We start from the raw sequence: 71,137 nt of genomic DNA, 5'->3' as shown, positions 1-71,137 counted from the left end.
GTCGAAGGCTTTTGCAAAGTCTGTATATATTACATCTGCATTCTTTTTGTCTTCTAGTGCATTTAGGACCTTGTCGTAGTAATCCAATAGTTGAGACAGACAGTAGCGACCTGTTCTAAACCCATGTTGCCCCGGGTTGTGTAACTGATGGGTTTCTAGATGGGTGGTGATCTTGCTTCTTAGGACCCTTTCAAAGATTTTCATGATATGGGATGTTAGTGCTATCGGTCTGTAGTTCTTTGCTGTTGCTTTACTGCCCCCTTTGTGGAGTGGGGCTATGTCTGTTGTTTTTAGTAACTGTGGGACGACCCCCGTGTCCATGCTCCCTCTCCATAGGATGGAAAAGGCTCGTGATAGGGGCTTCTTGCAGTTCTTGATGAACAGGGAGTTCCATGAGTCTGGCCCTGGGACAGAGTGCATGGGCATGTCATTTATCGCCTGTTCGAAGTCATTTGGCGTCAGGATAACATCGGATAGGCTTGTGTTAACCAAATTTTGTGGCTCTCTCATAAAAAATTCATTTTGATCTTCGACTCTCAGTCTGGTTAGCGGCTTGCTAAAAACTGAGTCATACTGGGACTTGAGTAGCTCACTCATTTCCTTGCTGTCATCTGTGTAGGACCCATCTTGTTTAAGTAGGGGCCCAATACTGGACGTTGTTCTCGACTTTGATTTGGCATAGGAGAAGAAATACTTTGGGTTTCTTTCGATTTCATTTACGGCTTTTAGTTCTTCCCGCGATTCCTGACTCCTATAAGATTCCTTTAGCTTAAGTTCGATGCTTGCTATTTCTCTGACCAGTGTCTCCCTACGCATTTCAGATATATTGACCTCTTTTAGCCGCTCTGTTATTCTTTTCCGTCGCCTGTAAAGGGAGCGCCTGTCTCTTTCTATTTTACATCTACTCCTCCTTTTTCTTAGAGGAATAAGCCTTGTGCATACATCGAGTGCCACCAAGTTAATCTGTTCTAGGCATAAGTTGGGGTCTGTGTTGCTTAGTATATCTTCCCAGCTTATATCGGTTAGGACTTGGTTTACTTGGTCCCACTTTATGTTTTTGTTATTGAAGTTGAATTTGGTGAATGCTCCCTCGTGACTAATCTCATTATGTCGGTCTGGGGCTCCGCGCATACATGACTGAACCTCAATTATGTTGTGATCTGAGTATATTGTTTTTGATATGGTGACATTTCTTATCAGATCATCATTGTTAGTGAAGATGAGGTCTAGTGTATTCTCCAGTCTAGTAGGCTCTATTATTTGCTGGTTTAAATTGAATTTTGTGCAGAGATTTAAAAGCTCGTGTGAGTGTGAGTTTTCATCAGAGCTGCCTCCTGGTGTTATTACTGCAACAATATTACTGGTCACAGAGGTGCCTGTGCTAACTTTCCTATGGTGTAGAAATATACCTAGTTGGATGAATCTTATTGTGGCTAGCTGGTCTAGTGGCTAACGCGACGGGCTGGAGTTTTGAGACTCTATGACCGCGGGTTCAATCCCGGCCGGGGGTATGGTTTTTTTTTTCTGCAACAATATTATTTGCTATATTCCTCCATTTTATGTGCCTTAAGTTGAAATCCCCCAGGAGCAAGATGTTGGATGCAGGAGCTGGAAGATTTTCCAGACAGTGGTCAATTTTTAACAGCTGTTCCTGGAATTGCTGGGATGTTGCACAGAAGTAAGACAAGAGAGAGAGGGCATTTTTTTGGACTGCAAGAAGGCCTTCGACACAGTTCCTCACAAGAGGTTACTGCAAAAGCTAGAGGATCAGGCACACATAACAGGAAAGGCACTGCAATGGATCAGAGAATACCTGACAGGGAGGCAACAACGAGCCATGGTACGTGACGAGGTGTCAGAGTGGGCGCCTGTGACAAGCGGGGTTCCACAGGGGTCAGTCCTAGGACCTGTGCTCTTCTTGGTATATGTGAATGACATAACGGAAGGGATAGACTCAGAAGTGTCCTTGTTTGCGGATGATGTGAAGTTAATGAGAAGAATCAAATCGGATGAGGATCAGGCAGGACTACAAAGAGACCTGGACAGGCTACAAGCCTGGTCCAGCAACTGGCTCCTTGAGTTTAACTCAAATGCAAAGTCATGAAGATTGGGGAAGGGCAAAGAAGACCGCAGACACAATATAGTTTAGATGGCCAAAGTCTGCAAACCTCACTCAAGGAAAAAGATCTGGGGGTGAGTATAACACCGAGCATATCTCCTGAGGCGCACATCAATCAGATAACTGCTGCAGCATACGGGCGCCTGGCAAACCTACGGATAGGGTTCCAATACCTCAGTAAGGATTCGTTCAAGACTCTGTATACCATTTACGTCAGGCCCATACTGGAGTATGCAGCACCAGTTTGGAATCCACACCTAGTCAAGCACGTCAAGAAATTAGAGAAAGTGCAAAGGTTTGCAACAAGACTAGTCCCAGAGCTACGGGGATTGTCCTACGAAGAAAGGTTGAGGGAAATCGGCCTGACGACACTGGAGGCCAGGAGGGCCAGAGGACACATGATAACGACATATAAAATACTGCACGGAATAGATGAGATGGACAAAGATGGGATGTTCCAGAGATGGGACACAGACACAAGAGGTCACAATTGGAAGTTGAAGACTCAGATGAATCAAAGGGATGTTATGAAGTATTTCTTCAGTCATAGAGTAGTCAAGCCGTGGAATAGCCTAGAAAGTGAAGTAGTGGAGGCAGGAACCATACATAGTTTTAAGGCGAGGTATGATAAAGCTCATGGAGCAGGGAGAGAGAGGACCTAGTAGCAATCAGTGAAGAGGCGGGGCCAGGAGCTATGACTCGACCCCTGCAACCACAAACAAATAGGTGAGTACACACACACACACACAAACACACACACACACACAAACACACACACACACACACACACACACATACACACACACATACACACACACACACACACACACACACACACACACACACACACACACACACACACACACATACACACACACACACACACACACACACAGGAGCTGGGTCTCGACCCCTGAAACCACAACTAGGTGAGTACACACAGCTGATCCTTGGAATTTGACCGCCTCCCCCACAGACCTCTTGCCTTTTCCCTCCCTCGCGTTTCTCTCTCTCATAGCCTTCTTCCCTCCTTTCTCCCTCTCTCTCTCTTTCTCTCCCTCTCCCTCTCCCTCTCTTTCTCCCTCTCTCTACCCTTTCTCTCCCCCCTCACATTTCTCTCCCTCCCCCTTGGTCTTATCCCTCACCCCCATACTCTCTCCTTTCTCTCCCTCTTTCTACCCTTTCTCTCTCCTCTCTCTCCCTCTTTCTACTCTCTCTCTCTCTCTCCCCCACACCCTCTCCCTCCTCTAGCCTTCTGTCTGTGGTAATAAAAAGTAAAAAAAAAAAAAAAATGGGTGGCCTTAGAGGACGGAAACCCAGAGATCTGGTGGACGAACCAGGGAGGAAAGACTGGGAGCTAGAGCTCCAAAAAAGGGAGGAAGAGTGGGGAAGGAAGATAGTAGAGCTTGGTAAGAAAATGGAGGAGCGGATAGCTGAAGAGTGCAGGAAGTGGGAAGTACAGGTCTTAGCAGCAGAAGCTAGGATACAGTGCTTAGAAGAGAAACTGCAAAGCCTGAAACAGATTAGAGAGACAAATGACAATTCAGGTGTGACATCAGGAAATTCAAAGTCAGGCGCAGACAAGGGGATGGTAAGCAACAACGGAGACATGCCGTACACGAAGGCCCTATCAGACCCACGTGGGGCCAGGGAAAAGACGATGAGCACACTAAGATCAAGCGACAGGTCCGAAGACAATGAAGGTTTGTTATATGCAGAGATTCTAACAGCCAACTGCAGTAGCAAGGGACAGCTGGCCAGGAAAGACAGTTCACTGAGAATAGAAGTTTCAGATATGACAGGGACTGAAGGCAAGAACATGTCAATGGAAGGAAATAAAATGCCTCAGAGGAAGCAGATGGAGACTCAGTGGGAGGAGGAAAGGGCGAGGTCAGTTTTTGTGTACGGGCTCCAAGAAGCCAAGGGGGCCAACTTTGAAGAAATAAAACAGGAGGAGAAAAAAATGATTGAAGGCATCATGAAAACAATAGGGGAGGGCAATATGACCCAGGTGACAAATTTTCAGAGAATTGGGTGGTTTGCGAGTGGAAGGATACGGCCTGTCAGAGTAACTTTCAAGGAAGAATCAGTTCGAACCAGGATTCTGCAAGAGAAAGCAAGACTGAGGGACAAAGAGGGGTACCAGAGAGTATACCTCGACCGCGACAGAACACAAGAAGAAAGGACTACACTGAAAGAGAGGGTACAGAGACGCAAGGAGGAACGAGAAGCAATGAAAATGAGCAGGACCCAGACACAGGAGGAAGGGCAAACACACCCCACAGAATCTCCCGCCAAAAGACCCCACCCGCGACATTCCCAACGCAACTGAGCAACCTATACTACAACCCACTCACTGTTCCCTCTGCCACCAACCCCCATATCACAAACCTCACCCCAACAGCTGTCCCTTATGGGCATTCTGACCCCACCCCCATCAACACAAACCCCACCTACACCACAGCCCCATATAGGCCCCCACCAAGGCTCTCGCTCCCCCAACCCCAATATACTTGCATGACCACCTGCAGTACCTGGAGAGAGTTTCGGGGGTCAACGCCCCCGCGGCCCGGTCTGTGACCAGGCCTCCACAATGATAGAAAAGAAACTAAAGGTTTGGTACACAAACGCGGATGGAATAACGAATAAACATGAGGAGTGGAATGAAAGAATCAGTGAAAAATCCCCAGATATCATAGCAGTCACAGAAACAAAACTCGCTGAGACAATAACAGACACAATCTTCCCAACAGGATATCAGATCCTGAGGAAAGATAGAAGGAGTAGAGGGGGAGGAGGGGTTGCACTGCTCATAAAACACCAATGGGGATTTGAGGAAATGGAAGGCATGGACATGATTGGAGAAAGAGACTACATTGTAGGTACAATTCAGTCCAGAGAACATAAAGTAGTCATTGGAGTGATGTATAACCCACCACAGAACTGCAGGAGGCCAAGAGAGGAGTACGAAGAAAACAACAGGGTGATGGTGGACACACTGGCTGAGGTGGCAAGAAGAGCTCACTCGAGCAGAGCAAAGTTACTGGTAATGGGCGATTTCAACCACAGGGAGATCGACTGGGAAAACCTGGAGCCACATGGGGGTCCCGAAACATGGAGAGCCAAGATGATGGATGTGGTACTTGAAAACCTCATGCATCAACATGTCAGGGACACAACCAGAGAGAGAGGGGAGGATGAGCCAGCAAGACTGGATCTTGTGTTCACCCTGAGCAGTTCAGACATCGAGGACATCACTTACGAGAGGCCCCTTGGAGCTAGCGATCATGTGGTTCTGAGTTTTGACTATATAGTAGAGTTACAAGTGGAGAAGGTAACAGGAACTGAAGGGGACAGGCCAAACTATAAAAGGGGGGACTACACAGGTATGAGAAACTTCCTGCAGGAGGTTCAGTGGGACAGAGAAATGGTAGGAAAATCAGTAAACGAGATGATGGAATATGTGACAACAAAGTGCAAGGAGGCAGAGGAAAGTTTTGTTCCCAAGGGAAACAGAAATAATAGGAAGACCAAAACGAGTCCTTGGTTTACCCGAAGGTGTAGGGAGGCAAAAACTAAGTGCAACAGGGAATGGAAAAGGTACAGGAGGCATAGGACCCAGGAAAACAAGGAGATTAGTAGAAGAGCCAGAAACGAGTATGCACAGATAAGGAGGGAGGCCCAGCGACAGTATGAAAACGACATAGCATCGAAAGTCAAATCTGACCCGAAACTGCTGTATAGCCACATTAGGAGGAAGACAACAGTCAAGGACCAGGTGATAAGGCTGAGGAAAGAAGGTGGAGAACTCACAAGAAACGATCAAGAGGTATGTGAGGAGCTCAACACGAGATTTAAGGAAGTATTTACAGTAGAGACAGGAAGGACTCTGGGGGGACAGACCAGATGGGGACACCAACAAGGAATACACCAACAAGTGTTGGACGACATACATACAGATGAGGAGGAGGTGAAGAAACTGCTAAGGGACATCGATACCTCAAAGGCAATGGGACCGGACAACATCTCTCCATGGGTCCTTAGAGAGGGAGCAGATATGTTGTGCGTACCACTTACCACAATCTTCAACACATCCCTGGAAACTGGGCAACTACCTGAGGTATGGAAGACGGCAAATGTAGTTCCCATTTTCAAAAAAGGAGACAGAAAAAAGGCACTAAACTATAGACCTGTGTCATTGACGTGTATAGTATGCAAAATTATGGAGAAGATTATCAGGAGGAGAGTGGTGGAGCACCTGGAACGGAACAGGAGTATAAATGCCAACCAGCACGGATTCACGGAAGGCAAATCCTGTGTCACAAACCTTCTGGAGTTTTATGATAAAATAACAGAAGTAAGACAAGAGAGAGAGGGGTGGGTTGATTGCATCTTCTTGGACTGCAAGAAGGCCTTTGACACAGTTCCTCACAAGAGATTAGTGCAGAAGCTAGAGCATCAGGCGCATATAACAGGAAGGGCACTGCAATGGATCAGAGAATACCTGACAGGGAGGCAACAACGAGTCATGGTACGTAATGATGTATCACAGTGGGCACCTGTGACGAGCGGGGTCCCACAGGGGTCGGTCCTAGGACCAGTGCTATTTTTGGTATATGTGAACGACATGACGGAAGGGTTAGACTCAGAAGTGTCCCTGTTTGCAGATGATGTGAAGTTAATGAGGAGAATTAAATCTGATGAGGACCAGGCAGGACTTCAAAGACACCTGGACAGACTGGACACCTGGTCCAGCAAATGGCTTCTCGAATTTAATCCTGCCAAATGCAAAGTCATGAAGATAGGGGAAGGGCACAGAAGACCACAGACAGAGTATAGGCTAGGGGGCCAAAGACTGCAAACCTCACTCAAGGAGAAAGATCTTGGGGTTAGTATAACACCGAGGCATGTCTCCGGAAGCACACATCAATCAGATAACTGCTGCAGCATATGGGCGCCTGGCAAACCTGAGAACAGCATTCCGACACCTTAGTAAGGAATCATTCAAGACACTGTACACCGTGTATGTCAGGCCCATACTGGAGTATGCAGCACCTGTTTGGAACCCGCACTTGATAAAGCACGTCAAGAAACTAGAGAAAGTACAAAGGTTTGCAACAAGGTTAGTTCCAGAGCTAAGGGGAATGTCCTATGAAGAAAGATTAAGGGAAATCGGCCTGACGACACTGGAGGACAGGAGGGTCAGGGGAGACATGATAACGACATATAAAATACTGCGTGGAATAGACAAGGTGGACAAGGACAGGATGTTCCAGGGAGGGGACACAGAAACAAGAGGCCACAATTGGAAGTTGAAGACACAAATGAGTCAGAGAGATAGTAGGAAGTATTTCTTCAGTCATAGAGTTGTAAGGCAGTGGAATAGCCTAGAAAATGACGTAGTGGAGGCAGGAACCATACACAGTTTTAAGACGAGGTTTGATAAAGCTCATGGAGCGTTGAGAGAGAGGGTCTAGTAGCAACCGGTGAAGAGGCGGGGCCAGGAGCTAGGACTCGACCCCTGCAACCACAAATAGGTGAGTACAAATAGGTGAGTACACACACACTTAAGAAATTAGAGAAAGTGCAAAGGTTTGCAACAACGCTGGTTCCAGGGCTAAGGGAAATGTCCTGCGAAGAAAGGTTAAGGGAAATCTGTCTGACGACACTGGAGGACAGGAGAGTTAGGGGTGACATGATAAAGACATACAAAATACTGCGTTGAATAGATAAGGTGGGCAGAGAGAGGATGTTCCAGAGATGGGACACAGAAACAAGGGGTCAAAATTGGAAGTTGAAGACTCAGATGAGTCAAAGGGATGTTAGGAAGTATTTTTTCAGTCACATAGTTGTTAGGAAGTGGAATAGTCTGGCAAGTGATGTAGTGGAGGCAGGACCCGTACATAGTTTTAAGACGAGGTATGATAAAGCTCATGGAGCAGGGAGAGGGAGGACTCAGTAGCGGTCAGTGAAGAGGCTGGGCCAGGAGTTGAATCTCGACCCCTGCAACCACAATTAGGTGAGTACAGTTAGGTGAGTACACGCACACAGGACAGAGTCAGCAGAGGACAACCAGAGCAGGGCAGAGCAACAAGCACAAGCACACACAGAACCACTCCCAGAACCCCACTACCAAACACGTTGTCCCAACACAATCCACAATCCACACCTACATCTCCCACCCCACACTACGCTGTAGAATCCCACAGCACACTGCCAGGTCCCCCAACCCCACAGACCCCCCAGAACTCAATGATGGAGAGAAAACTGAAGGTATGGTACACCAACGTTGATGGAATAACGAGTAAGTGGAAGGAGTGGCACGAAAGAGTCAAAGAGGCATCACTAGACATCACAGAAACCAAGCTCACAGGAATGATAACAGATAATAAGTAAGTAAGTTTATTCAGGTATACACAAATACAGTTACATAGAATTATCATACATAGCAGCATATGTGTAGAGAACCTAGGATAACCCAATAAAATCAGAGTGACTTATTTCCATTGGGGTCCTTTCCAACCGTATATCAGATCCCGAGGAAAGACAGAGGGAACAGAGGGGGTGGAGGAGTGGCACTGCTCATCAAAAACCAATGGGATTTGATGAGCTGGACAGAGGAGACAGAGGAGATGCAAGAGACTATATAATAGGAACACTTCAGTCTGGAGGTCCCAAGGTGGTAATTGCAGTGATGTATAACCCACCATAGACCAGCAGGAGGCCAAAGCAAGAGTATGATGAGAGTAACAGAGCAATTGGCTGAAGTGGCCAGAAGGGCTCATGTGAGCAGGGCAAAGCTGCTGGTTGTGGGTGACTTCAGTCACAAGGAAATCGACTGGGAGAACCTGGAGCCACATGGGGGCCCAGAAAAGTGGAGGGCTAAGATGATGGAGGTGGTACTGGAAAATATCATGTACCAACACGTAAGGGACACTACCAGAGAGAGAGGAGAGGATGAACCAGCAAGACTGGACCTAGTATTCATCTTGAGTAGTGCAGATATTCAGGACATCACATATGAAAGACCCCTCGGGGCCAGTGATCATGTGGTCCCGAGCTTCGAACATATAGTAGTGGTGAGGTGAGGTGGTCAGTCAGCTTCTTTAGTTGGGTACAGAAAAGTTGGCAGAAGCAGTAGAGAAGTGAAGACGATGTTATCAGTCCACCACCCTTGAAGATGTAGTTTTGAGGTGGTCAGTCCCTCAGCCAGAAACAATGTTAATGAGAGTGTTAGTGATATTGTTTCAGACTATAGAACAATACTCTTCTCCAGACTGAGGGACTGACCACCTCAAAACTACGTCTTCAAGGTGATGGACTGATAACATCGTCCTCACTTCTCTACTGCTTCTGCCAACTTTTCTGTACTCGATTGAAGAAGCCTACTGTGTAGGCGAAACGTTTCGGAATAAAGATACCTGACTGTTGCATATGTGTCTTACCAAATTCGGGTGTCATCTGCCAAGGAAGACACAGTGCTGTGGCTTACATCTCTGTCTGTGTCAGATATGAGGATGAGGAACAAAATTGGAGCGAGTACTGTGCCTTGTGGGACAGAGCTTTTCACTGTAGCTGCCTCAGACTTTACTCTGTTTACTATTACTCTTTGTGCTCAATTAGGAAGTTATAGATACATCTATCAACTTTTTCTGTTATTCCTTTATCACTAATTTTGTGCACTATTACACCATGGTCGCACTTATCAAAGGCTTTAGCTAACTCTGTGCATACTACAACCTCATTTTGTTTATCCTCTAGCTCATCCAGGACCTTGTCATAGTGGTCCAGTAGTTGGAACAGGAAGGAACGACCTTCTCTAAACCCATGTTGCCCTGGGTTGTGTAACTGGAGTTTACCTGGAGAGAGTTCCGGGGGTCAACGCCCCCGCGGCCCGGTCTGTGACCAGGCCTCCTGGTGGATCAGAGCCTGATCAACCAGGCTGTTGCTGCTGGCTGCACGCAAACCAACGTACGAGCCACAGCCCGGCTGGTCAGGAACCGACTTTAGGTGCTTGTCCAGTGCCAGCTTGAAGACTGCCAGGGGTCTGTTGGTAATCCCCCTTATGTATGCTGGGAGGCAGTTAAACAGTCTCGGGCCCCTGACACTTATTGTATGGTCTCTTAACGTGCTAGTGACACCCCTGCTTTTCATTGGGGGATGTTGCATCCTCTGCCAAGTCTTTTGCTTTCATTGTGAATGATTTTCGTGTGCAAGTTCGGTACTAGTCCCTCTAGGATTTTCCAGATGTATATAATCATGTATCTCTCCCGCCTGCATTCCAGGGAATACAGGTTCAGGAACCTCAAGTGCTCCCAGTAATTGAGGTGTTTTATCTCCGTTATGCGTGCCGTGAAGGTTCTCTGTACATTTTCTAGGTCAGCAATTTCACCTGCCTTGAAAGGTGCTGTTAGTGTGCAGCAATATTCCAGCCTAGATAGAACAAGTGACCTGAAGAGTGTCATCATGGGCTTGGCATCCCTAGTTTTGAAGGTTCTCATTATCCATCCTGTCATTTTTCTAGCAGATGCGATTGATACAATGTTATGGTCCTTGAAGGTGAGATCCTCCGACATGATCACTCCCAGGTCTTTGATGTTGGTGTTTCGCTCTATTTTGTGGCCAGAATTTGTTTTGTACTCTGATGAAGATTTAATTTTCTCGTGTTTACCATATCTGAGTAATTGAAATTTCTCATCGTTGAACTTCATATTGTTTTCTGCAGCCCACTGAAAGATTTGGTTGATGTCCGCCTGGAGCCTTGCAGTGTCTGCAATGGAAGACACTGTCATGCAGATTCGGGTGTCATCTGCAAAGGAAGACACGGTGCTGTGGCTGACATCCTTGTCTATGTCGGATATGAGGATGAGGAACAAGATGGGAGCGAGTACTGTGCCTTGCGGAACAGAGCTTTTCACCGTAGCTGCCTCGGACTTTACTCTGTTGACGACTACTCTCTGTGTTCTGTTAGTGAGGAAATTATAGACCCTTTCAAAGATGTTTATGATGGGTAGTCATATCTCATATTAAATCAATTATTTGTCATATCATTCGAATTGGACTAGCCTCGCATTGGCCAGTAGGCCTGCTGCAGTGTTCCTCTTTCTTATGTTCTTATTGCTGTGTATTTTTCAAATAAACATTAAATTTCCAAATAAATATCTTAATTCATCACTTTCCCAATAAATATGAATAGTACTTTTAGATGAGCATTATGATAGACTTATTGTCAGGCCTACCAAGGTGGAACAGCCTAGCACGACCTCAGAAATTATACGACTCACTCGCCATGGGTTCGTACCTCACCCGTTCCGGGGTTTGTATTATTTATTGCGTTGGAAAGCAGCCAAAAAAAAAAAGAATGAGACATGAGGGACACCCAAGTATTGCATGTGTATCTTATTCTTCTTCCTGACCTGAGAAATAAGTAAAGAATCACAATGGAAATAAGCAAATGACTCCGGTGGAAATAAGTCACTCTGACTTTTTAAGGTTATTTACACATATGTTACTTATGTAAGATAACTTGTGTAACTGTATTTATGTGTACCTGTACCTAAATAACTTACTTACAAGTCATCCCTGCTGGTTCCTGTATTCCAAGTACAGTAACAGTGCGAGGCCCCTCAAGGAAGGTTCCTTGATGTTGGTGAGGGGCTCTTGATTTAGGGAATTGGATCTGTGCTCCAGTTCCCCGAATTAAGCCTGAATGCCTTCCACATCCCCCAGGCGCTGTATAATCCTCCGGGTTTAGCGCTTCCCCCTTGATTATAATAATAATAATAATAACAGTGCGAGGGCGCTAGCGATTCCGGAACTCAGATCTAGAACTCTGACGGTAGGGTTCACACGGCTCCTAAATGATAAAAGAGACACAAGTGCAGTACAGCACGGTCCTTTATTGATAACGTATCTTAAACAAAGTGGGCTTTATCAGGTTTCCAGTCAATAAAGTCAATAAAGTAGGTAAAGGATTGTATTATATTGTGTTTGTGTCTTCAAGTGGAAATTTGTAACTTTTAATTTTTGAGCTATTCTATGCAGTTTACCCATATGTTACTATATAAAACTATTGTAATCATCCAATCGTTGTGTAGCAGCACCCAAAATAGGCCTACTTACTTACTTATTTGCCTAATTTTTCAATGTCTTTATATTTCCTGCCATTCCTCTCCACGGCTCCTCAAGTTGTGGCTGCCCTTAAATCCAACAACAACAACAACAACATCGGGGCGGCATGGTTTATAGTCATGGTTTGACTGGCTTGACTTGTTCTCTCGCTGGTTTAATTCTGTTTTCGGGAGGATAAAAACCACAGTCAGTAAAGCAGAGGAGGAGGAGGAGGAGAGTGAGACATTGTGTCAGTATGAAGGCTGACGATGCTGACGCTGACCCTCTGGTTGCTGAGGTGAGACGCCTTGTTCTGACAACATCCCCTCTCCCCTGAGGGTTTAGCGCTCCCTCACTTGTGTAAAAAAGATAATAGATCCCTTGGCCTTTTTGATCCGAGGTATTGGAGCTACCCTTTACTTCCGTGGATCGGGTCTACCGCCTATTTACTAGGCGATGTGTTATCCCTACGGGTTTACCGCTCCCCACGAATGTATTAATAATATAAATAATAATGTACTTTAGTTCCTGTGATCCGAGGACTTGGAGCTACCCTTCACTTTCCTGGATCAAATATCATTGTTACCTATCTACCAAGCGCTAAACCCATACGGGTTTACCACTTCCCTGTGAATATAATGTTCCTTCTTGTGTACCTTGAGGTTGGTGAAGGACTCTTGATCCAAGAAATTGGGGCTACCCTCTCTCCCCTGGATTGCATCTGGTCAGCCTCTCCTTACCCTTGGTGATGTATAACCCCTACAGGTTTAGTGTTCCCTCCCATGAAATAATAAACATGCAGTGATATTGTCACGCTGAAGTTAATCAACCTTCAACTTAACGGACTGACTGATTGATTAATAGGCACTTTCTCTTAAGTCAGTGTTATACCTGGGTGTTAGTCAACTGGTGTGGGTGGCATCCTGGGAGACAAGGTTGAAGGACCGTAATAGAAATAAGACACAGTCCTCGATGACGCACTGACTTTCTTGGGTTATCCTGGGTAGCTAACCCTCCAAACCCAGGGTTAAAAATCCAAACAAATCTTATTTTGTCTTAGATGAAAGTAAGTCGCACTGAAGAGAAATAGTATACTGTATTTGTAGTTATAACCATGGATTATTATTTATCCTGGATATAAGGGGGTTAGTAACCCTGGATAACCCAAGAAAGCCACAAAGTGTTACATATTTCCACTTGGTTATTTTTTTTTCAGTTCTTCCCCATTATGCAACCTGCAAGTCAGCTAACTCCTAGATACCTGTTCATATCTAGTAACAACAGTATTCATTATGAGACCTGCTCATGTCTCGTTTCACCCAGGGTTTGACCCGGAAACTTTCGGTTGTGAGCCTAACACACTACCACTTTTATGTTTTCCTTTGTTAAAGCTACACAGTCACCATTGTATGTTCATTAAATTAAGTACCTACTAGTACCACAGTACATATTAAAAATACTCGACCATCAATAAAATAATTGTTGATTTCCCAGGTAAATCTTATGTTATTGTAGCTTACTCTCTACAAAGTGTTTTTGTCAACACCAAATGATTAAAATTAAAATTTTATATATTGCATGTTTATGAAGTAAAATACTATAATCTAGGTGTGTGCCAAAATTTAGGTATTAGTATCGGTAAATATTGGCCAGTTTTGGTGGTATCAGTAATGGCACCAGTATTGGTTGTATCAGTATTGGCACCAGTATTGGTGGGTATTGGCCAGTTTTGGTAGTATCATTATTGGACCAGTATTGGTATGCATTAGCTAATTTTGATGGTATCAGTATCAACCTAAAATTTAGTATCAGTATCAGCAAAAAAATTTGGCACCATTCCATTTCTACCATAATCATAATACATATTGCGTAAATGCAAGCCTTGTGACCCATAATGGTTTAAACTTGCTTTATAATAATAATAATAATAATAATAATAATAATAATAATAATAATAATAATAATAGTTATAATTAGACAAAGAACATTTTGGTCAGGTATAAAGTCAATACAATATTTCTAAAAAGAATTACAATTGTGTATGAGACTCTAGTGGTTATTTTTTGGACTGTCTGTGTGGTAGTGTGTCTTCCGCCGTATTTCCTATTGAAATACTATGGATAAGGTATTTATTTTGCATTTATTTAGTAAATATCAGAAGTAACATGGGCTTCCTCTTAACAGATTCCTGTATACCTGGCAAAGACCCTGGCTGATCAACTGTATGTCTTGCAGTATCCAGTGAGACCACATTCTCACAACTACGATGAATCTACTATTCTCAAGGTCAGCGATGTTTGATTGTTCATGATTATAAATTCACATGTGAGTGAGCAGTGTATGGGACTTTTCTGCTTATACAGTAAATCAGGTATGAAATAGATGTAGGGAATGTCCAAGGAATGGTTGAGGAAGGGTGTGAAGGAGGCTTTAACTGACAGGAGCTTGATCATCCAGCAGGCATTTGTGAGCATGTTAGATTGGAGTGAGTGGAAACAAGCAATTCATGACAGTTAATTAAGAATAATTTAGAGTAAAAACTCAACAGATTCTGCTAATACATCACATAGAATATATAGAAACCATACATCAGTATCATCGTTGCTAGCAGGGCTGTACCCATATCCAACACTGAGCTAGGCCTCAAGCCTAGAGCTTGAGCTTGCTATGGGCATTCATGACCTGAATACATACAGTTACTAGCACAAAGACTAAAATTTCCAGAAAGAGATTGTAAGAGGTATCTTTGCATACCTGCAGCTCTCCTGAAACCTGTGCTTATACTACTTAAACCTAGAGAGTTATACTGTACCTCTAGAAATAGTATTATTTTCTTATGCCTGGGTAGGCTGTATTGAGTGAGAACAATTATTAAAATATAATTGTTGTGCTTGGAATTTTTGTTGATTTTTGAGGAATATGTAAGGTAACATTCATTGAAGTGAATGCATGGATTATCATAATTTTATTTCACTACTCACCCTGGTGAATACCTCACTAGGGTTAAGTATCAAACCACGAGCACACACCATATTAAAGACACATTCTTGGCAGTAAAGCTGAATGAGAATGGAACAAGCATGTCCACAACAAACCAGACATTTCAACTTAATTGTTCATTGTACTTCCTGTAATACTCCCCCTTCCCTCCCTACACACTCACTTACACAAGATTGCATATTCTTGGACTGCAAGAAGGCGTTTGACACAGTTCCACACAAGAGATTAGCGCAAAAACTGGAGGACCAAGCAGAGATAACAGGGAAGGCACTACAATGGATCAGAGAATACTTGTCAGGAAGATAGCAGCGAGTCATGGTACGTGGCGAGGTGTAAGAGTGGGCACTTGTGACCAGCGGGGTCCCACAGGGGTCAGTCCTAGGACCAGTGCTGTTTCTGGTATTTGTGAACGACACGACGGAAGGAATAGACTCTGAGGTGTCCCTGTTTGCAGATGACGTGAAGTTGATGAGAAGAATTCACTCAATTGAAGACCAGGCAGAGCTACAAAGGGATCTGGACAGGCTGCAGACCTGGTCCAGCAATTGGCTCCTGGAGTTCCATCCCACCAAGTGCAAAGTCATGAAGATTGGTGAAGGGCAAAGAAGACCGCAGACGGAGTACAATCTAGGGGGCCAGAGACTACAAACCTCACCCAAGGAAAAAGATCTTGGGGTGAGTATAACACCAGGCACATTTCCTGAAGTGCACATCAACCAAATAACGGCTGCAGCATAGGGGCGCCTAGCAAACCTCAGAACAGCAGTCCGACACCTTAATAAGGAATCGTTCAGGACCCTGTACACCGTGTACGTTAGGCCCATATTGGAGTATGCAGCACCAGTTTGGAACCCACAGCTAGCCAAGCACGTAAAGAAACTAGAGAAAGTGCAAAGGTTTGCAACAAGACTAGTCCCAGAGCTAAGAGGTATGTCCTACGAGGAGAGGTTAAGGGAAATCAACCTGACGACACTGGAGGACAGGAGAGATAGGGGGGACATGATAATGACATACAAAATACTGAGAGGAATTGACAAGGTGGACAAAGACAGAATGTTCCAGAGATTGGACACAGCAACAAGGAGACACAGTTGGAAGTTGAGGACACAGATGAATCACAGGGATGTTAGGAAGTATTTCTTCAGCCACAGAGTAGTCAGTAAGTGGAATGGTTTGGGAAGCGATGTAGTGGAGGCAGGATCCATACATAGCTTTAAGCAGAGGTATGATAAAGCTCACGGTTCAGGGAGAGTGACCTAGTAGTGATCAGCGAAGAGGCAGGGCCAGGAGCTCAGAATTGACCCCTGCAACCTCAACTAGGTGAGTACACACACACACACACACACACACACACACACACACACACACACACACACACACACATACACACATACACACATAATTCCTTAGACTGAAACAGTTTCTCTCACCTCATCTCTTCCTCTCCTCCATAGATTATATGTATAGACATATAAGTATGTACAGATTGGAGAGAGAGAGTATGGAGGAGGTGAATGTATTCAGATATTGAGGAGTGGATGTGTCAGCAGATGGGTCTATGAAAGATGAGGTGAATCATAGAATTGATAAGGGGAAAAGGTGAATGGTGCACTTACAAGTCTGTGGAGACAAAGAACTTTGTCCATGGAAGCAAAGATGGGAATGTATGAGAGTATAGTTGTACCAACACTCTTAAATGGATGTGAAGCATGGGTGGTGAATGTTGCAACAAGGAGAAGGCAGGAGGTAGTGGAGTGCAGGATTGAGGAGTGCAGGGTTGAGGAGGGGTTGTTGAGGTGGTTCGGACATGTAGAGAAGCTGGAACAAAATAGAACGACTTCAAGAGTGTATAAATCTGTAGTGGAGGGAAAGCACGATAGAGGTTTGCCTTCGAAAGGTTGGAGGGAATGGGTAAAGGAGGTTTTGTGTGAGAGGGGCTTGGACTTCCAGCAAACATGCGTGAGCATGTTAGATAGAAGCGAATGGAGCCAAATGGTTTTTAGGACTTGACGTGCTGTTGGAGTGTGAGCAAGGTAACATTTATGAAGGGATTCAGTGAAACCGGCAGGCCGGACTTGAGTCCTGGAGATGGGAAGTACTGTGCCTGCACTCTGAAGGAGGGGTTTTAACCCTTAAACGGTTCAAACGTATAATATATGCGTTCTCTCGCGTAGCGCCCCAAATAATATATATATGTTTCCTTTGTCATTCATTCAACATTGGCACGATATGCCTGAGTTGCCTAGACATGAGAGAATGGGTGTATGCACTCAGTGTGCGCCATATGAAAAAATTGGGGACGCCTGGGTACCACATGCTTTTTTTCCTATAAAAAAAAAGAAAAACTTTTTTTTTTTTCTCAAAAAATTAGGAGCGCTACGCGAGTGAACGTATATATACGTTTGGACCGTTTAACGGTTAATGTTGCAGTTTTATAACTGTAGTGTAAGCACACCTCTGGAAAGACAGTGATGGAGTGATTGATGGTGAAATTTTGTTTTTTTCGGGCTACCCTGCCTTGGTGGGAGACGGCCGATGTGTTTATAAAAAAAAGTAAAATAAAATGCACACTTTGTTTCCCCTGTATGACTTGATAAAGATCTTAACAGATCAAAAGATTGTCCCATTTGCTCTGCAAACATATCTTTTCTTCATAATCACCGGCAGTATGCCATTAAGATACATTGTTAATTAATTTAGGTTTTCTTTGTTGAGTAATTATGGAAAACATTGCTAAATTAAAAAAAGAAAAGGATGAATTCCATTTATTTTTTTTACTTTAATAGACAACCATTAGGCCTCAGAGTGGCCAGATTGAAATGGAGTTGGGATTACGTACCAGAGGACCCACTTACGACAAAAGTAAAGGAGAGCAGATTGCCCTCAATGTTGATGGTGCATTCCGAGACAAACGGGACTCAGAGGATAATTTCTACAAGAGGTAAGAGTGGAAAGTAGAGTTGTATACATAAATAACCTGCACATAGGAGATAGAAACTTAAGATGATGGATCACTCCAACTTGGACCATTAACCATTTACGAAAAAACAGCATTCACTATAGTAAATCTCTGCTGTCAGTCACATTTTTGTTATCTATATATCATGAATTAGGCAATATTTGTATTGGGTAGATTTTTTTTTTTTTTTACCTAAATAGCCATCTTCTGGCAAGGCAGGATAACTGAAAGAAGGAAATGCTTTCACCATCATTCATTCAGTCTCTGCCTTGCCAGAAATGTGCTGACATCACAATTCAGATTACTCTCTGAACTGCAACATCTCCAATCCTCCTTCAGAGTGCAGGCACTGTTCCTCCCACCTTTAGGACTCAAGCCTGGCTGTAAGGGTTACACTCTTATACAGTACTTCACAGCTTTCTTTATCTGTTATACATGCTCTTGAAGATTCAGTCATACCTTGCTCTCAGTGCCATCCCTCAGATAACACTTACCCTAAATTTGTTACTTTGTGCAAAATAAAAAATTGAGATTCTGTTCACATATTCCAGGTTGTTTCAATATTCACGATGTCTGATGGATTAGTTAGATTCTCTTCCATTACTGATAGAAACAAACTCATATTATATTACTACTACTCATTTTTAATCATTACTATTTGGCTTATGTATACAGAAATGCATATACAGACTTGTCATGTAAAATTACTATTCCTTTTAATAGCTTTTATCTGCATACCTGTACTAGTGCAGTATTGAATAGTTTTATGTCCTAGTTCTAACCTGCTCAAAAAGCTTTGTTTAACTAGTGGTTTTTCCAAAAAGATGTTTGTTTAAACATAATACCTTAATTTTAATAACACCTTGGATTTTTGGGAAATAAAATTGATTGATAGGTTTATATGTACAGCATAAATACATTTGCAACAACCTCATTCTGTATACTGTACTGTACTAATATATCTTTTGATGTTGTATATCACTAATTATCTTTTTATTTACAATCATCTCTCTCTTGAAGCTACTTTATGTATTGCAAATCTTCTTATTTACAGTCCTCTCTTTCAAAGCTACTCTCTATACAGCAATTTTTTGGAAATGTGGTTGAAAAAGTGCATCAATCACTGAATTGTACATTCTGTGAAGGCCTTTTTATGTGCTGTTCAGTTATTTATGCACATTCTTTGTTAACTACATTTGAAAAAAAATTCCACTGAAGAAGAGCTTTTTAATGGAGATGACTGCTGTATTATCTTGCCCATATTTTTAGTTAACGTACTGGTTACCAAATGTGGTGTTAGTGTATTATTAAGACAATCCACTAATATTGTAATGTGTTTTCAGTCTTGCTCCTTTATATAACACCTGATCCATCAAGTACTTCAGCAACACACACTGGATGGAGTCCACAAATTTTACTCATCTCTTTCTTTTAGTTGTTTAGTGTATTATGAAATTTCTTTTCACAGCAGTGTTATGGACAAATTGGTTTTAACATCTACCAAAGCTCTAAGTGATGTTAGTCGCTATGCAGTGGGTGTTGTCCGTGATTCAAGCCTTCACTTAACACCTATAGCAGCTGTCCTAGCTCTTCGACCGTCTTTCTCGTACCTTGATCTAGCTGATAAACGGGGACGGCAAGAGCGCAAGGACACATCGGGCGAGGCTGATGGTAAGCTCCTCAAACTGGCATGTTTTCTCAAAAGTACATTAATCCTCGATATAATGGACCTTGATATAATGAGGTTTTGAAATAATGGGTAAAATTGAAGTCCCATTAGTGTTGCAATTCAAAAAAATTACGTTCTGAAATGGAAGCGAATAATGACACCAAAAAATATAAAATTTGATGTAGTTGAGGAGCACTTTACATAACTGATTTTGCCCTCTTTGAGACCTGTATAAGGCCAATTGTTTTGCTCAAACCGATCCAATTTCAGGTTATTTCATTAGTATACCTTCTGTTCTATTGATTGAGAAAAAGAAACTGTCCATGCAACCATTAGATCTACCTTGATAATTTGGCTAATTTTACACAAAATTCAACTAATTCTTAATTTAAAAAGTCCAAAATAAACACTGTAGGTATTTTAGCCACTAAAGTCACCTTTCCTCTGTTCATTCATCACATCGCCATGCCTTTTCTATATAACACATGCCCTCTATACTTTCTCAGGAAAATTACCAAAAATTTAATATTTTCAGTCTGGGTCTGAAACTGACCAAAATTATCTGCTTCACTAGTATTTCTTACCAGTTACCAGTTGATATCACAAAACAGCCAATAAAACCATGAAAAACCAACCAAGAAAATACCTCAAAATCTCTAACCCAAACACAGTCAAATATCACTCATTTCTGTGTAAATTTTGTATCATGTGGATATAAACTTTGATCATGAACTGTCTTGGGCAGGATTATTTTTCTATATTGTGCACACCCACCACATTGACTAATTCTTTCATGGCTAGGCCAAATTTTACAACTCACAGTATATTTAAGGGCCTTATGGTTTAGATGTATATATATACATAAGCGCCACTGGCCTCAAAAACTTTTATAAGTGTGGGATAGAACGAAAGGTAAACAAGCACTCAGACAGTTTCCCCTGTTGGTCCACTGTATCAGGGGTTTACTAAAGGTTTCCCCCTCTCTTTATGAGGGTTTCCTTTTTATAAGTTCACTTTTATGTGACATCCAGTCACTTTCAGTAACTATGTATGTGTGATGTGCATCTGCTGTATATGATCATTCTCCTTGATGAGTCTATAGACACATGCACAACAATTGGGTATTTTTAATATACCTTGCTGTTGCACATGTGTCTTACATACCAAGTTGCTGCTATTCACACTATTTTCAACATATTCTTCTCATTCTTTAGCTAAATTTTCATGTGATGATTTGCATGATCACTCCCTTCTCCTAAATGGAGTGCTCCTATTCTAAACTTCAGTTTTTCATTGTCATGTATTGTCATACAGTTAGTTAATGCTGTCTATAGTATATGTAAGCTATTCAAAATTTCCTTTACAGATTCTGATGACGATGAAAAAATCAAGAAAGTGACTGTACGGTTTGAGAAACCAGAAACAGTGAAGAGTCGCAAAGCAAAAGAGAAGAGCTACGGTTTTCTCCTGCGGCAGATCCGGGAAGAGCCATGGATTGAAGTGGCTTACCACAAGTTAGCACAGTGTTTGTTTAGTGGAGAAAAAGGACAGTTCCATGGAGGAACTTTATTGAGTCATTTAGTCTGTGGACAGGCTTCTCCAGCCTGAGGAAACCTGTCCATGGACAAAACTTCTCAATAAAGTTACTCTTTGCAATTAAGTCTATTTTCACAACTCATTGGCTTTAATAAATTTGTTTATATTTGCATGCTGATGAAAAACAATGGAAATATTCACACTGATTTAAATTCAAAGAATGCACCCTAGAGAGAAGATACATATATATTAATGCAGTATAAATTTCTCTTGTTGTAAATTAAAAAAAAAAGCTTTCAACAAATTTTTGTTAGCATTTTTATTTTTGATGCCATGGAATTAATGCTGGTGAATGTGTTTCTTCTTTCTTGGGTTGACCTGCTTCAGTGGGAGATGGCTAGTTTGTTAAAAAAAAAGAATATTAAATATAATAGAGTAAGAAAAGTGTACTGTATATATGTAGTATGGTATTTTCATTGAATATTGATACTGTCTGTCTCACTGGCAGTGATATTTTCACAGCTATGAATAGTCCCATAGGTTGAAAGTGCCAGTATATGTTTGTAATTAATTGTTTTTTAAAGTGGCAATATTATCAGGGACCCCAATGGAAATAAGTCACTGACTTTTTTGGGTTATCCTAGGTTCTCTATACATATGCTGCTATGTATGATAATCTATGTAACTGTATTTGTGTATACCTGAATAAACTTACTTGCTTATCATGGAATCATCACAGGTTGGGAAACTTCTGTAATGTACTTGACTACCACTGCATGTTCCAATCTTAGCATAAAGTACATTGTGATAAGATTTTTTTTCAGCATTTTTTTGCATCCTTATATTTGAAAGCCGTTTTGAAATTTTATCAGTGTAACATATGGGTTTGTCATTATTTCATTTATGTTATTGTCCAATGACAATCTTTAGTGTATAAATAATCCTTGAATCTCTTTTTTCCATAACATGGCTTTTTGGGGGGATTAAGTAAAGTTTTGTGGGCTCATATCTTTGTTATTATCACCTTTTGCTAGTGTATATAACAGTTTCAATAAAATTTGTAGACCTTGGTCTAAGGGCTACAAATTTTGCATTACAGTGGACCCCCGCATAACGATCACCTCCCAGTGCGACCAATTATGTAAGTGCGTTTGTACGTGTATGTTTGGGGGTCTGAAATGGACTAATCTACTTCACAATATTCCTTATGGGAACAAATTCGGTCAGTACTGGCACCTGAACATACTTCTAGAATGAAAAAATATCGTTAACCGGGGGTCCACTGTATTTATGCTGTGAAAGCGAGTAGTTATAAAAGAACAGATTTAGGTAAAGTTTGTTTTTAATCTAAGTGTAAAATACATGTATTACTTGTTGCTATTTTTGCATTACAGATATGGCAGCGAGCGCAGCGATTTTGAAATGCGGAAACTCTATTGTATGTACGAACACGAGCATGTAGATCAGTTCAGCCTGGGCTCTCAGGAATACTTAAGCCAGTTAGTGCCGCCTACGAGGGAAGTTCAGGCGACAGCGTCAGGACTCCCAGCAAATCTTATATCGCGCTCGGCTCTGCTCTCTCTTCCCCTGCACGATCGTGTCAAGACTGTCATGACTAATGGTATGCTAATATTCATTTTGGATTTAATGAATCTGTCTTTTAAATAAAAACTTGCCATTTGTATGGATAATTCCAAATTTAACACTTCTGTTAAATCTTAAAATTATTCGTTAATGTTACGATCATGGAAAAATATTTTTCATTATTCAGATTTAATGGACAATTAGTCGCTTAAATCTAGTGTTTACTGTAATTTTGGAATGTGTGCTAAGTCACTTAGCTTACCCTCATGCTTTTTATCACATCTACCATTTCCTATGAAAGTACGTTAACTGAAAGAAGGAAAAACACTCATTATTACCTTGTTCAATGGCTGTTTTGCCAGAATTGAGCAGAAATCACAATTCAAATGGCCTTCAAAGCCATAAGATCTCCCATTCCATCCGAAAAGATAGCCAAAGAAAAAATTGAATAGTAAGTATGTAATTGTGAATTGTGAATACAATTATAACTGATCAATCAGTTATAATATAAAAATCCACATTTATTGACTAAATTTTACCAAACAAATTGAGATCCACCACAGTGACACCAAACGAGTTTATACCACTGAAAAATGCATTCGGTAAATAAAACTGAGACAATAATAATAGATGTAGATGCAGTGGGAGGCACAGTAGTAGCATGGAGGCACATGGTGATGGTGGTAGTGATGGGAGCTTGCCACACTGTCTTCACACTCACTACACCATTTACTATCATAAATTCAGAATGTACAGGCTATTAAAGTGTGTGGTATTTTATTATTATTATTATTATTATTATTCAATTTTTTTTTTTTTTTTTCAACACACCAGCCGTATCCCACCGAGGTGGGGTGGCCCAAAAGGAAAAACAAAAGTTTCTCCTTTCATATTTAGTAATATATACAGGAGAAGGGGTTACTAGCCCCTTGCTCCTGGCATTTTAGTCGCCTCTTACAACACGCATAGCTTACGGAGGAAGAATTCTGTTCCACTTCCCCATGGAGATAAGAGGAAATAAACAAGAACAAGAGCTAGTAAGAAAATAGAAGAAAACCCAGAGGGGTGTGTATACATATGCTTGTACATGTATGTGTAGTGTGACCTAAGTGTAAGCAGAAGTAGCAAGACGTACCTGAAACCTTGCATGTTTATGAGACAGAAAAAAACACCAGCAATCCTACCATCGTGTAAAACAATTACAGGCTTACGTTTTACACTCACTTGGCAGGACGGTAGTACCTCCCTGGGCGGTTGCTGTCTACCAACCTACTACCTTAATTATTATTATTATTATTATTCTTTCTTTCTTTCAACACACCGGCCGTATCCCACCGAGGCAGGGTGGCCCAAAAGGAAAAACAAAAGTTTCTCCTTTCATATTTAGTAATATATACAGGAGAAGGGGTTACTAGCCCCTTGCTCCTGGCATTTTAGTCGCCTCTTACAACACGCATAGCTTACGGAGGAAGAATTCTGTTCCACTTCCCCATGGAGATAAGAGGAAATAAACAAGAACAAGAGCTAGTAAGAAAATAGAAGAAAACCCAGAGGGGTGTGTATACATATGCTTGTACATGTATGTGTAGTGTGACCTAAGTGTAAGCAGAAGTAGCAAGACGTACCTGAAACCTTGCATGTTTATGAGACAGAAAAAAACACCAGCAATCCTACCATCGTGTAAAACAATTACAGGCTTACGTTTTACACTCACTTGGCAGGACGGTAGTACCTCCCTGGGCGGTTGCTGTCTACCAACCTACTACCTTAATTATTATTATTATTATTATTATTATTATTATTATTATTATTATTATTATTATTATTATTATTTTACTTCAATAGCTACTTCTTGCTAAGGCTGGGTGACATAAAGAAGAAAAGTCATTGCCATTCTCATTCAACTGCAATCTTTCCAGAAGTGTGCTGACATCACAGTTTGATTACTCTCTGACTTCCCCACCTCTCCTGCAGGGTGCAGGCATTGCGCAGTATAGTGTGGTGTGAAGTAAATTGTTAAGTTTCACATTTATGTTCAGTTCAAAGTTGAGACAGTAGCAAGTGTTCAAATACTGGAATCCAGACTGCATCTGACACTGTGAAAGTTTTTGCTCAAAATGACTCTGATTTTTGCTGTTTTTATTGCCTTGTTAGCAGTTGAATTGTGATGTCAGCACACTTCTGGCAAGACTGTGATTAAGTGAATGACCATGAATGTGTTTCTTCTTGTTTGGATCACCCTGGTTCAGCGGGCGATAGCTGGCATGTTGAAAATATTTACAGCTGTCTTTAATTAGTAATGCAAGGAAAAGAAATTACTAGAGGAAAGTACTAGCAGTAATTCACCTTTCAGCTGGGAGAGAGAGGGAAAGAAAGGATGTTATAGAGAGAATAAAACAGGAAATGGGAGACAGGGAAGGTAATCTTTTGTAAACACAGTACAGGCAGGCCCCGCTTTACAGCTCTTCGCTTTATGGCATTTCACTACTGCACTGGTTTTCAATTATACCTATTCTTCATTTATTCAAACTTCCTACAATAATTATATTTACCATGCACTATAAGCTAAGGACAAAAATATTTTAAGATAAGTAATGTATATACTGTATATACATTTTTTAGGCCTATCTCTTGCTCACTTAGTATATAATGTAAACATGTTGTCAGACTGTTATGTGCATTGGAAATTGAAAAAAAGCTGTTTCACTTTACAGCAGTTTTGCTACAGCAGTTGCCCAGAACCTAACCTGCTGTATAAGCAGGGCCCTCCTGTACATATGAATTTCATCACCTCCTCCCAGAATTAATAGGAATTAGATGTGGAATATTATCCTTGTCCTCCTTTCAGGCTATATAATGAATGTCAATGGGAAAAATGCAATTCACTTAATGTATTTATCGCTTAATGACCTTTTGTCTGGTACCTCGTTACTGTAGGTCGTTAAGCAGGGGTTGACTGTAATATTTAGGTGTAACTTTTAATTATATTTTCTATTTATCAGAGAGAGTAAGCTCTCATATTTTTATTTAAAAATTGCATAAACAATTTAACAGCATATAAAAAGGCTGTCATAATACATGATTATCAATTTTGGTTGTACTTTTACAATACCTTTATAAGAGAGCTATGTTTATACAGTAGATGTGCTAATGTCATGTCTGTTTTACAGCTGGTGTTGCCTCATTTGGAGAACTACTTGGAGTGTTTGGCTACGGGAGTAGTGTAGAGTCAGCGCTGTCTGTGCTCAAGGTCCTGCAGCAAGTTGCTGTTCTTGTGCAAGGCAATTGGGTTGTTAAATCAGATATACTGTATCCAAAGGATAGCAAGTCAGAGTCTGGCATTCCTAATGAACTTATTCAGCGTGGTAGAGATTTTGTGGTAGGTATAAAACTTTACATATTTATACAGCCTCTCCTCACTTAACGACGGAGTTCCATTCCTAAGACTGCGTCAGTAAATGAATTCGTTGCTAAGTGAGGAGCATACTATAATGGTAGTGGGTTTGTCAACCATCTTTGATATTGTTTTAATGTCAACTTTGCACCATTTATAACATTTTTAGTACATTATTAAATGTTTATACAGTAGTGTACTGTATGTTGTAATAAACAGAATAGAGGAAACCAACTCTTAATATAAATTATTTAGATATGCATACTGGTCAGAGAGGCCGTCGTAAGTCCGAGTAGTTGGTAAACGAGTACGTCGCTAAGTGAGGAGAGGCTGTATTATATACACTCAGACCTCCAGATTTGCAAAGTTAAGCCTCTGTGGAGAGTTTTTATGTGATGTGATAGGTGAGTGTCGGGCATATTGGCAGTCGAACACGTGCCTGTGATCCTGTGTTTAGCGAGTTGTACCAAAACAGTATTCATTTTATGCATGATACTGTATATTAATAATAATAATAATTTGTGCAAATTTTTATGTTTATATAAGAATTCTGAAGTACTGATATATTAAATTTTATTTTTTATGTGTTCACTATACAGTATATAACAATACTGGGAATGAGGTTGTGAAATTGACGAACTGATTTAACCCTTAAACTATCCAAACGTAGATCTACGTTGACGTGCGTAGCACTCCGAACGTAGAGCTACTTTTTTTACATGCTTTCAAATGGAGAAAATAAAGGTTGGAGTGCTATGCACGTGAACGTAGATCTATGTTTGGACAGTTTAATTAAGGGTTAAAGACATTAGAAACCCTTATTGAGACAGTGTTTTGCTAGGAGACCAATACCTTACCTTTACATGCCTTTGAAAAGTTTCGAGAGTTTCTCTACTCTCTGAGCCTGGCCATGGGCCAGGCTCATCTGGTGCTTGCCTGGTCAACCACGCTGTTGCTGCTTGGTCTCCTAGCATAACATTCTCAAAGTTTTCCATTCTCCCATAATATTCTTATACATATAATGCAACAACATGATTTGATATATACCCTGAGTGAGAGGTGTGTATAAACACCGAGAGTCGCCAGGCCCTCTCAGAGACTTGTTCTCAGGGTCGCCAAAATTTAAAAAAAAAAAATTATTTTTTCTTATGAAAAGATAGAGAATCTTTTTCCGATCATAATGACACCAAAAGTATGAAATTTGATGGAAAACTTATGGAATTATGCTCTCGCAAAGTTAGCAGTCTCGACGACGTTTACGCATCAGCGAATTTTCCCATTTTTGAGCCCTATTTTCATCCAATTCCAGTGTACTAGTCAACAAAAATCATAACTATTTTGCTAGAACTCCGTTTTTTCTATCGAATGAGTACAAGAAACCACCCATTTACTGATTTCAACTATCCAATAAAGTGGTCAGAATTTAGCAATTTTGCCAATTTCACACAAATTTCAAAAGATGCCAATTTCCAAATAGGGTCCAGAATAAACAAGAAAGACATTCCTGACACAAAAATAACATTTCCTCTGTTCATTAGTCACATACCCACACCCCTCTTACATTTCTTTGAATTTTTATTCTCACAAAAAATAGAAGATTTACTGTTATGCAGACTACTAATTAGTGTAGAAATGGTATAAATAATACCAGCGCACTTGTGAAAAAATATTAGATTCACCAGTTGACGTGTATTGGATGCGTGGCATGATTTGCGTACTTTTGAACTTTGGCAAAAATCGAACATTTCTGCTACTTGGAGCTCAATTTCAAGGTACTTCTTATTGTGAAATCAATCAAAATCATCTCAATTTCTGTAATATGTCTTCCATTCTATAAAATAAGACCAGGAAAACTAGAATACAACCATAAATACCATATGAAAATACAGTGCAAAGTCGCTATTTTAAACCAAAAACACAGTCAAAGTTTTTTTTTTCTCTCATTACGCACTGTGTGCTGCAGGATTTTTTTTTTATACTGCGCACACTGATCACATAGACCCATTCTTTCATATGAAGGCCAACTAGCTTTCTCTTGCTAGATTTGAGGGCACTAGAATTTATGCGTACTAGTACGTCAAAAACCCTGGGGCATAAGCCGTACTAGTACGGCTGAAACCCTAAAAGGGTTAGATTTTGTTTTAGGTATTAAAGTATTGTAAACTAGTGGTAAGCAGGTTATATGCAGCCTTAATGACCTTCATATAGTTGACAGGCTTGAAACCCAGTTAACCAACCATTTGTACCATTCTATTTCTTCAAACTTGGTAGGTAAGACACATAGGCAACAGTTAGGTATCTTTATTCCGAAACGTTTCGCCTACACAGTAGGCTTCTTCAGTCGAATACAGAAAGTAGGCAGGAACAGTAGAGATGTGAAGACGATGTAATCAGTCCATCACCCTTGAAGTCGTAGAATTTGAGGTTGTCAGTCCCTCGGCCTGGAGAAGTTCAGTTCCATAGTCAGGAACTATCTGATAGTTCCTGACTATGGAACTGAACTTCTCCAGGCCGAGGGACTGACAACCTCAAATTCTACGACTTCAAGGGTGATGGACTGATTACATCGTCTTCACATCTCTACTGTTCCTGCCTACTTTCTGTACTCGACTGAAGAAGCCTACTGTGTAGGCGAAACGTTTTGGAATAAAGATGCCTAACTGTTGCCTATGTGTCTTACCTACCAACCTGTCGGTATTGTATACCATTTTGATGTTCTTCTTCAAACTTGTTTGCTATTTCTTTTTTAACAATGGGTTTTTAATTTCTGTTAGAGAAACTAAAATTATATTCATTGTTCTCTTTGTTTATTGCTAATTTATCCAAGGCCTCGACTTTACCATGCTGCTAGAGGCCGATGTGAAAGGGACTCTTCACACATTTAACTTTAGTCCCAATGTCAATAATTTGTGCATATCTGTGTCTGGCTTCATGCATGAGTTATATTCACATCTCAGGCTAATTAGAGCAACAAGAAGAAAAAGGCACAATACCGTGACTGGAGCAGTACACAACCTGCATTTAGGAGAGTGAAACATATGAGTGTTTTGGTCCAGCTTGGACCATTAACTAGTTAATGACTAGCTAATGTTCCAACTCGGACCAAAGCATCATCATAAGTTTCAGTCTAATATGTGCAGGGCTGTTTGTCTATTTAGAGCAAATAATGAGACTTGGGAGTCAAGAGGCAAATTAAACTTTGTTATTACTATACTAAATAATAGTGACATATCACATTTGTCTATATACTAACAACTTCTGTATGGCATACCATTTATCATTTAAACTTTATGATAAAGTTTAATTGACAAATTATGCACAATTAGTTGAGAATTAGCACTTTTTCACTGAAGGGAAGCACTTCACAGATTCTCTTGGGCTTTGAAGAACTGACAGCATCACTACTACTTTTGTGCTTTGGGTCCATTATTAAGAAAATTAAAGGTTATTTTTGGGTCACAGTAAACCACAATAACTGAAACTGCAAAAACTGACTCTGCAGATACAAAGGTTGTACTCTATACATCTACTGCAGTAATAATGCTGGATGTCTTGAGTTATGGTAGCATTGATTTTCTTGCTACTATATGCTATAAATACTTGTTGTGCATGTGTTCTGTATAATTTTTATCTTACTTATTCACAAAGTACTGAATGTGCCAACTCAAAGTTTGTTTATTTTCACACTTATGTCCTCCTACTTTTTCATCCTTGATTCACATAATCCTTAATATAGGTAGAAGTATAATAAACCCTTTACTATCTGTCTTTACCATTTTTTTTTTCTCACTGAGGCAGGGTGACCTAAAAAGAAAAAGAAAAGTTTCTCTTTTTAAGTTTAGTAATGTATGCAGGAGAAGGAGTTACTAGCCCCTCTTACTCCCAGCATTTTAGTCATCTATTATGACACGCATAGCTTATGGAGGAAGAATTCTCTTTCCACTTCCCCATCTTCCCCATGTATTTCCACATAACATGAACTAACGAAGCATCACTCCATTACAGTTATACCTCTTCACTAAAAACACGAATGTTGTGCGTACCGAGGTTGGTGATGTGGTAGGACTTCCAGGCAATGACTTGAAGGATATACTGCTGGGTGTGTCTCGATATCAGGGATCACGAGCAGTGTGGGAATTTATTCTTCCTACGGATATCAGCTTCATGAAGAAGTGAGACTTCTCTTTTAAGAATTATCATTTTGTTTTAGAAGTAAATACTGTATCAGAAATAGTTGCATTCGACTTAGATACTACAATGGTAATGTTAATTATTGAATGTTTCAATATTTTGTTCTGTGGCAATACTGTATTAGGCACTCAATGGTTATGAATGAATGTATCCAGTCCATTCATTAAGTGATTCTGCTATTTCATACCAACTTATAAATGGTTCTTTTCATTTATGTAGTGCATTATAACCTTTATTGTCTGCTTCTTAGATATGCCAATTATTGCAGATATCCTGAAGTTGTACAGAGACAACAGATGATCTGGCAGTCTAGAAGTGAACAGCTCTCTCATATTTTTAAAGATAAGGTAAGAGGTGAAGTATTAAGAAAATTGGGCAAACAGTATTTGGCCACTGTATTTTTTTTTTTTTTCAATAAGTCGGCCGTCTCCCACCGAGGCAGGGTGACCCAAAAAGAAAGAAAATCCCCAAAAAGAAAATACTTTCATCATCATTCAACACTTTCACCTCACTCACACATAATCACTGTTTTTGCAGAGGTGCTCAGAACACAACAGTTTAGAAGCATATACGTATAAAGATACACAGCATATCCCTCCAAACTGCTAATATCCCCCTTCCCCCTTAGAGTGCAGGCATTGTACTTCTCATTTCCAGGATTCAAGTCCGGCTATATAAAAATAACCGGTTTCCCTGAATCCCTTCACTAAATATTACCCTGCTCACACTCCAACAGATCGTCAGGTCCCAAATACCATTCATCTCTATTCACTCCTATCGAACACGCTCATGCACGCCTGCTGGAAGTCCAAGCCCCTTACCCACAAAACCTCCTTTACCCCCTCTCTCCAACCCTTTCGAGGACGACCCCTACCCCGCCTTCCTTCCCCTATAGATTTATATGCTTTCCATGTCATTCTACTTTGATCCATTCTCTCTAAATGACCAAACCACCTCAACAACCCCTCTTCTGCCCTCTGACTAATGCTTTTATTAACTCCACACCTTCTCCTAATTTCCACACTCCGAATTTTCTGCATAATATTTACACCACACATTGCCCTTTATTCCTTTATTTATTAAGAAATTTAAGAAGGTAATCTGAATTGTAATGGCTCTGTACTTCTGGAAAGACAGTAGTTGACTGAATGATGGTGGATGTGTTTCCTTCTTTGCATTACCATTCCCTGGAGACTACAGATGAGGTAAAAAAAAAAAAAGTGGGAAAAAAGTTTCATCAATAACCATTGTTGTTTTATATGTTAACAGCAAGTTAAACAAGACGACACCAGCAAGGCCGGTCCCTCAACTGCCAGCAAAAAGCCACGTGCTGTGCGCATAAAACTGGAACCAAGCGATGAGCTGTCAGATACACAACCACAGCCGGCGAAACAGCGACGAGGCAACCGAGATGCAAGATGAAATGTCATGATTGTAGGTGTGACTAGACTTGGGTTAAATTATTGTTATTTGGTTGTGAATAGTGAGCTGTATTCCATATTTCTGAGAATTATCATTGCTTCTGTCATTTATATTCAGTTAACCCTTGTTATGAGGGATTAACAGGGGGATTGTCTGAGTGTCAATGAAATCAGAATAATGGTAAATATAACGAAAAATGCACTTCAGTACTCTGCTGTATAATATAGCACTGTACACACAATCTACATATATAGTCAATAAACACTGAAAATATAGGATTTAAAAATATACAATTTACTGAGAGGATTTGGTCCTTTATATAAAAGGTCCATTGTGTCAAAATCCATTGTATCAGGTCCATTGTATAAAAAATTTGCTGTACTGTATTATACAATCCACAACTAGTCAACAGTATTAAGATGAAGATTTAGACAAAGTTTAAGACATTTAATTAATTTTTGAACATCGTCTGAGGTCTCCTCTTCAAATTGTAGGTAGGTTTTGAATTGTCCCAGCCATGGTATAGTGGCATTTATTCTTCTTCAGTTATGACTGATGTAGCACTTGTGGCTTCATTTATAATGATTGATGAAGCCACTTCTGGCTTCATTTATAATGATTGATGAAGCCACTTCTGGCTTCATTTATAATGATTGATGAAGCCACTTCTGGCTTCATTTATGACTGATGAAGCCACTTGTGGCTTCATTTATAATGACTGATAAAGCCACTTGTGGCTTCATTTATAATGACTGATAAAGCCACTTGTGGCTTCATTTATAATGACTGATGAAGCCACTTGTGGCTTCATTTATAATGATTGATAAAGCCACTTGTGGCTTCATTTATAATGATTGATAAAGCCACTTGTGGCTTCATTTATAATGACTGATGAAGCCACTTGTGGCTTCAGTTATTATGACTCATGAAGCCATGAGTCATAATGACCGATAATAATAATAATAAATGAGTCAAAATAACTGACTCAGTCATAATTGAAATTACTTGTGGCTTCAGTTATGACTGATGAAACCATTTGCAAGGTAATGTTTCCTTTGACCCTTTCAGTGGCTGTCATGTAGATCTATGTTATTGATGCCAGGGTCCCCTCACATAGATCTGTTTTTAATGCCTGGGTCCCTCATGTAGATTTGCATTATTTATGCTTGGGTCCCTCACATAGATCTGCATTATTGATGCCTTGGTCCTTCACACACATCTGTTATTGATGCTTGGGTCCTGTACATAGATCTATGTTATTGATGCCTGGGGTCCCTCATGTAGATCTACATTATTGATGCCAGGGTCCCTCACGTAGATCTACATTATTGATGCCTGGGGTCCCTCACGTAGATCTACATTATTGATGCCAGGGTCCCTCATGTAGATCTACATTATTGATGCCAGGGTCCCTCATGTAGATCTACGTTATTGATACCAGGGTCCCTCATGTAGATCTACATTATTGATGCCAGGGTCCCTCATGTAGATCTACATTATTGATGCCAGGGTCCCTCATGTAGATCTACATTATTGATGCCAGGGTCCCTCATGTAGATCTACATTATTGATGCCAGGGTCCCTCATGTAGATCTACATTATTGATGCCAGGGTCCCTCATGTAGATCTACATTATTACCAGGGTCCCTCATGTAGATCTACATTATTGGGGTCCCTCATGTAGATCTACATTATTGATACCAGGGTCCCTCATGTAGATCTACATTATTGATACCAGGGTCCCTCATGTAGATCTACATTATTGATTCCAGGGTCCCTCATGTAGATCTACATTATTGATGCCAGGGTCCCTTCATGTAGATCTACGTTATTAGATCTACATTATTGATGCCAGGGTCCCTCATGTAGATCTACATTATTGATGCCTGGGGTCCCTCATGTAGATCTACATTATTGATGCCAGAGTCCCTCACGTAGATCTACATTATTGATGCCAGGGTCCCTCATGTAGATCTACGTTAATGATGCCAGAGTCCCTCACGTAGATCTACATTATTGATGCCTGGGGTCCCTCATGTAGATCTACGTTATTGATGCCAGAGTCCCTCACGTAGATCTACATTATTGATGCCAGGGTCCCTCATGTAGATCTACGTTATTGATGCCAGGGTCCCTCACGTAGATCTACATTATTGATGCCAGGGTCCCTCATGTAGATCTACGTTATTGATGCCAGGGTCCCTCACGTAGATCTACATTATTGATGCCAGCATCACTCGTGTAGATCTACGTTACTGATGCCAGCATCACTCGTGTAGATCTACATTATTGATGCCAGCATCACTCGTGTAGATCTACGTTACTGATGCCAGCATCACTCGTGTAGATCTACATTATTGATGCCAGCATCACTCGTGTAGATCTACATTATTGATGCCAGCATCACTCGTGTAGATCTACGTTACTGATGCCAGAGTCCCTCACGTAGATCTACATTATTGATGCCAGGGTCCCTCATGTAGATCTACATTATTGATGCCAGGGTCCCTCATGTAGATCTACGTTATTGATGCCAGGGTCCCTCATGTAGATCTACATTATTGATGCCAGGGTCCCTCATGTAGATCTACGTTATTGATGCCAGGGTCCCTCACGTAGATCTACATTATTGATGCCAGGGTCCCTCATGTAGATCTACATTATTGATGCCAGGGTCCCTCATGTAGATCTACATTATTGATGCCAGAGTCCCTCACATAGATCTACATTATTGATGCCAGGGTCCCTCATGTAGATCTACGTTATTGATGCCAGGATCCCTCATGTAGATCTACGTTATTGATGCCAGGGTCCCTCACGTAGATCTACGTTATTGATGCCAGGGTCCCTCATGTAGATCTACGTTATTGATGCCAGGATCCCTCATGTAGATCTACGTTATTGATGCCAGGATCCCTCATGTAGATCTACGTTATTGATGCCAGAGTCCCTCACATAGATCTACATTATTGATGCCAGGGTCCCTCATGTAGATCTACGTTATTGATGCCAGGATCCCGCATGTAGATCTACGTTATTGATGCCAGGATCCCTCATGTAGATCTACGTTATTGATGCCAGGATCCCTCATGTAGATCTACGTTTTGAGTGCAGTTTCCTCAGATGAGCTGTGAGCAATAAATTTTGACTTAGCAATGAGGGAATGGGTCTGTGCTGTGAGTTTTCACAGTATAAAGAAAATCTTGCTCCTTTTACTGCATGATGTGAGAAGTAAAACTCTGAACTTGTGTTTAATTTCAAATAGCAACTTTGAGGTGTTTTTTTGAATGGTTTTATTGGCCGTTTCTTAGTATCATTTAATACAATAAAATATATATTACTGAAATAGAAATGATTTTGGTTGGTTTAAGGACTGGAAGTGGCTTGAAATTGGGCTCAAAGAAGTGAAAATATTTGATTTTTGCCAATTTTTCTGAAGGAGGGTAAAGCCTCCCTATACCCCCCAGCCTATTTTATGGGTTTTAATAGGTCTGATCAATTTATTTGGATGCTGTTTACCATGATCAACCATTCCTAGTTATATTTTATTATCTGACAAATAGGGTAAATTTTCAAATTGTTGTGTGATGGTGAATTAAAAATTGAAGGCAGGTGTAGTATAGGAGAGGCCTGTAGACATGATTACTGAGCAGAAGTGTTGTTTTAATGCTTGGAGTGTTTACAGTGTTTATTTTGGACTTTATTTTTAAATTGAAATATTTCTTTCTTTTGTGTAAAATTTGCCAAATTACCAACTTCTGTGCACTTTATATGGTAGCTTTGATAATTGAATGGGTGATTTCTTGTGCTCAGTTGATAGAACAGAAGGCATACTAGTAAAACAACTTAAGAATGTGTATTAAGAATGTGGTCAAATGGAGTGTTGGATCTGGGTTAACATAGCACTCAAACTGGACAAAATTGCTGATGTGTAAATTGTACCCAGTCACCAACTTTGTAACTGTGTAATTCCATATGTTTTCCATTAAATTTCATACTTTTCTTGTCAATACCTCCACAAAAAGATTCTCCACCATTTCAGAAGAATTTTTTTTTAAATGTGGACACTGGGAGAAATATTAATTTCAAAGGACTGGAGTGTGAAAGAGTTAACATGACAAATAAATAACAAAAAGGCACAATACCGTGACTGGAACGATACACAAATAACCCGCACATAAAAGAGAGAAGCTTACGACGACGTTTCGGTCCGACTTGGACCATTGACAAAGTCACACTAACAGAGGTGGAGCAGGACGTCCTGCTCCATCTCTGTTAGTGTGACTTTGTCAATGGTCCAAGTCGGACCGAAACGTCGTCGTAAGCTTCTCTCTTTTATGTGCGGGTTATTTGTGTATAGTTAACACGACTCATGAAATTATAATAACACAGTTGCAAACAAACCACAATGCAGGCCCAGGTGTTCATACACTGGCCTGGAGTTTTAAGACTCACTTGCCATGGGTTCTGACACCACCTGTGCCCTGGTTTGCTTGTTCAACAGTTTGTCAGTATCATCATGCCACTTACAAGCAACTTGAGTAAGTGTGTTCTCAAGTGTATCTTCAAGTGTGAGTGATGTAAAGCCAAAGTCTCTCTATTAGGAATCAGTGTTCATCTTGAAGTCCTGTGAAGTAGAAAAAATGACTAACACTGAACAAAAGGGAATGTCTACTATACCACAGGCTTGTCAACTCATTCCTTCATCCAGCATATTCAAGTAATTAATACTAAATCAGCTCTAACAGATATAAAGATATTTATTTTCAGTGCAGCTATTATGCTGCACTGTATACAATCACTTTTTTTTCAGTGAGAACCTTTTTAACTCCCCCCTTCTCCCCCAGGACAAGAAGCGAAGTTTTTTTGTAGACCCTCAAGCATAGACAATCTGGATTCTTGGCCTAACTTGTTGACTTTTAAGATTGTACTTTTGTTAGGATCTGAGTGCTGGAGGTAGGAAGTACATTGCCTGCACTCTGGAGGGGTAGGGATACCACAGTCCTGGGGGTGGGGAGTACATTGCCTGCACTCTGAAGGGGTAGGGATACTGCAGTCCTGGGGGTGGGGAGTACATTGCCTGCACTCTGAAGGGGTAGGGATACTGCAGTCCTGGAGGTGGGAAGTACATTGCCTGCACTCTGAAGGGGTAGGGATACTGCAGTCCTGGAGGTGGGAAGTACATTGCCTGCACTCTGAAGAGGTAGGGATACTGCAGTCCTGGAGGTAGGAAGTACATTGCCTGCACTCTGAAGGATGGGTGGGGCTGCTGCAGTCTAAGGGTAATCTGATTGTAATGTCAGCATATTTCTGGTAAGGCAGCAGTTGCATGAAAGATAGTGCATTTGTTTTTTTTGCACAACCCTGTCTTGGCAGGAGATGACTGTTGAGGTAAAAAAAAAAAAATTGAATAATATGACAGTCAAGGATATCAATAAATGTCTTAGTAAAAGTTTCAGATCTAAATGTAACTCTCTCTCTCTCTCCCAGCTATCCAACTTCCTTTCTGGTTCTGAGATACTTGGCCAAGAGCCATTCAGTTTATAAATATAAATGTATTGCTTGTAGCAGGAATTAAGGAACTAATGTTCTATGTCTTGATTGTTTATATGCATGTCTGTGTTGAATGAAGTTCACTGTAAAGACGTGGTTAGTTGCATGCTTTACAACACAAGTCTCTTAAGTTTGTAATATGCTGGATAACCTCTCAGCAGATACCAGATACCCACAAGTATGCAAATAACATGGCCAGCATGTTAAACTATATATATATATATTTTTTTTTTTTTTCAACACACCAGCCGTATCCCACCGAGGTGGGGTGGCCCAAAAGGAAAAACAAAAGTTTCTCCTTTCATATTTAGTAATATATACAGGAGAAGGGGTTACTAGCCCCTTGCTCCTGGCATTTTAGTCGCCTCTTACAACACGCATAGCTTACGGAGGAAGAATTCTGTTCCACTTCCCCATGGAGATAAGAGGAAATAAACAAGAACAAGAGCTAGTAAGAAAATAGAAGAAAACCCAGAGGGGTGTGTATACATATGCTTGTACATGTATGTGTAGTGTGACCTAAGTGTAAGCAGAAGTAGCAAGACGTACCTGAAACCTTGCATGTTTATGAGACAGAAAAAACACCAGCAATCCTACCATCGTGTAAAACAATTACAGGCTTACGTTTTACACTCACTTGGCAGGACGGTAGTACCTCCCTGGGCGGTTGCTGTCTACCAACCTACTACCTTAAATATATATATATATATATATATATATTTTAGGTAGTAGGTTGGTAGACAGCAACCGCCCAGGGAGGTACTACCGTCCTGCCAAGTGAGTGTAAAATGTAAGCCTGTAATTGTTTTACACGATGGTAGGATTGCTGGTGTTTTTTCTGTCTCATAAACATGCAAGGTTTCAGGTACGTCTTGCTACTTCTGCTTACACTTAGGTCACACTACACATACATGTACAGGCATATGTATACACACCCCTCTGGGTTTTCTTCTATTTTCTTACTAGCTCTTGTTCTTGTTTATTTCCTCATCTCCATGGGGAAGTGGAACAGAATTCTTCCTCCGTAAGCTATGCGTGTTGTAAGAGGCGATATATATATATATATAATAATATATTTTGTATATTCCTTCCTCCGTAAGCCATGCGTGTTGTAAGAGGCGACTAAAATGCCGGGAGCAACGGGTTAGTAACCTCTTCTCCTGTATATACAGTGGACCCCCAGTTTACGATCAGCTCCCAGTGCAACCAATTATGTAAGTGTATTTATGTAAGTGCATTTGTACGTGTATGTTTGGGGGTCTGAAATGGACTAATCTAATTCACAATATTCCTTATGGGAACAAATTCGTTCAGTACAGGCACCTGAACATACTTCTGGAATGAAATAATATCGTAAACCGGGGGTCCACTGTATTACTAAATGTAAAAGGAGAAACTTTCGGTTTTCCTTTGGGCCACCCCGCCTCGGTGGGATACGGCCGGTGTGTTGAAAGAAAGAAAGAAAGAAAGATTTTGTATATGGTAGATTTGCTCATCTTGTATGAAAAAATAGAAAAAGCTTGTAGCAGAACAGGAGGCACATTGTGTGGAATCAAAATATTGTACAGGAAATCCCATTTTATACAGAGGCTTGCTTCATGGAGATGTAATCTAAATAATGTTAGGCATTAGGGAACAAATTCTTTTAATAAATGAAAGATTTAGTGTACTAAATGCATAATGTTGCTTTCCTCACTGGGCTGAAGGTGGCATTGGGAGCTTGAGCTAGTCTTGCTAATCTAGATTCATTGGCTATTTATTTTCTCACAGAAAGAAGTGGTGTCTTGAATAAGTGATTACAAGTGACCTGCCTCGCATGGGCCAGTAGGCCTTCTGCAGTGTTCCTACATTCTTATGTTCTTATTTTCTTAAGTGCATTAATGTTTTATTTCTCTCAGATATTTTATAAAGTTCTAGGTCCACCCTATCTGAAATTAGTTCCAAAAGGCAACTGAATGATGAGGATATGCAGTGGTGCATTTGAAACCATTACTTTATACAGTTGACCCCCGAGTTTCGTGATTAATCTGTTCGAGAGAGCCTACCGAAAGTCGAAATTGCTGAATGGCAAAACCATTTTCCCCATAAGAAATGATGGAAATAAAATTAATCCGTTCCTCACACCCAAAAATATTAAAATAAATTATATTTTTTTCAAATTAAATAAAGATTTACATACTAAAAACAATGAGAAATCAAGTACATGCATATAAAAAGTAATAATAACATTACACTTACCTTTACTGAAGACTTCTGGGTGGATGGAAGGTGGGAGGAGGGGATAGGAGGAAGGTGTACACTATTGTTTGGAAGGAGAATCTCCTTCCATTAGGACTTCAGGTATGAAGTCCTTATCTGGGGTTACTTCCCTTCTTTGTTTTTTAAAGACACTGGCACTTGGAACAACTTGAGAGTCACTGGAACCCTGTCGCACAAAATATCTGTCCAGAGAGCTCTGTTTCTGGCGTTTCTTTAAGATTTGTTTGAAGTGGGACACAACACTGTCATTGTACGTGTTGCCAATACGGCCTGCAACAGCTTTGTTAGGGTGAAGTTCATCCATAAATATTTGCACTTCAATCCACTTTGCACAAATGTCCTTAATCTTTGAAGAAGGCACCTTCCTCCATCTCTCTTCCTCCTCCTCCTCTGCAGCAGTTTCCTGAGCTGTGATCTCTTGCTGTTGCAGATGAAGCTCTTGCTGCTCTTCAGTGGTTAGCTCTTCCCTGTGGTCCTCCACCAACTCTTCCACATCCTCACCACTCACCTCCAACCCCAGGGACATCCCCTATGCCACAATAGATTCCTCACTTTCTTTACCAAAGGGCTTGCACTAGCTTTCCTTGGGCCCATGGTGACTTTTTTTAGCAGTTGCAATCACAAAAAACAATGGATTATTATGTATGAACCCGCAGGGTGATGGTCACGTGTTGGTAAACAATGGCACACTGAGCATGAATGGCGTGGGAGACTGGCTTTGTGTGTGCGGTTACGGGCAGACGGGTACTGGACGATCGCCGAATCACAAGTCTAATCATGAACTGCGAGGCCAAATTTTGCCGAAAAAAAATTGCCGAAAGTTGGAATTCACAAAAGTCGATGCCGCTGAAACTCGAGGGTCCACTGTAAATGGCATTGGTTGTTTAATGGCTTTTTGTTTCTGGTAAAAATCATCCACCCTGGTGCTGCCTGGCCCATCCCACTGCCCAAATTCCTCCCTCTATATATCCATTAAATTTAGTCAGCAAACTTTTGTATATTAGCCTTTTGATATATGTTTTTATTGTGTGTATGCATTATATTAACATATTAACTTGAATCCTGGAGGTAGGCAGGATAATGCTTACACTCTGAAGGAAGGGTGGGGATGTTACTGTCCTGGAGGTGGGAAGGACAGTATCTGCACTCTGAAGGAGGGGTGTGGATGTTGTTACAGTCAGAGGGTAATCAGATTATGATGTCAGCACACTTCAGGAAAGATGGTGACTGAATGAGTGATGGTGAACATGTTTTCTTCTTAGGGTCGCCCTGCCTTGGTGAGAGATGGCAGTTGAGTTAATATAAATTTTATACAGCATTTGTTGTTTAATTTTCCTCTCATTTATGTGTTTTGCAATTTACATAATAGAAATTTTAGAGAAAATGTGATACACACAACATAAATTCCCTTAACGAATTTTTCTAGAACACAAACCTTGTCTTGAATGGGAGCAACTGTACTGTACAGGAGGGTCCTACTTATACAGCTGGTTAGGTTCCAGGGTACTGCTGTAAAGTGAAAATCCCTGTAAAGTGAATCATAGCATTTTTTGCTTTCAAATACATATAAAACCTAATAACATGTTTACACTATCATATTATGCAAGAATCGAGAACAAGCTACACAGGAGGAGTTAAATAATAGCTCTAGGCCTTTTGTGTTGCAATCACATCATTAGGAGCTTGCAAAGTTACCAAAATGAGTAAGAAAATCTCAGGAGATTCATTCAGAGGAATGCTTTGCTAAGACTGAGGGTAGGAGAGGCAGGAAACATTCAATGCCCTAGACACACAAGTGCCTAGTGCCAAAAAAGATTAAGTATTATAGGAACCAAGGATAGTCAGCCCACAAGCAAAGGTAGTGGAGTGGTTAACTAGCAAAATTAACATTGGTGACATAATGGTTATCACATATCAGTTCATAAATATAACAACAATAAACAAGAATAAAGTTTGTACGAAGAATAACAGAAGGATCATCAGGATCGTGAAGAAAAAAAAACGAACTACCTGCAGAATAGGTTGGTCAAGTGGGTGTAAAACTGTATATATCTGGGGCCCTTCAAGTGAAAAAGAGGAGCCCTTAGGTTGGTACATAAGTCAATCCAGAAAATCTGAGCCAACCTTTTCCTTCCAAGAATCAAACTTGCCAGGCCTCTCTATCACCCATGTATGATCAACTTCCCATGGATACAGTGATAAATATGAAGTGAATGGAAAGATGGTGCAGTCACTATAGAAAAACATTTTGAGTGAGGCTGAGAGGTTAGGCTGCAACAGCTGTGACACTCACCAACCATTAAGGATCTCTTCACTCCTCTTATTATTTGTTACTTTTATCCTTGGATTGTATGTGCTGTATATTATTTTTTTTATGTCTTTGAGCGCTGAATGCTTTACTTAGTCAGAGAGCCTCGTAAATATCACAGCTCCTCCTCCTGCCCCTGAGATCTTTTTTAATATCACAGCTCCTCCTTCTGCCCCTGAGAGCTTCGTAAATATCACAGCTCCTCCTGCTGCTGAGAGCTTCATAAATATCACAGCTCCTTCTCCTCCTGCCCTTGATGAGTGGTTCTGCACTGCGAGTGGCTCGTGATTCAAGGAATTTTACCTGCCCTCCTTTGGGTCAAACCTAATTGCCTCCTATTTTCCCAGGGGCTGTATGACCCCTATGGGTTCAGCGCTTTCCCTAAACACACTGATCCTGTAGCGATCAGATATTCAGTGAAAATCACTGCAAAGTGATACTTAAATGCACCCTGGTGAATGGCTCTTGATCCAAGGAAATGCAGCTGCTCTCCCTTTCCTTGGACGGAGTATCCTATTCTCAAAGGTGCTACATGACCCCCACAAATTTGGCACTCCCCACAGTGAACTAAATCAGATAATGAAATGTGAATTATGGTAATAACTATGAAGGTAATTACCCTTTCAGCATGCCATGCCAATAATGGGTTCTTGATCCAATGAATTAGAGCTACACTTGCTAGGCCTCTTCAAGGGGGGCTCCTTGGCGTGGTGAAGAGGCTCTTGGTCTGAGGAATTAGCCCTGTCGTTCTTCTTCCTCAGACCGAACCTAATTACCCCCCATTCTCCCCTCCCATCCCATCCTCCCCATCCTCCCCTTTTTCCATTCCTCCTCCTCCTTCCCACCCCTCCCTTTTGCCCTTCCTCTTTTTGGCCTTTGGGATTTCTCCCACAGGCGCGCTAGTTCCTAGGTAGGGGAAAGGACACCGGGGTCCATCCCATTCTGTTGAGGTTCTTGGCGGTGGCGTAGTTTGCCGTGGAATCTGGATTGCCTGGGGATGTCCCGATCCCTCTCCGGTATCCCGGAGTAGATTTGGGTGTCTTTCGGGCGACGGGTGTATCTCTGGAAGCCACCTTTCGGATTCCGGGGGTGGTGGCCGAAGGAGGTATGCTTTGTGGCGGATATCCGGCCGCCCTCTCTTTTGTCCATCAAGGTAGCTCGGCAGATGTGAGGTTGCTATCCCGGATTGCTGGTTTACTGGCATGAAGGGTAGGGTATGGCACGGGTTCCATGCTGCATCTGCGCTACTAACGGTGCTGAGGTCCTCTTGGGCGCGGAGGGAGATTTCCGGCCCTTTCATTCCTCCTGGGAACTATTCCTCCCCGCTCCCCCCTTTTTTTATTCTTTTTTTTTATTTTTATTTTCTTTTCTTCTTTCTTTTTTTTTTCTTAAAAACAAAAAGCAAAGGAGTAACCTAACCATGGAGAACCCAATCCATGAACCCACTACCCCCGGGCCCCTTCTTGATACCGCACCCCATTCTGACCCTGCCTTGTGTTTAGACCACTCTTCGGACACTCCTGATGCCCCTGTACCTCTTGCTGGTGCTGTTTCCTCACCCGCTTCAGGTACTGGGGCTTCGACTGACTCCTTCGATTTGTCTGAACTCCGCTCTCCTTTGACTATGCTTCCGGCTTCTCCCTCTACGGTACGGCAATTTTCGAATCGCCCGCCCATTTCACGCTGGACCAACTCCGGTCCTACTCCTAAACGCTCCTTCGTTACCTTCCCATTCTACTCGGAAAAGACCGACACGTCAAGCACTCCCTCTCCACGTTCAGTTTTGGACCACACAATGGACTAAATTCTTTACTTTAACACCTTCTTCTTCTTCTGCCTACCTTTCTGACCATAGTATTGGCAAAGCGCTCCTGCGTCATGTTGGTAGAGATATTTCATTTCATGCTCTCAAGAGTGGTACGCGCATCGTCACTGTCCAGAATGCTACCCAAGCTCATGATCTTTCTCTCCTTTCGAATATCGATACTACTCCTATCACTATTGAAAAACATCTTTCTCTCAATTCTTGTAGTGGTACTGTCATTCTGCCCCATACCATAGTCCAACAGAATTTCCAGTCATGTGGCAATGACATTTTTGAACAGCTGGAACTCCAGGATCTCCCAATCCTCAAAGTAGACACTTATGTCCTTCCTGCCCGGGGGCAGAGATGATACCCTTGCAATGTGGCTCGTTTAACTTTTGACAGCCGAGAACTCCCGTCCTCTGTATATGTTGCAGGACATCGGTTACAAGTTCGAAAGGTGATACCTACACCGCAACAATGTAGAAATTGCTGGCGTTTTGGTCACCCAGCGAAATATTGCAGATCTATGGCCGAATGCCCAGTCTGTGGTGCTGACGACCATTCTAATACATCTTGCAGTCAACCTCCATCTTGCCTTAATTGTAATGAAGCTCACCCTTCGTACTCCCGCCGTTGCCAGGTCTACTTAAATGAACGTGAAATCCGTTGCCTCAAAGAGGCAGAAGGTCTCCCTTATGCTATGGCAGTTACTCATCTCCGCCTCCAAGGGAGACTACCCCGTGTTTCTTATTCTCGTGTTTCCAAACATCCCCCCACTTCTGGGGTCCCATCTTCTGCAGCCTCCTCTGTTATTACCCCTCCCATAGCCACTCCGGCATCTAATCCTTTTGCTGTCCTTGGGTCTGACGTCCCGACTACAACTCAGTCTGTTCTCACATCTTCGCGTCCTTCCTCACAAGCCCCAGTATCGACAAGACCTCGTACGACACCTAATACCAATCGCCCCTCTACTTCTCAGAAGTCCAAAAAATCCACATTGCTCAAATCTTCTTTGCCCCTTCCTTCCCTTCTTCCACCTCCACACTTTACCTTTCCAGTCTCTGTACCTAGTTCTTCCCCTCTCTCTGGCTCTATTACAAGTGTGGAGATTCACCCTCCTCCTCGTACTATGCCTTCCACCCCCGTCCCCTCCCAAGTTTCTCCCTCTTCTGCCACTTCCCAGGTTTCTGCCTCTTCTGCCCCACCCCCACACTTCATCTCCAGTCCCTTACACTCTTCCCTCCCCCTCTACTTTGGTACAGTCCATTACTGTCCCAATCTTTACTCACCCTCCTCCTTCTATCTCCAATATGGTCTCCCATACATCTTTGAATTCAGAAACACTTGAAGCCATTTCAGAATATATTGCAGAGACTAAACCTTCAATGGACACTGATTCGCTTCCTGTTCCTTCTCTTCCCTCTCCTCCATCTTCACAACCCCATTCTTCGCAACGCTCCGTTCCTTCGCTACTTGAACGTCTTCCAGTGCCACCACACGTTGACTTTTCTAACCCCTCTGGTCCGTAGGTGCCTTTACCTACAGATTCCTGGTATTTTCTTCATCGCCAATCATGGCCTATTTACAGTGGAATATCCGCGGCCTCAGGGGTAATCGGGGTGAGCTTCAGATTTTGCTTTCCAGGTTTTCCCCTGTTGGTGCTTGCTTACAAGAACCAAAATTACACTCAGCTGTCTTCCAACCTATCTCCGGCTATAATTTATTGTATTCTTCGGATCCTTTCTCAGATGGGACCTTTAATGAAAGTGCCCTTCTTCTACACAATGATATTCCATACTGTCAACTATTTGTCCATACCTCGCTGCATTACACTGCAGCCCGTATCCACTTGAATAAGTGGTTTACAATATGTTCTTTATATCTCTCTCCTTCTCGAGCATTTTCTATCCCAGACTTTGCCTTTCTTGTTTCATCCTTACCACCACCACTTCTGTTACTTGGTGATTTTAATGCCCACCATTTCCTCTGGGGGGGGTCTCATTGTGACTCACGTGGCATCCAGTTGGAGGCTTTTCTCGCCTCTCACCCCCTCCATGTTTTAAATATGGGTACTCCCACCCATTTTGATCCTCGTACTCATACTCTCTCTTGCATCGATCTATCAGTCTGCTCTTCCTCCACTGCACTAGACTTCACCTGGTCTGTTCTACCGGACTTACATGACAGCGATCATTTTCCGATCATTCTTACTTCTCCTTCCTCTTCACCACCTTTCCGTAGCCCTCGCTGGCAATTTGATCGGGCAAATTGGGATCTTTACTCACACCTCACTGCTTTTAGTGAGGTTCCTTCTTCATCCTCCATTGATGAGCTCCTACACATCTTCTCGACGTCAGTTTATACCGCAGCTTCTCATTCTATACCCCAAACCTCAGGCAGGCATTCTCAGAAGTGCGTGCCTTGGTGGTCTCCTGCTTGTGCTCGTGCAGTACGTTTGAAACGTGCTGCATGGGGCAGGTACCGGTACAATAGAACTGCTGAGAGACTTCTTGATTTTAAGCAGAAGTGTGCGATCACTCGCCGTGTCATCCGTGAAGCTAAACGCACTTGTTGGAGAGACTATGTTTCCACCATCACCTCTGCTTCTTCTATGAGTGCAGTCTGGAAAAAAGTGAGGAAATTGAGTGGTAAATACTCTCCTGACCCGGCTCCTGTTCTATGGGTCACTGGTGATGATGTAGCAAACCCTCTCGACGTTGCCATTGAACTTGGCACACATCTGGTCCGTATTTCCCGAGGGCTCCATCTATGCCCCTCGTTTCTTTCCTCAAAGTCTGCCAGAGAGTTAGTACCCTTGGACTTTTCTTCTCTCAGAGAAGAACAGTATAATGTGCCTTTTACACTTCAAGAACTGGAGGCAACGCTCTCAGGTTGCCGATCATCGGCAGCTGGGCCTGACGACATTCATATTCGTATGTTACAACATTTACATCAGTCAGCCCTTGTAGTCCTCTTACACCTCTTCAATCTTATTTGGGCACAAGGAGTTCTTCCCCAGCTGTGGAAATCTGCCATTGTTCTCCCTTTCTGCAAACCGGGTACTACAGGATATGATGCCTCCCACTATCGTCTCATCGCTCTTACTAGTGCAGTTTGCAAAGTGATGGAACGTCTCGTAAATCGACGTTTAATCTGGTATTTAGAGACACACAACAGTCTCTCCGCTAGTCAATATGGCTTTCGTAAGGGTCGTTCTACCATAGACCCCTTACTACGCTTGGATACGTATGTTCGTAATGCCTTTGCGAATAATCACTCAGTTATTGCCATATTTTTTGACCTTGAGAAGGCATATGACACAACTTGAAGGTATAATATTTTGGCCCAGGCCCATTCCTTAGGCCTCCGAGGCAATCTACCATCCTTCCTTAAGAACTTTTTAACTGACAGACATTTCCGTGTTCGAGTCAATAATGTTCTTTCCCCGGACTTCGTCCAAGCTGAAGGTGTCCCTCAGGGATGTGTTCTACGCACAACACTTTTTCTCCTTGCTATAAATGATTTGGCCTCTGTTCTTCCACCCAATATTTGGTCATCACTCTATGTTGATGACTTCGCTATTGCTTGTGCAGGAGCTGACTGTCATCTCATTGCAGTTTCTCTCCAGCATGCGGTCGACCGTGTTTCCACTTGGGCCACCACGCATGGGTTTAAATTTTCAAGTACCAAAACTCACCAAATTACTTTCACTAGATGCTCTGTTATCTCCGATCATCCTTTGTATCTCTATGGCTCCCGTATCCCCGAACGTGATACATCTCATCTTTCCTGGGGAGCTGATCGTCGAACTCTGCTTCGCCTACATTCAGCCCTCGTTTTATCGAAACTCGATTATGGTGACCAGATTTATTCCGCGGCCTCTCCTGCTACTCTCTCTAGCCTTAACTCTATCCATCACCAAGGATTACGTTTGTGCCTTGGTGCTTTTCGCTCTTTCCCTGTTGAGAGCCTCTATACAGAAGCGAATGTTCCATCCTTGTCTGATCGCCGTGATGCCCATTGCCTTCGCTACTATGTACGCTCTCACGATCTACACAATCCTTCCATTTATAGAATGGTCACCGATATTAGTAGACATTCTTTATTCGTTCGCCACCCCTGTTTGCTCCGTCCCTTTTTCTTCGCCTACATTCACTCTTGTCTTCCCTTCAGTTACCACCTTAATATGTTCATGTAGCATCTCACTTTTCCCTACCCCCCTGGGAAGTTCCAGCTGTTTGGGTCTGTTCTTTCTCACTCCCTTGCTCGAAAGCTCAACTGCCTACGGTGGCTTCCCGCTCTCTTTTTCTTGATCACTTCCACTCCCATTCTCATGCCACCGCTGTGTACACAGATGGCTCTAAGTCTTCAGACGGCGTCGGATTCGCAGCAGTGTTTCCAGACAGCGTCGTGCGGGGGCATTTACTATCTTCAGCTAGCATTTTTACTGCTGAACTGTATGCCATTCTTGCAGCACTTATTCGTATCGCATCTATGCCTGTGTCATCATTTGTAGTAGTCTCAGACTCCCTTAGTGCTCTACAGGCTATACGAAAATTTGATACATCTCATCCCCTAGTTCTCCGTATCCAACTTTGGCTATGCCGTATTTCTACCAAACATAAAGATATTTTTTTTTGTTGGGTCCCTGCTCATGTCGACGTACAGGGCAATGAACAGGCAGACACTGCTGCGTGGTCAGCAGTACATGACCTACCAATTTCCTATCGAGGTGTTCCATTTCTGGACTATTTTGCTGCAATAGCTACCCACCTTCGCACCCGTTGGCAACAACGTTGGTCAACTCTGCTCGGTAACAAACTTAATTCTATTAAACCGAGCATAGGTTACTGGCCGTCTTCTTGTCATCAGTGCCGAGGTTGAGAGACCACTCTCTCCCGCCTTCGCATTGGCCACATTCGTCTTACTCATGGGTATCTCATGGAGAGGCAACCTGTTCCTCTCTGTGAGCAGTGTCAAGTTCCAGTATCGATTAGCCACATTCTGTTAGACTGCCCTCTCTATCAACGAGCACGCAGAATTTACCTCCAACGTCGTCTTCGTTCTACTACTCTCTCTTTACCTTCCCTTCTTGCTGATGGACCCTCCTTTAATCCTGACTCTCTCATTGACTTCTTGACAACGACTGATTTACTCCACAAACTCTGATGATCCTTTTCGCACTCCCCTCAGCCCTTTCTAGTTCAGTCTCTTGCTGCCCTTTACCCTTTCACCATCCACTACCCTGCTGTTATCCGTAACCTATTACTCATCCATCTCCCTTTTGCCACCTGATGCCCTCGCTTCCTTCCTGGCCTGCAGCGCTGTATAGTCCTTGTGGCTTAGCGCTTCTTTTTGATTATAATAATAATAATACACTTGCTAGGACTGAACCTGATTTCCACCCACCAAGGAGCTGTACGACCTCTATGATGCTGACACCAGTGACGTGCAGAGAGGGGGGGGAAGGGGCGGTGGTCCCTGGCATCCACATGGGGGGGGGAGCATCCAATTAGAGAGAGAAATAAGATAGTGATTCTGAAATTTCAGCGGTGATAAATCAATTTTTGAAGGCTCACCGCACTACAGAGGCAGTGGTTAGCCCTTTATTCCTTTAACATGGTGTACTCTTTCTGTCCAGAGAAAATGGTGACCCCCGACTGAAGATGAACAAGAAAGTAATAAGTTAAACAAGGAATGTTCTGACTTTACAAATTATTATGATAATGATGTAGCAGCCATTCAGTTATATGACGAAATTATTGATTTTGTGATGTTTCTTCGAGCTGGAAGGAGCATCACAAGCTCTGGAGTCTTTACTGCAGTATGGGAGGGATGTCTCTTCCACGATGTTTCATACACATTACTGCTTACAATCGCATTTTCAGTCGCAAGTTGTAAAAGGTCATTTTCAAAACTGAAATTAATAAAAACATATCTGAGGCCTTGAGTGTCACAGGAGCGACTGACCAACCTGACTTTAAAAGCAGTGCAAAAGAATTTCTCACAGCTGACGTAAAAACTGACTTAGTTCAAGCGTTTTCTGACAGGAGGAATAATTTTGGGAAAACAACTTAGTTAATTTGGTTCATTTATATTTAAATCGAATAAATTATTTATTTCATGTTTCATCTGCGTTTACATATTCAAAATATATCTCTCTCTCATATTTCTCAGTACTAGGCCTTATACTTAAGTCTTTGGGGTATACAATCAAGGAGTTGGTCCTGGGCATCACCAGATCTCTGACACTCCCGATGGAACATAAAAATTAGGTATACAAACATATGATCAACATGGATTAATGGGGATCAATCACACAGTATTTAGAATTTTACTAATGGTGCTCAGTATATGCGTACATAATTCAACAAGCAGCGCTGTATGACCCTTATGGGTTTAGTGCTTGGTTGTGATTATAATTTAATAAATTAAATAGGTTCTTTCACGGAAAGGACGGGAACCCATGTTGCTGCTGACGTAGTCATGGGTATATCTTGTGATGAGACATTAACCCAGCACAACATGCTGCTTCAGGTGAATACAGCACTGGAGACAGTAGAAGTGGTTAGGAGTGATCAGTCCCTCGGCCTTGGTATGTGGTGGTCAGTCCCTCAGTCTTGGTAGGTGGTGGTCAGTCCCTCAGTCTTGGTAGGTGGTGGTCAGTCCCTCAGTCTTGGTAGGTGGTGGTCAGTCCCTCAGTCTTGGTAGGTGGTGGTCAGTCCTTCAGTCTTGGTAGGTGGTGGTCAGTCCTTCAGTCTTGGTAGGTGGTGGTCAGTCCTTCAGTCTTGGTAGGTGGTGGTCAGTCCTTCAGTCTTAGTAGGTGGTGGTCAGTCCCTCAGTCTTGGTAGGTGGTGGTCAGTCCTTCAATCTTGGTAGGTGGTGGTCAGTCCCTCAGTCTTGGTAGGTGGTGGTCAGTCCCTCAGTCTTGGTAGGTGGTGGTCAGTCCTTCAGTCTTGGTAGGTGGTGGTCAGTCCTTCAGTCTTGGTAGGTGGTGGTCAGTCCTTCTGTCTTGGTAGGTGGTGGTCAGTCCTTCAGTCTTAGTAGGTGGTGGTCAGTCCCTCAGTCTTGGTAGGTGGTGGTCAGTCCCTCAGTCTTGGTAGGTGGTGGTCAGTCCCTCAGTCTTGGTATGTGGTGGTCAGTCCCTCAGTCTTGGTAGGTGGTGGTCAGTCCCTCAGTCTTGGTAGGTGGTGGTCAGTCCCTCAGTCTTGGTAGGTGGTGGTCAGTCCATCAGTCTTGGTAGGTGGTGGTCAGTCCTTCAGTCTTGGTAGGTGGTGGTCAGTCCTTCAGTCTTAGTAGGTGGTGGTCAGTCCCTCAGTCTTGGTAGGTGGTGGTCAGTCCTTCAGTCTTGGTAGGTGGTGGTCAGTCCCTCAGTCTTGGTAGGTGGTGGTCAGTCCCTCAGTCTTGGTAGGTGGTGGTCAGTCCTTCAGTCTTGGTAGGTGGTGGTCAGTCCTTCAGTCTTGGTAGGTGGTGGTCAGTCCTTCAGTCTTAGTAGGTGGTGGTCAGTCCCTCAGTCTTGGTAGGTGGTGGTCAGTCCCTCAGTCTTGGTAGGTGGTGGTCAGTCCCTCAGTCTTGGTATGTGGTGGTCAGTCCCTCAGTCTTGGTAGGTGGTGGTCAGTCCCTCAGTCTTGGTAGGTGGTGGTCAGTCCTTCAGTCTTGGTAGGTGGTGGTCAGTCCTTCAGTCTTGGTAGGTGGTGGTCAGTCCTTCAGTCTTAGTAGGTGGTTGTCAGTCCCTCAGTCTTGGTAGGTGGTGGTCAGTCCCTCAGTCTTGGTAGGTGGTGGTCAGTCCTTCAGTCTTGGTAGGTGGTGGTCAGTCCTTCAGTCTTGGTAGGTGGTGGTCAGTCCTTCAGTCTTGGTAGGTGGTGGTCAGTCCTTCAGTCTTAGTAGGTGGTGGTCAGTCCCTCAGTCTAGGTAGGTGGTGGTCAGTCCCTCAGTCTTGGTATGTGGTGGTCAGTCCTTCAGTCTTAGTAGGTGGTGGTCAGTCCCTCAGTCTTGGTAGGTGGTGGTCAGTCCCTCAGTCTTAGTAGGTGGTGGTCAGTCCCTCAGTCTTAGTAGGTGGTGGTCAGTCCCTCAGTCTTAGTAGGTGGTGGTCAGTCCCTCAGTCTTAGTAGGTGATGGTTAATCCATCAGTCTTAGTAGGTTAGGTTGTGGTCAGTCCCTCAGTCTTAGTAGGTGATGGTCAGTCCCTCAGTCTTAGTAGGTGGTGGTCAGTCCCTCAGTTTTAGTAGGTGATGGTCAGTCCCTCAGTCTTAGTAGGTTAGGTTGTGGTCAGTCCCTCAGTCTTAGTAGGTGATGGTCAGTCCCTCAGTCTTAGTAGGTGGTGGTCAGTCCCTCAGTCTTAGTAGGTGGTGGTCAGTCCCTCAGTCTTAGTAGGTTAGGTTGTGGTCAGTCCCTCAGTCTTAGTAGGTGATGGTCAGTCCCTCAGTCTTAGTAGGTGGTGGTCAGTCCCTCAGTCTTAGTAGGTTGTGGTCAGTCCCTCAGTCTTAGTAGGTGGTGGTCAGTCCCTCAGTCTTAGTAGGTGATGGTCAGTCCCTCAGTCTTAGTAGGTGGTGGTCAGTCCCTCAGTCTTAGTAGGTTGTGGTCAGTCCCTCAGTCTTAATAGGTGATGGTCAGTCCCTCAGTCTTAGCAGGTTGTGGTCAGTCCCTCAGTCTTAGTAGGTGATGGTCAATCCCTCAGTCTTAGTAGGTTGTGGTCAGTCCCTCAGTCTTAGTAGGTGATGGTCAGTCCCTCAGTCTTAGTAGGTGGTGGTCAGTTCCTCAGTCATAGTAGGTGGTGGTCAGTCCCTCAGTCTTAGTAGGTGGTGGTCAGTCCCTCAGTCGTAGTAGGTGGTGGTCAGTCCCTCAGTCGTAGTAGGTTGTGGTCAGTCCCTCAGTCTTAGTAGGTGATGGTCAGTCCCTCAGTCTTAGTAGGTGGTGGTCAGTCCCTCAGTCTTAGTAGGTGATGGTCAGTCCCTCAGTCGTAGTAGGTGGTGGTCAGTTCCTCAGTCTTAGTAGGTGGTGGTCAGTCCCTCAGTCTTAGTAGGTGGTGGTCAGTTCCTCAGTCTTAGTAGGTTGTGGTCAGTCCATCAGTCTTAGCAGGTGGTGGTCAGTTCCTCAGTCTTAGTAGGTGGTGGTCAGTCCCTCAGTCTTAGTAGGTGATGGTCAGTCCCTCAGTCTTAGTAGGTGGTGGTCAGTCCCTCAGTCTTAGTAGGTGATGGTCAGTCCCTCAGTCTTAGTAGGTGGTGGTCAGTTCCTCAGTCTTAGTAGGTGATGGTCAGTCCCTCAGTCTTAGTAGGTGGTGGTCAGTTCCACAGTCTTAGTAGGTGGTGGTCAGTCCCTCAGTCTTAGTAGGTGGTGGTCAGTCCCTCAGTCGTAGTAGGTGGTGGTCAGTCCCTCAGTCGTAGTAGGTTGTGGTCAGTCCCTCAGTCTTAGTAGGTGATGGTCAGTCCCTCAGTCTTAGTAGGTGGTGGTCAGTCCCTCAGTCTTAGTAGGTGATGGTCAGTCCCTCAGTCTTAGTAGGTTGTGGTCAGTCCCTCAGTCTTAGTAGGTGATGGTCAATCCCTCAGTCTTAGTAGGTTGTGGTCAGTCCCTCAGTCTTAGTAGGTGGTGGTCAGTTCCTCAGTCATAGTAGGTGGTGGTCAGTCCCTCAGTCTTAGTAGGTGGTGGTCAGTTCCTCAGTCATAGTAGGTGGTGGTCAGTCCCTCAGTCTTAGTAGGTGGTGGTCAGTCCCTCAGTCGTAGTAGGTGATGGTCAGTCCCTCAGTCTTAGTAGGTGGTGGTCAGTCCCTCAGTCTTAGTAGGTGATGGTCAGTCCCTCAGTCGTAGTAGGTGGTGGTCAGTTCCTCAGTCTTAGTAGGTGGTGGTCAGTCCCTCAGTCTTAGTAGGTGGTGGTCAGTTCCTCAGTCTTAGTAGGTTGTGGTCAGTCCATCAGTCTTAGCAGGTGGTGGTCAGTTCCTCAGTCTTAGTAGGTGGTGGTCAGTCCCTCAGTCTTAGTAGGTGATGGTCAGTCCCTCAGTCTTAGTAGGTTGTGGTCAGTCCCTCAGTCTTAATAGGTGATGGTCAGTCCCTCAGTCTTAGTAGGTTGTGGTCAGTCCCTCAGTCTTAGTAGGTGATGGTCAATCCCTCAGTCTTAGTAGGTTGTGGTCAGTCCCTCAGTCTTAGTAGGTGATGGTCAGTCCCTCAGTCTTAGTAGGTGGTGGTCAGTTCCTCAGTCATAGTAGGTGGTGGTCAGTCCCTCAGTCTTAGTAGGTGGTGGTCAGTCCCTCAGTCGTAGTAGGTGGTGGTCAGTCCCTCAGTCGTAGTAGGTTGTGGTCAGTCCCTCAGTCTTAGTAGGTGATGGTCAGTCCCTCAGTCTTAGTAGGTGGTGGTCAGTCCCTCAGTCTTAGTAGGTGATGGTCAGTCCCTCAGTCGTAGTAGGTGGTGGTCAGTTCCTCAGTCTTAGTAGGTGGTGGTCAGTCCCTCAGTCTTAGTAGGTGGTGGTCAGTTCCTCAGTCTTAGTAGGTTGTGGTCAGTCCATCAGTCTTAGCAGGTGGTGGTCAGTTCCTCAGTCTTAGTAGGTGGTGGTCAGTCCCTCAGTCTTAGTAGGTGATGGTCAGTCCCTCAGTCTTAGTAGGTGGTGGTCAGTCCCTCAGTCTCAGTAGGTGATGGTCAGTCCCTCAGTCTTAGTAGGTGGTGGTCAGTTCCTCAGTCTTAGTAGGTGATGGTCAGTCCCTCAGTCTTAGTAGGTGGTGGTCAGTTCCACAGTCTTAGTAGGTGGTGGTCAGTCCCTCAGTCTTAGTAGGTGGTGGTCAGTCCCTCAGTCGTAGTAGGTGGTGGTCAGTCCCTCAGTCGTAGTAGGTTGTGGTCAGTCCCTCAGTCTTAGTAGGTGATGGTCAGTCCCTCAGTCTTAGTAGGTGGTGGTCAGTCCCTCAGTCTTAGTAGGTGATGGTCAGTCCCTCAGTCTTAGTAGGTTGTGGTCAGTCCCTCAGTCTTAGTAGGTGATGGTCAATCCCTCAGTCTTAGTAGGTTGTGGTCAGTCCCTCAGTCTTAGTAGGTGGTGGTCAGTTCCTCAGTCATAGTAGGTGGTGGTCAGTCCCTCAGTCTTAGTAGGTGGTGGTCAGTTCCTCAGTCATAGTAGGTGGTGGTCAGTCCCTCAGTCTTAGTAGGTGGTGGTCAGTCCCTCAGTCGTAGTAGGTGATGGTCAGTCCCTCAGTCTTAGTAGGTGGTGGTCAGTCCCTCAGTCTTAGTAGGTGATGGTCAGTCCCTCAGTCGTAGTAGGTGGTGGTCAGTTCCTCAGTCTTAGTAGGTGGTGGTCAGTCCCTCAGTCTTAGTAGGTGGTGGTCAGTCCCTCAGTCGTAGTAGGTGGTGGTCAGTCCCTCAGTCTTAGTAGGTGGTGGTCAGTCCCTCAGTCTTAGTAGGTGATGGTCAGTCCCTCAGTCGTAGTAGGTGGTGGTCAGTTCCTCAGTCTTAGTAGGTGGTGGTCAGTCCCTCAGTCTTAGTAGGTGGTGGTCAGTTCCTCAGTCTTAGTAGGTTGTGGTCAGTCCATCAGTCTTAGCAGGTGATGGTCAGTCCCTCAGTCTTAGTAGGTGGTGGTCAGTCCCTCAGTCTTAGTAGGTGATGGTCAGTCCCTCAGTCTTAGTAGGTGGTGGTCAGTTCCTCAGTCTTAGTAGGTGATGGTCAGTCCCTCAGTCTTAGTAGGTGGTGGTCAGTTCCACAGTCTTAGTAGGTGGTGGTCAGTCCCTCAGTCTTAGTAGGTGGTGGTCAGTCCCTCAGTCGTAGTAGGTGGTGGTCAGTCCCTCAGTCGTAGTAGGTTGTGGTCAGTCCCTCAGTCTTAGTAGGTGATGGTCAGTCCCTCAATCTTAGTAGGTGGTGGTCAGTCCCTCAGTCTTAGTAGGTGATGGTCAGTCCCTCAGTCTTAGTAGGTGGTGGTCAGTTCCTCAGTCTTAGTAGGTGGTGGTCAGTCCCTCAGTCTTAGTAGGTGGTGGTCAGTTCCTCAGTCTTAGTAGGTTGTGGTCAGTCCATCAGTCTTAGTAGGTGATGGTCAGTCCCTCAGTCTTAGTAGGTGGTGGTCAGTCCCTCAGTCTTAGTAGGTGATGGTCAGTTCCTCAGTCTAAGTAGGTGGTGGTCAGTCCCTCAGTCTTAGTAGGTGGTGGTCAGTCCCTCAGTCTTAGTAGGTGATGGTCAGTCCCTCAGTTTTAGTAGGTGGTGGTCAGTTCCTCAGTCTTAGTAGGTGGTGGTCAGTCCCTCAGTCTTAGTAGGTGGTGGTCAGTCCCTCAGTCTTAGTAGGTGGTGGTCAGTCCCTCAGTCTTGGTAGGTGGTGGTCAGTTCCTCAGTCTTAGTAGGTGGTGGTCAGTCCCTCAGTCTTAGTAGGTGATGGTCAATCCCTCAGTCTTAGTAGGTGGTGGTCAGTCCCTCAGTCTTAGTAGGTGATGGTCAGTCCCTCAGTCTTAGTAGGTGGTGGTCAGTTCCTCAGTCTTAGTAGGTGGTGGTCAGTCCCTCAGTCTTAGTAGGTGGTGGTCAGTTCCTCAGTCTTGGTAGGTGGTGGTCAATCCCTCAGTCTTAGTAGGTGGTGGTCAGTTCCTCAGTCTTAGTAGGTGGTGGTCAGTCCCTCAGTCTTAGTAGGTGGTGGTCAGTCCCTCAGTCTTAGTAGGTGGTGGTCAGTCCCTCAGTCTTAGTAGGTGGTGGTCAGTCCCTCAGTCTTAGTAGGTGGTGGTCAGTCCCTCAGTCTTAGTAGGTGGTGGTCAGTCCCTCAGTCTTAGTAGGTGATGGTCAGTCCCTTAGTCTTAGTAGGTGGTGGTCAGTCCATCAGTCTTAGTAGGTGATGGTCAGTCCCTCAGTCTTAGTAGGTGGTGGTCAGTTCCTCAGTCTTAGTAGGTGGTGGTCAGTCCCTCAGTCTTAGTAGGTGGTGGTCAGTTCCTCAGTCTTAGTAGGTGGTGGTCAGTCCCTCAGTCTTAGTAGGTGGTGGTCAGTTCCTCAGTCTTAGTAGGTGGTGGTCAGTCCCTCAGTCTTAGTAGGTGGTGGTCAGTCCCTCAGTCTTAGTAGGTGGTGGTCAGTTCCTCAGTCTTAGTAGGTGGTGGTCAGTCCCTCAGTCTTAGTAGGTGATGGTCAGTCCCTCAGTCTTAGTAGGTGGTGGTCAGTTCCTCAGTCTTAGTAGGTGGTGGTCAGTCCCTCAGTCTTAGTAGGTGGTGGTCAGTTCCTCAGTCTTAGTAGGTGGTGGTCAGTCCCTCAGTCTTAGTAGGTGATGGTCAGTTCCTCAGTCTTAGTAGGTGGTGGTCAGTCCCTCAGTCTTAGTAGGTGGTGGTCAGTCCCTCAGTCTTAGTAGGTGGTGGTCAGTCCCTCAGTCTTAGTAAGTGGTGGTCAGTCCCTCAGTCTTAGTAGGTGATGGTCAGTCCCTCAGTCTTAGTAGGTGGTGGTCAGTCCCTCAGTCTTAGTAGGTGGTGGTCAGTCCCTCAGTCTTAGTAGGTGGTGGTCAGTCCCTCAGTCTTAGTAGGTGGTGGTCAGTCCCTCAGTCTTAGTAGGTGATGGTCAGTCCCTCAGTCTTAGTAGGTGGTGGTCAGTCCCTCAGTCTTAGTAGGTGGTGGTCAGTCCCTCAGTCTTAGTAGGTGATGGTCAGTCCCTCAGTCTTAGTAGGTGGTGGTCAGTTCCTCAGTCTTAGTAGGTGATGGTCAGTCCCTCAGTCTTAGTAGGTGGAGGTCAGTTCCTCAGTCTTAGTAGGTGATGGTCAATTCCTCAGTCTTAGTAGGTGGTGGTCAGTTCCTCAGTCTTAGTAGGTGGTGGTCAGTCCCTCAGTCTTAGTAGGTGGAGGTCAGTTCCTCAGTCTTAGTAGGTGATGGTCAATTCCTCAGTCTTAGTAGGTGGTGGTCAGTCCCTCAGTCTTAGTAGGTGATGGTCAGTCCCTCAGTCTTAGTAGGTGGTGGTCAGTCCCTCAGTCTTAGTAGGTGGTGGTCAGTCCCTCAGTCTTAGTAGGTGGTGGTCAGTCCCTCAGTCCTAGTAGGTGGTGGTCAGTCCCTCAGTCTTAGTAGGTGGTGGTCAGTCCCTCAGTCTTAGTAGGTTGTGGTCAGTCCCTCAGTCTTAGTAGGTGGTGGTCAGTCCCTCAGTCAAAGTAGGTTGTGGTCAGTCCCTCAGTCTTAGTAGGTGGTGGTCAGTCCCTCAGTCTTAGTAGGTGGTGGTCAGTTCCTCAGTCTTAGTAGGTGGTGGTCAGTCCCTCAATCTTAGTAGGTGGTGGTCAGTTCCTCAGTCTTAGTAGGTTGTGGTCAGTCCCTCAGTCTTAGTAGGTGATGGTCAGTCCCTCAGTCTTAGTAGGTGATGGTCAGTCCCTCAGTCTTAGTAGGTGATGGTCAGTCCCTCAGTCTTAGTAGGTGATGGTCAGTCCCTCAGTCTTAGTAGGTGGTGGTCAGTCCCTCAGTCTTAGTAGGTGATGGTCAGTCCCTCAGTCTTAGTAGGTGATGGTCAGTCCTTCAGTCTTAGTAGGTGATGGTCAGTCCCCCAGTCTTAGTAGGTGGTGGTCAGTCCCTCAGTCTTAGTAGGTGATGGTCAGTCCCTCAGTCTTAGTAGGTGGTGGTCAGTCCCTCAGTCTTAGTAGGTGATGGTCAGTCCCTCAGTCTTAGTAGCTGATGGTCAGTCCCTCAGTCTTAGTAGGTGATGGTCAGTCCCTCAGTCTTAGTAGGTGGTGGTCAGTCCCTCAGTCTTAGTAGGTGGTGGTCAGTCCCTCAGTCTTAGTAGGTGGTGGTCAGTCCCTCAGTCTTAGTAGGTGGTGGTCAGTCCCTCAGTCTTAGTAGGTGATGGTCAGTCCCTCAGTCTTAGTAGGTGGTGGTCAGTCCCACAGTCTTAGTAGGTGGTGGTCAGTCCCTCAGTCTTAGTAGGTGGTGGTCAGTCCCTCAGTCTTAGTAGGTGGTGGTCAGTCCCTCAGTCTTAGTAGGTGGTGGTCAGTTCCTCAGTCTTAGTAGGTGGTGGTCAGTCCCTCAATCTTAGTAGGTGGTGGTCAGTTCCTCAGTCTTAGTAGGTTGTGGTCAGTCCCTCAGTCTTAGTAGGTGATGGTCAGTCCCTCAGTCTTAGTAGGTGATGGTCAGTCCCTCAGTCTTAGTAGGTTGTGGTCAGTCCCTCACTCTTAGTAGGTGATGGTCAGTCCCTCAGTCTTAGTAGGTGGTGGTCAGTCCCTCAGTCTTAGTAGGTGGTGGTCAGTCCCTCAGTCTTAGTAGGTTGTGGTCAGTCCCTCAGTCTTAGTAGGTGGTCGTCAGTCCCTCAGTCTTAGTAGGTGGTGGTCAGTCCCTCAGTCTTAGTAGGTTGTGGTCAGTCCCTCAGTCTTAGTAGGTGGTCGTCAGTCCCTCAGTCTTAGTAGGTGGTGGTCAGTCCCTCAGTCTTAGTAGTTGGTGGTCAGTCCCTCAGTCTTAGTAGGTTGTGGTCAGTCCCTCAGTCTTAGTAGGTGATGGTCAGTCCCTCAGTCTTAGTAGGTGGTGGTCAGTCCCTCAGTCTTAGTAGGTGGTGGTCAGTCCCTCAGTCTTAGTAGGTTGTGGTCAGTCCCTCAGTCTTAGTAGGTGGTCGTCAGTCCCTCAGTCTTAGTAGGTGGTGGTCAGTCCCTCAGTCTTAGTAGGTGGTGGTCAGTCCCTCAGTCTTAGTAGGTGGTGGTCAGTCCCTCAGTCTTAGTAGGTGATGGTCAGTTCCTCAGTCTTAGTAGGTGGTGGTCAGTCCCTCAGTCTTAGTAGGTGATGGTCAGTCCCTCAGTCTTAGTAGGTGGTGGTCAGTTCCTCAGTCGTAGTAGGTGATGGTCAGTCCCTCAGTCTTAGTAGGTGGTGGTCAGTCCCTCAGTCTTAGTAGGTGATGGTCAGTCCCTCAGTCGTAGTAGGTGGTGGTCAGTTCCTCAGTCTTAGTAGGTGGTGGTCAGTCCCTCAGTCTTAGTAGGTGGTGGTCAGTCCCTCAGTCGTAGTAGGTGATGGTCAGTCCCTCAGTCTTAGTAGGTGGTGGTCAGTCCCTCAGTCTTAGTAGGTGATGGTCAGTCCCTCAGTCGTAGTAGGTGGTGGTCAGTTCCTCAGTCTTAGTAGGTGGTGGTCAGTCCCTCAGTCTTAGTAGGTGGTGGTCAGTCCCTCAGTCGTAGTAGGTGGTGGTCAGTCCCTCAGTCTTAGTAGGTGGTGGTCAGTCCCTCAGTCTTAGTAGGTGATGGTCAGTCCCTCAGTCGTAGTAGGTGGTGGTCAGTTCCTCAGTCTTAGTAGGTGGTGGTCAGTCCCTCAGTCTTAGTAGGTGGTGGTCAGTTCCTCAGTCTTAGTAGGTTGTGGTCAGTCCATCAGTCTTAGCAGGTGATGGTCAGTCCCTCAGTCTTAGTAGGTGGTGGTCAGTCCCTCAGTCTTAGTAGGTGATGGTCAGTCCCTCAGTCTTAGTAGGTGGTGGTCAGTTCCTCAGTCTTAGTAGGTGATGGTCAGTCCCTCAGTCTTAGTAGGTGGTGGTCAGTTCCACAGTCTTAGTAGGTGGTGGTCAGTCCCTCAGTCTTAGTAGGTGGTGGTCAGTCCCTCAGTCGTAGTAGGTGGTGGTCAGTCCCTCAGTCGTAGTAGGTTGTGGTCAGTCCCTCAGTCTTAGTAGGTGATGGTCAGTCCCTCAGTCTTAGTAGGTGGTGGTCAGTCCCTCAGTCTTAGTAGGTGATGGTCAGTCCCTCAGTCTTAGTAGGTGGTGGTCAGTTCCTCAGTCTTAGTAGGTGGTGGTCAGTCCCTCAGTCTTAGTAGGTGGTGGTCAGTTCCTCAGTCTTAGTAGGTTGTGGTCAGTCCATCAGTCTTAGTAGGTGATGGTCAGTCCCTCAGTCTTAGTAGGTGGTGGTCAGTCCCTCAGTCTTAGTAGGTGATGGTCAGTTCCTCAGTCTAAGTAGGTGGTGGTCAGTCCCTCAGTCTTAGTAGGTGGTGGTCAGTCCCTCAGTCTTAGTAGGTGATGGTCAGTCCCTCAGTTTTAGTAGGTGGTGGTCAGTTCCTCAGTCTTAGTAGGTGGTGGTCAGTCCCTCAGTCTTAGTAGGTGGTGGTCAGTCCCTCAGTCTTAGTAGGTGGTGGTCAGTCCCTCAGTCTTGGTAGGTGGTGGTCAGTTCCTCAGTCTTAGTAGGTGGTGGTCAGTCCCTCAGTCTTAGTAGGTGATGGTCAATCCCTCAGTCTTAGTAGGTGGTGGTCAGTCCCTCAGTCTTAGTAGGTGATGGTCAGTCCCTCAGTCTTAGTAGGTGGTGGTCAGTTCCTCAGTCTTAGTAGGTGGTGGTCAGTCCCTCAGTCTTAGTAGGTGGTGGTCAGTTCCTCAGTCTTGGTAGGTGGTGGTCAATCCCTCAGTCTTAGTAGGTGGTGGTCAGTTCCTCAGTCTTAGTAGGTGGTGGTCAGTCCCTCAGTCTTAGTAGGTGGTGGTCAGTCCCTCAGTCTTAGTAGGTGGTGGTCAGTCCCTCAGTCTTAGTAGGTGGTGGTCAGTCCCTCAGTCTTAGTAGGTGGTGGTCAGTCCCTCAGTCTTAGTAGGTGGTGGTCAGTCCCTCAGTCTTAGTAGGTGATGGTCAGTCCCTTAGTCTTAGTAGGTGGTGGTCAGTCCATCAGTCTTAGTAGGTGATGGTCAGTCCCTCAGTCTTAGTAGGTGGTGGTCAGTTCCTCAGTCTTAGTAGGTGGTGGTCAGTCCCTCAGTCTTAGTAGGTGGTGGTCAGTTCCTCAGTCTTAGTAGGTGGTGGTCAGTCCCTCAGTCTTAGTAGGTGGTGGTCAGTTCCTCAGTCTTAGTAGGTGGTGGTCAGTCCCTCAGTCTTAGTAGGTGGTGGTCAGTCCCTCAGTCTTAGTAGGTGGTGGTCAGTTCCTCAGTCTTAGTAGGTGGTGGTCAGTCCCTCAGTCTTAGTAGGTGATGGTCAGTCCCTCAGTCTTAGTAGGTGGTGGTCAGTTCCTCAGTCTTAGTAGGTGGTGGTCAGTCCCTCAGTCTTAGTAGGTGGTGGTCAGTTCCTCAGTCTTAGTAGGTGGTGGTCAGTCCCTCAGTCTTAGTAGGTGATGGTCAGTTCCTCAGTCTTAGTAGGTGGTGGTCAGTCCCTCAGTCTTAGTAGGTGGTGGTCAGTCCCTCAGTCTTAGTAGGTGGTGGTCAGTCCCTCAGTCTTAGTAAGTGGTGGTCAGTCCCTCAGTCTTAGTAGGTGATGGTCAGTCCCTCAGTCTTAGTAGGTGGTGGTCAGTCCCTCAGTCTTAGTAGGTGGTGGTCAGTCCCTCAGTCTTAGTAGGTGGTGGTCAGTCCCTCAGTCTTAGTAGGTGGTGGTCAGTCCCTCAGTCTTAGTAGGTGATGGTCAGTCCCTCAGTCTTAGTAGGTGGTGGTCAGTCCCTCAGTCTTAGTAGGTGGTGGTCAGTCCCTCAGTCTTAGTAGGTGATGGTCAGTCCCTCAGTCTTAGTAGGTGGTGGTCAGTTCCTCAGTCTTAGTAGGTGATGGTCAGTCCCTCAGTCTTAGTAGGTGGAGGTCAGTTCCTCAGTCTTAGTAGGTGATGGTCAATTCCTCAGTCTTAGTAGGTGGTGGTCAGTTCCTCAGTCTTAGTAGGTGGTGGTCAGTCCCTCAGTCTTAGTAGGTGGAGGTCAGTTCCTCAGTCTTAGTAGGTGATGGTCAATTCCTCAGTCTTAGTAGGTGGTGGTCAGTCCCTCAGTCTTAGTAGGTGATGGTCAGTCCCTCAGTCTTAGTAGGTGGTGGTCAGTCCCTCAGTCTTAGTAGGTGGTGGTCAGTCCCTCAGTCTTAGTAGGTGGTGGTCAGTCCCTCAGTCCTAGTAGGTGGTGGTCAGTCCCTCAGTCTTAGTAGGTGGTGGTCAGTCCCTCAGTCTTAGTAGGTTGTGGTCAGTCCCTCAGTCTTAGTAGGTGGTGGTCAGTCCCTCAGTCAAAGTAGGTTGTGGTCAGTCCCTCAGTCTTAGTAGGTGGTGGTCAGTCCCTCAGTCTTAGTAGGTGGTGGTCAGTTCCTCAGTCTTAGTAGGTGGTGGTCAGTCCCTCAATCTTAGTAGGTGGTGGTCAGTTCCTCAGTCTTAGTAGGTTGTGGTCAGTCCCTCAGTCTTAGTAGGTGATGGTCAGTCCCTCAGTCTTAGTAGGTGATGGTCAGTCCCTCAGTCTTAGTAGGTGATGGTCAGTCCCTCAGTCTTAGTAGGTGATGGTCAGTCCCTCAGTCTTAGTAGGTGGTGGTCAGTCCCTCAGTCTTAGTAGGTGATGGTCAGTCCCTCAGTCTTAGTAGGTGATGGTCAGTCCTTCAGTCTTAGTAGGTGATGGTCAGTCCCCCAGTCTTAGTAGGTGGTGGTCAGTCCCTCAGTCTTAGTAGGTGATGGTCAGTCCCTCAGTCTTAGTAGGTGCTGGTCAGTCCCTCAGTCTTAGTAGGTGATGGTCAGTCCCTCAGTCTTAGTAGGTGATGGTCAGTCCCTCAGTCTTAGTAGGTGATGGTCAGTCCCTCAGTCTTAGTAGGTGGTGGTCAGTCCCTCAGTCTTAGTAGGTGGTGGTCAGTCCCTCAGTCTTAGTAGGTGGTGGTCAGTCCCTCAGTCTTAGTAGGTGGTGGTCAGTCCCTCAGTCTTAGTAGGTGATGGTCAGTCCCTCAGTCTTAGTAGGTGGTGGTCAGTCCCACAGTCTTAGTAGGTGGTGGTCAGTCCCTCAGTCTTAGTAGGTGGTGGTCAGTCCCTCAGTCTTAGTAGGTGGTGGTCAGTCCCTCAGTCTTAGTAGGTGGTGGTCAGTTCCTCAGTCTTAGTAGGTGGTGGTCAGTCCCTCAATCTTAGTAGGTGGTGGTCAGTTCCTCAGTCTTAGTAGGTTGTGGTCAGTCCCTCAGTCTTAGTAGGTGATGGTCAGTCCCTCAGTCTTAGTAGGTGATGGTCAGTCCCTCAGTCTTAGTAGGTTGTGGTCAGTCCCTCACTCTTAGTAGGTGATGGTCAGTCCCTCAGTCTTAGTAGGTGGTGGTCAGTCCCTCAGTCTTAGTAGGTGGTGGTCAGTCCCTCAGTCTTAGTAGGTTGTGGTCAGTCCCTCAGTCTTAGTAGGTGGTCGTCAGTCCCTCAGTCTTAGTAGGTGGTGGTCAGTCCCTCAGTCTTAGTAGGTTGTGGTCAGTCCCTCAGTCTTAGTAGGTGGTCGTCAGTCCCTCAGTCTTAGTAGGTGGTGGTCAGTCCCTCAGTCTTAGTAGTTGGTGGTCAGTCCCTCAGTCTTAGTAGGTTGTGGTCAGTCCCTCAGTCTTAGTAGGTGATGGTCAGTCCCTCAGTCTTAGTAGGTGGTGGTCAGTCCCTCAGTCTTAGTAGGTGGTGGTCAGTCCCTCAGTCTTAGTAGGTTGTGGTCAGTCCCTCAGTCTTAGTAGGTGGTCGTCAGTCCCTCAGTCTTAGTAGGTGGTGGTCAGTCCCTCAGTCTTAGTAGGTGGTGGTCAGTCCCTCAGTCTTAGTAGGTGGTGGTCAGTCCCTCAGTCTTAGTAGGTGATGGTCAGTTCCTCAGTCTTAGTAGGTGGTGGTCAGTCCCTCAGTCTTAGTAGGTGATGGTCAGTCCCTCAGTCTTAGTAGGTGATGGTCAGTCCCTCAGTCTTAGTAGGTGGTGGTCAGTCCCTCAGTCTTAGTAGGTGATGGTCAGTCCCTCAGTCTTAGTAGGTGATGGTCAGTCCCTCAGTCTTAGTAGGTGGTGGTCAGTCCCTCAGTCTTAGTAGGTGATGGTCAGTCCCTCAGTCTTAGTAGGTGGTGGTCAGTCCCTCAGTCTTAGTAGGTGATGGTCAGTTCCTCAGTCTTAGTAGGTGGTGGTCAGTCCCTCAGTCTTAGTAGGTGGTGGTCAGTTCCACAGTCTTAGTAGGTGGTCGTCAGTCCCTCAGTCTTAGTAGGTGGTGGTCAGTTCCACAGTCTTAGTAGGTGGTGGTCAGTTCCACAGTCTTAGTAGGTGGTGGTCAGTCCCTCAGTCTTAGTAGGTGGTGGTCAGTTCCACAGTCTTAGTAGGTGGTCGTCAGTCCCTCAGTCTTAGTAGGTGGTGGTCAGTCCCTCAGTCTTAGTAGGTGATGGTCAGTTCCACAGTCTTAGTAGGTGGTGGTCAGTCCCTCAGTCTTAGTAGGTGGTGGTCAGTTCCACAGTCTTAGTAGGTGGTCGTCAGTCCCTCAGTCTTAGTAGGTGGTGGTCAGTCCCTCAGTCTTAGTAGGTGATGGTCAGTTCCTCAGTCTTAGTAGGTGATGGTCAGTTCCTCAGTCTTAGTAGGTGGTGGTCAGTCCCTCAGTCTTAGTAGGTGATGGTCAGTTCCACAGTCTTAGTAGGTGGTGGTCAGTCCCTCAGTCTTAGTAGGTGATGGTCAGTTCCACAGTCTTAGTAGGTGGTGGTCAGTCCCTCAGTCTTAGTAGGTGGTGGTCAGTTCCACAGTCTTAGTAGGTGGTCGTCAGTCCCTCAGTCTTAGTAGGTGGTGGTCAGTCCCTCAGTCTTAGTAGGTGATGGTCAGTTCCTCAGTCTTAGTAGGTGATGGTCAGTTCCTCAGTCTTAGTAGGTGGTGGTCAGTCCCTCAGTCTTAGTAGGTGATGGTCAGTTCCACAGTCTTAGTAGGTGGTGGTCAGTCCCTCAGTCTTAGTAGGTGGTGGTCAGTCCCTCAGTCTTAGTAGGTGGTGGTCAGTCCCTCAGTCTTAGTAGGTGGTGGTCAGTCCCTCAGTCTTAGTAGGTGGTGGTCAGTCCCTCAGTCTTAGTAGGTGATGGTCAGTCCCTCAGTCTTAGTAGGTGGTGGTCAGTCCCACAGTCTTAGTAGGTGGTGGTCAGTCCCTCAGTCTTAGTAGGTGGTGGTCAGTCCCTCAGTCTTAGTAGGTGGTGGTCAGTCCCTCAGTCTTAGTAGGTGGTGGTCAGTTCCTCAGTCTTAGTAGGTGGTGGTCAGTCCCTCAATCTTAGTAGGTGGTGGTCAGTTCCTCAGTCTTAGTAGGTTGTGGTCAGTCCCTCAGTCTTAGTAGGTGATGGTCAGTCCCTCAGTCTTAGTAGGTGATGGTCAGTCCCTCAGTCTTAGTAGGTTGTGGTCAGTCCCTCAGTCTTAGTAGGTGATGGTCAGTCCCTCAGTCTTAGTAGGTGGTGGTCAGTCCCTCAGTCTTAGTAGGTGGTGGTCAGTCCCTCAGTCTTAGTAGGTTGTGGTCAGTCCCTCAGTCTTAGTAGGTGGTCGTCAGTCCCTCAGTCTTAGTAGGTGGTGGTCAGTCCCTCAGTCTTAGTAGGTTGTGGTCAGTCCCTCAGTCTTAGTAGGTGGTCGTCAGTCCCTCAGTCTTAGTAGGTGGTGGTCAGTCCCTCAGTCTTAGTAGTTGGTGGTCAGTCCCTCAGTCTTAGTAGGTTGTGGTCAGTCCCTCAGTCTTAGTAGGTGATGGTCAGTCCCTCAGTCTTAGTAGGTGGTGGTCAGTCCCTCAGTCTTAGTAGGTGGTGGTCAGTCCCTCAGTCTTAGTAGGTTGTGGTCAGTCCCTCAGTCTTAGTAGGTGGTCGTCAGTCCCTCAGTCTTAGTAGGTGGTGGTCAGTCCCTCAGTCTTAGTAGGTGGTGGTCAGTCCCTCAGTCTTAGTAGGTGGTGGTCAGTCCCTCAGTCTTAGTAGGTGATGGTCAGTTCCTCAGTCTTAGTAGGTGGTGGTCAGTCCCTCAGTCTTAGTAGGTGATGGTCAGTCCCTCAGTCTTAGTAGGTGATGGTCAGTCCCTCAGTCTTAGTAGGTGGTGGTCAGTCCCTCAGTCTTAGTAGGTGATGGTCAGTCCCTCAGTCTTAGTAGGTGATGGTCAGTCCCTCAGTCTTAGTAGGTGGTGGTCAGTCCCTCAGTCTTAGTAGGTGATGGTCAGTCCCTCAGTCTTAGTAGGTGGTGGTCAGTCCCTCAGTCTTAGTAGGTGATGGTCAGTTCCTCAGTCTTAGTAGGTGGTGGTCAGTCCTTCAGTCTTAGTAGGTGGTGGTCAGTTCCACAGTCTTAGTAGGTGGTCGTCAGTCCCTCAGTCTTAGTAGGTGGTGGTCAGTTCCACAGTCTTAGTAGGTGGTGGTCAGTTCCACAGTCTTAGTAGGTGGTGGTCAGTCCCTCAGTCTTAGTAGGTGGTGGTCAGTTCCACAGTCTTAGTAGGTGGTCGTCAGTCCCTCAGTCTTAGTAGGTGGTGGTCAGTCCCTCAGTCTTAGTAGGTGATGGTCAGTTCCACAGTCTTAGTAGGTGGTGGTCAGTCCCTCAGTCTTAGTAGGTGGTGGTCAGTTCCACAGTCTTAGTAGGTGGTCGTCAGTCCCTCAGTCTTAGTAGGTGGTGGTCAGTCCCTCAGTCTTAGTAGGTGATGGTCAGTTCCTCAGTCTTAGTAGGTGATGGTCAGTTCCTCAGTCTTAGTAGGTGGTGGTCAGTCCCTCAGTCTTAGTAGGTGATGGTCAGTTCCACAGTCTTAGTAGGTGGTGGTCAGTCCCTCAGTCTTAGTAGGTGGTGGTCAGTTCCACAGTTTTAGTAGGTGGTCGTCAGTCCCTCAATCTTAGTAGGTGGTGGTCAGTCCCTCAGTCTTAGTAGGTGATGGTCAGTCCCTCAGTCTTAGTAGGTGGTGGTCAGTCCCTCAGTCTTAGTAGGTGGTGGTCAGTTCCTCAGTCTTAGTAGGTGGTGGTCAGTCCCTCAATCTTAGTAGGTGGTGGTCAGTTCCTCAGTCTTAGTAGGTTGTGGTCAGTCCCTCAGTCTTAGTAGGTGATGGTCAGTCCCTCAGTCTTAGTAGGTGATGGTCAGTCCCTCAGTCTTAGTAGGTTGTGGTCAGTCCCTCAGTCTTAGTAGGTGATGGTCAGTCCCTCAGTCTTAGTAGGTGGTGGTCAGTCCCTCAGTCTTAGTAGGTGGTGGTCAGTCCCTCAGTCTTAGTAGGTTGTGGTCAGTCCCTCAGTCTTAGTAGGTGGTCGTCAGTCCCTCAGTCTTAGTAGGTGGTGGTCAGTCCCTCAGTCTTAGTAGGTTGTGGTCAGTCCCTCAGTCTTAGTAGGTGGTCGTCAGTCCCTCAGTCTTAGTAGGTGGTGGTCAGTCCCTCAGTCTTAGTAGTTGGTGGTCAGTCCCTCAGTCTTAGTAGGTTGTGGTCAGTCCCTCAGTCTTAGTAGGTGATGGTCAGTCCCTCAGTCTTAGTAGGTGGTGGTCAGTCCCTCAGTCTTAGTAGGTGGTGGTCAGTCCCTCAGTCTTAGTAGGTTGTGGTCAGTCCCTCAGTCTTAGTAGGTGGTCGTCAGTCCCTCAGTCTTAGTAGGTGGTGGTCAGTCCCTCAGTCTTAGTAGGTGGTGGTCAGTCCCTCAGTCTTAGTAGGTGGTGGTCAGTCCCTCAGTCTTAGTAGGTGATGGTCAGTTCCTCAGTCTTAGTAGGTGGTGGTCAGTCCCTCAGTCTTAGTAGGTGATGGTCAGTCCCTCAGTCTTAGTAGGTGATGGTCAGTCCCTCAGTCTTAGTAGGTGGTGGTCAGTCCCTCAGTCTTAGTAGGTGATGGTCAGTCCCTCAGTCTTAGTAGGTGATGGTCAGTCCCTCAGTCTTAGTAGGTGGTGGTCAGTCCCTCAGTCTTAGTAGGTGATGGTCAGTCCCTCAGTCTTAGTAGGTGGTGGTCAGTCCCTCAGTCTTAGTAGGTGATGGTCAGTTCCTCAGTCTTAGTAGGTGGTGGTCAGTCCCTCAGTCTTAGTAGGTGGTGGTCAGTTCCACAGTCTTAGTAGGTGGTCGTCAGTCCCTCAGTCTTAGTAGGTGGTGGTCAGTTCCACAGTCTTAGTAGGTGGTGGTCAGTTCCACAGTCTTAGTAGGTGGTGGTCAGTCCCTCAGTCTTAGTAGGTGGTGGTCAGTTCCACAGTCTTAGTAGGTGGTCGTCAGTCCCTCAGTCTTAGTAGGTGGTGGTCAGTCCCTCAGTCTTAGTAGGTGATGGTCAGTTCCACAGTCTTAGTAGGTGGTGGTCAGTCCCTCAGTCTTAGTAGGTGGTGGTCAGTTCCACAGTCTTAGTAGGTGGTCGTCAGTCCCTCAGTCTTAGTAGGTGGTGGTCAGTCCCTCAGTCTTAGTAGGTGATGGTCAGTTCCTCAGTCTTAGTAGGTGATGGTCAGTTCCTCAGTCTTAGTAGGTGGTGGTCAGTCCCTCAGTCTTAGTAGGTGATGGTCAGTTCCACAGTCTTAGTAGGTGGTGGTCAGTCCCTCAGTCTTAGTAGGTGGTGGTCAGTCCCTCAGTCTTAGTAGGTGGTGGTCAGTTCCACAGTTTTAGTAGGTGGTCGTCAGTCCCTCAGTCTTAGTAGGTGGTGGTCAGTCCCTCAGTCTTAGTAGGTGATGGTCAGTTCCACAGTCTTAGTAGGTGATGGTCAGTCCATCAGTCTTGATCCGAGGAACTGAAGGCACCCCTCCCCTTCCTTGGATCAAAGCTGATAACCCCCTCCCATTCCCATCCTTATGGATTTAGCGCTTGTAATAATAATAATAATAATAATAATAATAATAATAATAATAATAATAATAATAATAATATTATTATTATTATTATTATTATTATTATTATTATTATTATTCGAGAAGAGTGATTGTGTTTCATTGTCGGTAAACCCGTGAGGGTCAGTGAGCCTGAGCAGTTTTGGTGGAGCGATCTCTGACCAGCGTGAGAATGTGCATGTGTGCGTCTATGTGCATGTGTGCGTCTATGTGCATGTGTGCGTCTATGTGCATGTGTGCGTCTATGTGCATGTGTGCGTCTATGTGCATGTGTGCGTCTATGTGCATGTGTGCGTCTATGTGCATGTGTGCGTCTATGTGCATGTGTGCGTCTATGTACATGTGTGCTTCTATGTGCATGTGTGCGTCTATGTGCATGTGTCCGTCTCTGTGCTTGTGTGCGTCTATGTGCATGTGTGCGTTTATGTGCATGTGTGCGTCTATGTGCATGTGTGCGTCTATGTGCATGTGTGCGTCTATGTGCATGTGTGCGTCTATGTGCATGTGTGCGTTTATGTGTATGTGTGCGTCTATGTGCATGTGTGCGTCTATGTGCATGTGTGCGTCTATGTGCATGTGTGCGTCTATGTGCATGTGTGCGTCTATGTGCATGTGTGCGTCTATGTGCATGTGTGCGTCTATGTGCATGTGTGCGTGTATGTGCATGTGTGCGTCTATGTGCATGTGTGCGTCTATGTGCATGTGTGCGTCTATGTGCATGTGTGCGTTTATGTGCATGTGTGCGTCTATGTGCATGTGTGCGTCTATGTGCATGTGTGCGTCTATGTGCATGTGTGCGTCTATGTGCATGTGTGCGTTTATGTGCATGTGTGCGTCTATGTGCATGTGTGCGTCTATGTGCATGTGTGCGTCTATGTGCATGTGTGCGTTTATGTGCATGTGTGCGTCTATGTGCATGTGTGCGTCTATGTGCATGTGTGCGTCTATGTGCATGTGTGCGTTTATGTGCATGTGTGCGTCTATGTGCATGTGTGCGTCTATGTGCATGTGTGCGTCTATGTGCATGTGTGCGTCTATGTGCATGTGTGCGTTTATGTGCATGTGTGCGTCTATGTGCATGTGTGCGTCTCTGTGCATGTGTGCGTCTATGTGCATGTGTGCGTCTATGTGCATGTGTGCGTCTATGTGCATGTGTGCGTCTATGTGCATGCGTGCGTCTCTGTGCATGTGTGCGTCTATGTACATGTGTGCGTCTATGTGCATGTATGCGTCTATGTACATGTGTGCGTCTATGTGCATGTGTGCGTCTATGTGCATGTGTACGTCTATGTGCATGTGTGCGTCTATGTGCATGTGTGCGTCTATGTACATGTGTGCGTCTATGTGCACGTGTGCGTCTATGTACATGTGTGCATCTATGTGCATGTGTGCGTCTATGTACATGTGTGCGTCTCTGTGCATGTGTGCGTCTAAGTACATGTGTGCGTCTATGTGCACGTGTGCGTCTATGTACATGTGTGCATCTATGTGCATGTGTGCGTCTATGTGCATGTGTGCGTCTATGTGCACGTGTGCGTCTATGTACATGTGTGCATCTATGTGCATGTGTGCGTTTATGTGCATGTGTGCGTCTATGTGCATGTGTGCGTCTATGTGCATGTGTGCGTCTATGTGCATGTGTGCGTCTCTGTGCATGTGTGCGTCTATGTACATGTGTGCGTCTATGTGCACGTGTGCGTCTATGTACATGTGTGCATCTATGTGCATGTGTGCGTCTATGTGCATGTGTGCGTCTTTGTACATGTGTGCTTTATGTGCATGTGTGCGTCTATGTACATGAGTGCGTCTATGTGCATGTGTGCGTCTATGTGCATGTGTGCGTCTATGTGCATGTGTGCGTCTATGTACATGTGTGCGTCTATGTGCATGTGTGCGTCTATGTACATGTGTGCGTCTACGTGCATGTGTGCGTCTATGTACATGTGTGCGTCTATGTGCATGTGTGCGTCTAT

The 71,137-nt window shown here is 44.5% G+C and overlaps 1 protein-coding gene across 2 annotated transcripts; it reads left to right on the top strand.

The window, feature by feature from the left end:
* Positions 1-12,307: 12,307 nt before the first annotated feature.
* Polr3E (RNA polymerase III subunit E) lies at positions 12,308-41,114 on the top strand. Of its 2 annotated transcripts, none has more exons than XM_070095181.1 (11): positions 12,308-12,527; positions 14,414-14,515; positions 18,016-18,170; positions 19,657-19,859; positions 21,224-21,371; positions 22,788-23,014; positions 26,148-26,356; positions 30,377-30,543; positions 30,831-30,909; positions 31,832-31,996; positions 41,059-41,114. In XM_070095181.1, the coding sequence occupies exons 1-10, from the start codon at positions 12,486-12,488 to the stop codon at positions 31,982-31,984; spliced, it is 1,485 nt and encodes a 494-aa protein (XP_069951282.1). In that variant the 5' UTR covers positions 12,308-12,485; the 3' UTR covers positions 31,985-31,996; positions 41,059-41,114. The 2 variants fall into 2 exon arrangements, with proteins under 2 accessions (XP_069951282.1, XP_069951280.1); XM_070095179.1 differs by having other exon boundaries at positions 38,638-41,114.
* Positions 41,115-71,137: the final 30,023 nt, after the last annotated feature.

Source organism: Cherax quadricarinatus, chromosome 49 (assembly GCF_038502225.1).
Source record: "Cherax quadricarinatus isolate ZL_2023a chromosome 49, ASM3850222v1, whole genome shotgun sequence".
In the NCBI taxonomy this organism is placed as follows: Eukaryota; Metazoa; Arthropoda; class Malacostraca; order Decapoda; family Parastacidae; genus Cherax; species Cherax quadricarinatus.
This window is presented reverse-complemented; position numbering and strand designations above follow the sequence as displayed.

What these genes read in the sequence shown, in the direction of transcription:
- Polr3E (XM_070095181.1), top strand. Translation starts at nt 12,486, where the DNA reads ATGAAGGCTGACGATGCTGACGCTGACCCTCTGGTTGCTGAG. An exon ending in CTGACCCTCTGGTTGCTGAG is followed by an intron (nt 12,528 to 14,413) that starts GTGAGACGCCTT and finishes TCCTCTTAACAG; the next exon opens with ATTCCTGTATACCTGGCAAA. An exon ending in CAAGACTGTCATGACTAATG is followed by an intron (nt 23,015 to 26,147) that starts GTATGCTAATAT and finishes TCTGTTTTACAG; the next exon opens with CTGGTGTTGCCTCATTTGGA.